Source organism: Eschscholzia californica, unplaced genomic scaffold, assembly GCF_041429995.1.
Source record: "Eschscholzia californica isolate CP2 unplaced genomic scaffold, dmEscCali1.0.p SCAF_4, whole genome shotgun sequence".
In the NCBI taxonomy this organism is placed as follows: domain Eukaryota; kingdom Viridiplantae; phylum Streptophyta; class Magnoliopsida; order Ranunculales; family Papaveraceae; genus Eschscholzia; species Eschscholzia californica.
The window spans coordinates 25,810,050-25,881,402 of record NW_028238461.1 but is presented as its reverse complement, the minus strand read 5'-3'; the positions used below and the strand labels follow the sequence as shown (position 1 = coordinate 25,881,402).

The 71,353-nt window shown below is 36.4% G+C and overlaps 6 protein-coding genes, 1 long non-coding RNA gene and 1 pseudogene across 10 annotated transcripts; 4 read left to right on the top strand and 4 right to left on the bottom strand.

The window, feature by feature from the left end:
• Window positions 1–6,304: 6,304 nt before the first annotated feature.
• LOC147543879 (YebC-like protein) lies at window positions 6,305–14,564 on the bottom strand. The gene is made up of 7 exons (XM_086633920.1): window positions 14,254–14,564; window positions 13,993–14,141; window positions 11,992–12,053; window positions 11,355–11,511; window positions 10,909–11,189; window positions 10,526–10,646; window positions 6,305–6,721 (listed from the first exon to the last, which is right to left on the bottom strand). Exons 1-7 carry the CDS (start codon window positions 14,342–14,344, stop codon window positions 6,629–6,631), a joined length of 954 nt encoding a protein of 317 aa, XP_086490046.1. The 5' UTR covers window positions 14,345–14,564; the 3' UTR covers window positions 6,305–6,628.
• Window positions 14,565–21,824: 7,260 nt separating this feature from the next.
• On the top strand, window positions 21,825–22,457 carry LOC147543878 (uncharacterized). The gene has a single exon (XM_086635531.1). The coding sequence runs from the start codon at window positions 21,825–21,827 to the stop codon at window positions 22,455–22,457; it is 633 nt and encodes a 210-aa protein (XP_086491657.1).
• Window positions 22,458–25,617: 3,160 nt separating this feature from the next.
• On the top strand, window positions 25,618–27,427 carry LOC147543877 (uncharacterized). Its single transcript, XR_015239593.1, has 2 exons — window positions 25,618–25,819; window positions 26,947–27,427. It is a non-coding gene; the product is annotated as an uncharacterized LOC147543877 (long non-coding RNA).
• A 16,560-nt stretch (window positions 27,428–43,987) lies between these two features.
• LOC147543876 (protein FAR1-RELATED SEQUENCE 5-like) lies at window positions 43,988–44,704 on the bottom strand. Its single transcript, XM_086635530.1, has one exon. The coding sequence runs from the start codon at window positions 44,702–44,704 to the stop codon at window positions 43,988–43,990; it is 717 nt and encodes a 238-aa protein (XP_086491656.1).
• Window positions 44,705–46,362: 1,658 nt separating this feature from the next.
• On the top strand, window positions 46,363–52,671 carry LOC147543875 (elongation factor Ts (DUF810)). The gene is made up of 5 exons (XM_086674157.1): window positions 46,363–47,419; window positions 47,989–48,858; window positions 49,427–49,882; window positions 50,842–51,031; window positions 51,117–52,671. Exons 1-5 carry the CDS (start codon window positions 46,907–46,909, stop codon window positions 52,043–52,045), a joined length of 2,958 nt encoding a protein of 985 aa, XP_086530283.1. The 5' UTR covers window positions 46,363–46,906; the 3' UTR covers window positions 52,046–52,671.
• A 1,988-nt stretch (window positions 52,672–54,659) lies between these two features.
• Window positions 54,660–70,156, bottom strand: LOC147543872 (uncharacterized protein At4g37920). 3 transcript variants are annotated; one of them, XM_086674154.1, is made up of 6 exons: window positions 69,691–70,156; window positions 68,213–68,628; window positions 67,601–67,769; window positions 65,938–66,182; window positions 65,370–65,557; window positions 54,660–55,162 (listed from the first exon to the last, which is right to left on the bottom strand). In XM_086674154.1, the coding sequence occupies exons 1-6, from the start codon at window positions 69,833–69,835 to the stop codon at window positions 55,003–55,005; spliced, it is 1,323 nt and encodes a 440-aa protein (XP_086530280.1). In that variant the 5' UTR covers window positions 69,836–70,156; the 3' UTR covers window positions 54,660–55,002. The 3 variants fall into 3 exon arrangements, with proteins under 3 accessions (XP_086530280.1, XP_086530282.1, XP_086530281.1); XM_086674156.1 differs by having other exon boundaries at window positions 68,213–68,559; window positions 69,691–69,967; XM_086674155.1 differs by lacking the exon at window positions 54,660–55,162 and adding an exon at window positions 64,714–65,239 and having other exon boundaries at window positions 69,691–70,108.
• On the bottom strand, window positions 56,538–59,617 carry LOC147543874 (uncharacterized). Its single transcript, XM_086674069.1, has 5 exons — window positions 59,547–59,617; window positions 57,639–59,302; window positions 57,445–57,572; window positions 57,291–57,366; window positions 56,538–57,204 (listed from the first exon to the last, which is right to left on the bottom strand). Exons 2-5 carry the CDS (start codon window positions 59,299–59,301, stop codon window positions 56,609–56,611), a joined length of 2,463 nt encoding a protein of 820 aa, XP_086530195.1. The 5' UTR covers window position 59,302; window positions 59,547–59,617; the 3' UTR covers window positions 56,538–56,608.
• On the top strand, window positions 61,150–64,388 carry LOC147543873 (uncharacterized; annotated as a pseudogene). The gene is made up of 4 exons (XR_015239884.1): window positions 61,150–62,867; window positions 62,959–63,066; window positions 63,142–63,217; window positions 63,304–64,388. The product of XR_015239884.1 is annotated as an uncharacterized LOC147543873 (transcript).
• Window positions 70,157–71,353: the final 1,197 nt, after the last annotated feature.

Here is a 71,353-nt window from a genome sequence, read left to right as displayed (position 1 = left end):
AAAAAAATCTGATCAAATAGCCTCTCATTATAGTTGTAACTATGTTTCAATAAAAAAAAAGTTATAGTTGTAACTTTCAAATCCACCATAATTCAGACACTAACTTGTCTCATTCACATTATCACTTAAAATAGGATTACTTATATCATTTAAGAAGTTACTTGATTGATAATGGGAATATTGGGCTTTTTTTTGCCTTACAACAATTAAAAGAAGTCAAAAGCAAAATTGAGATCAAGAAGAATCCAAAGCCTGGTATGTTGATTATTCCAGAAATGACATCAACATTTGGGATATTGATTTGACACTGTAATGAAGTATTCAGTAAGATTTCCAAACTAGGTTAAACCATTTATAGTAATGTCATAGGTCGATCCTATTTATCGGCAAATTGAACGACGTCAGACATAACAAATGTCAGCTTGAATTCGGTTGCCACCTATATATTAGCGCTTTCAATTGTACTACATTGGTGACAAAAATCCGGAAAAAAGAACGGTGTTTCTGGTGGACACGCGAGGAAGTAGAACATAAACTTCACCCCATAAACCTAAAGAAGGTGTGCAAGCCAAAAAGAGAAGGGGGACTAGGGATGAGGTCGCTCAGTATCTTCAATCAATCTCTGGTGCCGAAATAAATATAGCATTTTCAAACTAATCCCAGTGCAATTTGGGTGAAACTTTTGAAGACAAAATACTTCGATTACGACAACTCCTGGAATTCTGGGCAGAACGACCTAATTTGACTTCCCTTGACAGTATGGCTAGTGAAAGAAAGCAAGATTATCACTCACTTTCATTAACTAAAAGATTACAAAAAGATTGACTTATATAGTTCATCAATCTAGAGAGAGAAAGTCGGTTATTAGTTTGTTAAGACTAATTACAGCTTAACTATCATTAACTAACATTTAAACTAACCAACTAATTATGCACACAAATGATTTGCACATGCGACAGAGTGAGGACAATTCAGTTAGTTTTCTTCTCTTCTTCCTTCTCATCTTCTTCCCTCTTACAAGAAAAGAACCTTGAGACTGAACTTCTATACCCAAAAAATAATGAAGAGCACCTAACTTTTTCATAGCAAACTCATGTCCCAAATCAGTCACCAGCTTCTTTATTAAGGACTCACTTGAGCCAGTAAGAATAATGTCATCAACATAAAGAAGAAATATGAGAATTTGTCCATCCAGATAAAACACAAACATAGATGTGTCAGATGAACTTCTCTTGAAACCTCATTGTTGCAGATAGGATGCTATTCTTGTAAACCAAGCCCTAGGAGCTTGCTTAAGGCCATAGAGGGACTTGTGTAGCTGACAGACATAGGTAGGAAATTGAAGATCTTCAAAACCAGCTGGTTGTTTCATATAAACCACTTCACTCAAATCTCCATGGAGGAAAGCATTTGACACATCAAGTTGTTGGATATACCACTTATGAGTCACTGCTAATGTGAGGGTTACTCTCACAGTTTGAATCTTCACTACAGGGCTAAAGGTTTCTTGATAGTCTATACCTTCTTGTTGATTGTATCCCTGAGCAACTAACCTTGCTTTATACCTTTCAAGATACCCATAAGAGTTGTATTTGACCTTAAAAACCCATTTACACCCTAGGACATTCATAGAAGGCAGCCTACGTGTCAAGGACCATGTTTTATTTTGAACTAGAGCCTGATATTCAGATTTTATAGACTGAACCCAATTCTTATCTTGAGCAGCAACCTTATAGGTCTTAGGTTCAAGAATAGAAGAGATGGCAGCAATATAGGAAGCATGAAATGCATGAAGAGTAGTAAAGTGTGAAACATGATCAGGAATTCCCTTAGGCTTAACTATCCCACTTTTTAGTCTAGTTTGCATAGGATGCTGATTAGTGAGGACAGGAGGAGCAACCTCTGAGACAGAAAGTTCTAGTGGATCATGAGATGAACTTGGTGATGAGGATATATCAGGGGATATCTCCTGATCAGTTTGAGAATAGCTACTGTGATAAGAAGGTATAGAGGTGATTGGACTTTGATTAAGCACTGGCAGTTGAAAAATTTGATAGGAAGTAGTGTTATCTTGGGTTTGTGAAGGAGTATGTGCAATAATTTCAGCAAAGAGAAAAGAAGACTCATCAAATACAACATTTCTAGAGACATATTCCTTATGGGATGACACATCCAAGCATTTTTACCCCTTATGAGTTGTACTATAACCTATAAACACACACTTAACAGACCTAGGAGATAGTTTATCATGCTTCACATTTCCCAAATATGGATAGCACAAAGAGCCAAATACCTTAAGCATTGAGTAATCTGGACTCTTATTAAACAGAACTTCATAAGGTGTGGAGTAAGAAAGTACCTTAGTTGGGGTTCTGTTTATAATATAGTTTGTTGTGTCATAAGCATGAAACCAGAAACTTTTGGGCATTAAAGCTTGAAACAACAATGAGTTTCCCACTGATGTGATCTGTTTATTGTTCCTCTCAACAGCTCCATTCTGCTCAGGTGTGTAAGGACAGGAACTTCTAAAGAGTATGCCACACTTGGTCAAGTGAGCTTTGAATTCTCCTTTAAATAGTTCAGGAGCACCATCACTTTGAAATATCTTGATAGATGTGGAGAATAGCTTTTCATAGTGTCTTTGAAAGGTTTGAAAGCAACTCAAACTCTTAGACCTGAGCTTAAGAGGATAAATCCAGAAGAACTTGCTAAAAAGTCATCCATGAACAAGATATAATACCTTATTCCTGACTTTGTTGTTACAGGTGATGGCCCCCAGATATCATAATAGATTAGTTGTAGTGGACCAGATGAAGTACTGTCTGAGGAATAAAAGGGTAGCTTATGACTCTTACTTAGTTGACAAGAGTTACATAAGGACATGAAATCTCTAGAACTTAGTTTGATTATTCTCTTTTTTTCTAAGCTCAAGATGATATCTTTTGAAGGATGTTCTAGCCTATTGTGCCAGGTTTGAGCAGATGCTGGCACAGAATAGGCTTCCTCAATGTTATCTTGAGGTTTTTCATAAGGGTTTAGTGTGAGATCAATACTATAAAGGTTGTTTACCATAGGTCCATCAGCAAGGACCTCTTTAGACCAGAAGTCTCTAACTAGAAAACCCCATGGCAAGAACTCAACACTACAGAAATTTTCTTTAGTGAATTTTGAAATGGAAAGCAAATTTCTTTGAATGGTTGGTACATGGAGTACCTTTTTGAGCTGAAAAGAGGCTGAACCAGAACTGACATTTGCCTCTCCTGTGCTAGATCTAGATAATGACTTCCCATCTCCTATCATAACTCCATTTATACCCTTGTAAGGTTCACTAACATTGAGGTTCCCTTTGCTATAAGTCATATGACTACTAGCCCCTGTGTCAGCAATCCATTTATTATCATTCTTATTTTGACAAGATGTGTTTGCTTCATAAGCTACCTCTTGATTTTCATCACAATAAACAAGATGAGCTTGTTCTTCTTCTTCTTCATCTTGTTGTGCTACAAACCCATCTTCATCCTCATCCTCCTCTTCTATTTCTTGCAAATGAAGATTTGCAAAATTTCTTTGAGGTAACTTGTTTGAGGATGATGGCTCAGAGAAATCTTTAAACCTCATCCTACATTGCCTTGCTGTATGGCCCCATTTGTAGCAAATACCACAAGGTATAGTAGTATAATCAAAAAACACATTTCTTGGTTGAGATGAAGGTGATATTTGTTTTTGATTCTGTCTGAATTGATTTCTCTGTTGAAACCCATCTGAATTCTGAGTTTGATTTGGGAATCTATAAGACGGTTTTGTTGGGTTTCTTGGTTGGTACTTTTTCACAAAGTAGGACTCATTTTCCTCATTCATGTCTTCTTCTTTCAACCAGACTTCATGATGAGTTAATCTACTTCTGAGTTCTCCAAAACTCAATACTTCTTCTCTATTTTGAATTGTAATGACAAACTGTGAGTATTCTTTTCCTAATCCTTGTAAGGCTATTCTAGTTAATTCAACATCACTGACTCTATCATTTACTGCTACAAGAGAATCAGCTAGGGTTTTGATCATACTCAAGTATTCAGAGATGGAAGATGTACCTTTCTTGATGGTTTGTAATTTATGCCTTAATGATGACTTCTTGCCTTCGAATTCTTGAAGATAAATCTGTTCAAGATATCTCCAAATGTCTCTTGCTGTCTTCAACCCCAGAATATCTGATGCTATAGATTGATTGATTGTGGCTTTGATGCAAGATTTGACGAAACTGTCATTCTTCCTCCATTGAAGATAAATAGGATTCACAGTATCTCTTCCTTGAACCACAGTCAATTGTGGAGGTTCTTCATAAGATCCATCGATATAGCACATAAGATCATTACCAATTAACGCATTTTCGATTTGGTCTTTCCAAATTAAGAAGTTAGAACCGTCTAACCTTGTAGAAAGTAGACTGGTTATGTTAGCATTGTAAGAAATTTGACCTAAATTAGGGTTCATAGCATGAACTTGAGGAATGTTGATGATTTCTGGTTGTTCCATGAAATGAGATCAGTTCTCTGATTCTATGATACAGAAGATGATCTCGTAGTTGCATATTAGAAGATTGAATACTCCGATTCTTTGATGACGGAAGTTTCAACTCCTTTTGATCGATTTGGTCTCGTCCCAATTTTAGGGTTTCTTGAATCAATTTTGATCTTAACTCTAGGGCTCTGGTACCATGAAAGCAAGCAAGATTATCATTCACTTTCATTAACTAAAAGATTACAAAGAGATTGACTTATATGGTTCATCAATCTAGAGAGAGAAAGTCGGTTATTAGTTTGTTAAGACTAATTACAGCTTAACTATCATTAACTAACATTTAAACTAACCAACTACTTATGCACACAAATGATTTGCACGTGCGACAGAGTGAGGACAATTCAATTAGTTTTCTTCTCTTCTTCCTTCTCATCTTCTTCTCTCTTACAGCTAGTTTTCATATTGTCAAAGAACAAATGTCCGAACATTGTTCTTGGGCAGCGGGAGATGGAACTCCATCAAAATTATGGTTGATTGGATAACTATATGCCTTACTTTCTACCTGTTCAAATCAGTCCGATGCCAAACCACATTCGTTGGGTAAGTGACTTGATGTTAAGGAAACATAATAGATGGAATGAACCTTTACTTCAATTCTTCGATAGGACGTTGGAGGCCATTCTGTATATTCGTCTGTTGCATTTCCTAATAAGGATCGATGACTCTCATAAAGTGAGGAAAGTTTTCGGCTAAGTCACTTTATAAGGGGATTATGATCGAAGACGAGCAATGGATCACCCCCTCACTTTCAACTGGACTCGGTCTTGGAAGAATTGTAAACTATCTCCGACAATCAACCAAGCATGTGTAATAGATGAGCGGATTAGATGAATCGTACATGGTCATCTCCCTCTATCGACTGAAACTAGACGAGGGAGACAACAAAATGACACGCCTATTGTAAATCATTTGGAAAGGAAGGAATTAGAAGCATTTTAATGGGAAGCAGTTTGCTAGGAAACAGTAATCTCCCGAGCTCAACATGAGTTACCGAACTTAGGCGCAATAGCAACAAAACGTCGATAGTCTACCAGCTATTGTCGTTGCTCGAGAACATTGGGGTGTACAGCGCCACAGAAGGGACGGGCGAAGATTTACGTGGATTGGGTATACTAGAGTACTAATGTTGTGTATGTTGTTGTAGTTCGAGACACCAATGGTTGATCCATGAGGGGAGCCTGGAAGCTATTATCACCCCATTCACTGGAAGAAAGTAAAGCTCAAGCTTTCTTGTTGGGCATGGAAATGGCAGTACCGATGGAACTTGGAGACATCAATATAGAGGGGGATTCACAGAGTAGTTAAGACATCTTTGGAATCGGGAGGGGAAAGAACCATGGCGCATCCGCAAGATCATAATGGATATCACTTCACTCAAGCAAGAAGTCAACTCCGTTCGCTTTCTGTTTTGTACTTGTGATTGTATACATCGTAACTCATTACTTAACTGCTTTTGCTAGAATAAATAAGATTATACGAGTACGATTCGAGAATGAACCACTTCTTGTACGAGTACGATTCGAGAATGAACCACTTCTTGTACGATAGATACTTTCATTACAAAACTTTGAAGCTATTAGAATCTTGCTTACTGGAAGAAAAAAAAAGTGATTCCATTCTCAGACTTTTGTGTTGCTACATACTACAGATTTAGTGTTCTGATCTTTATCAGATTCGGATTTGGTATCAGAAGGGTGCTACCAATTTACCCCCCAAAAATTTCAACAAATAAAAAAAACAGCAAAATGCTATCTTCTATGTTGCTTCGTCCCTTAACCAAATAGGTACTTTGGGTACTTATTATTTCAACAACAAAGTAATTGTGAAATATAAATGAAACAGAATTCTTCTTCCAGCGAGAAATTTTGACAAAATCAACTCAAAAACCTAATTATTCGAACCTGAGAACCAATCCTAATACTCTTCACTGAAATTGAGAAGAAACGTAGTCCGACTCAAACGACTGATGATTATCGTTCACACAAGCCTGCAGCAGCTCGAACCTGTGTGTGTTAGCGAAAGTGATGACATATAGATAGAGCTTTAGGTTTAGTTATTTTTGGTCTGTATAAACAGCATCGACGTCATCAAGTTCAAGCAATTTGGACATAAGATCTTTGTTCAGGTCCATCGCTTCATCATCTACCTGAAACCAGTTATAAGTATAAGCTATACACGATAAAACCAAAAGGCTCCGAGGGGTTAAGCCAGCCAAGCAAGGAAATTAGCCTGTATATCCGACTAGTGGTTTGTTTGATCTTCATAGAATAATAAAGGAAGGTTATTTATTTATGAGAACATTTCTACAGTCTAGCAATGACCATCTACTTTTCATCTACTTTTCAGCTTTGTGCACTCGATTTGAGAAGAGAAAAACTCATCTATGTACTAGTAGGTACTACTAGTTTTAACTAATTTTACAGTTTCAAATATGGATATGTGCAGATACTCGAGTCTATGGGCATGATGGGAGACTTTGTATGCATCTTCTGTATAGTTGCACAAAACTGTGTGAAGTCCTTAATATCATTTCAGTATAACTTAACACTAGTTGATCCAAAAGTTAAGAAATGAATTATAACGTCAGGAAAATATATGTAGCGCATTATCTTCAGACTTTTTAGCTTGCATCCAACAGCTTGTACCAGTGTGTATACTGCCGACACCCATAAGGTGTCCATGTGATGTGAATTGAGAACGCCACATACTTGTTGCTTTAGGATCATAATAAGAAGTTCCCTTTGTTCTAATTTGTATTTAAGTTCAGATCAGAATAAGCTTTTATCTTTTTAGGATTTTCATTGTAGCTATCAGGTGGTTTTTGAAGTTTCATAATTTGCTACTTTTGGTTATATTATGTCTAAAAATAGTCATCTAGGGGTACACCTTAATCGGAGCTCCTACTCCTGTTACGTAATCTGATTTAGATTCAATAATTATATATTTTGATTGGAAAATGACTTTTTAGGTTGAAAAAATTATCATAATAACTAAAAATAACCAACATTATTTTCAATTGACTAAAAGTTGCCATAATATTATGAGTAATGATACATAAAGTTTAAAATAATATGGATAATTATCAATCAGGTCATTTTTTAAATTTTTTCCTTCCCTAAATACCTTTACCCATTAAAACTCACTCTCTCTATAGAAACGCTTAGAAATGTTAGGTTTTTTTCCACTTCTCTGTTCTTCTTTTTCTCGGTTTTTCTTCTTTAGATCTTCTTTGACTTTACGATTCTTCTTCTTCTGATCTTCCACTTCTTCTCCACTCAATCAATCAACTGATCACAGATCAAATAAATGCAGAATGAGAAGATCACAGGGGATTTGATTTAAGTTTCTTATAGATCTAGAATGTCTTCATCTTCCTCTCTAGTGATGGACAACGACTCTTCAAGCTTAATGATTGGAGTCGCATGGGAGCTGGACTAGCACCATGAAATAAACTTGAGATTTCTTAGTCAGTCATGTTTGCCGCTTTCATTCTCAATGTGGCTTTGTTCCCATCTAAAAGCATAAAGTATTGTAACACTTCAGGAACCCTCATTCTACGAGTGTCTCTCTACCGTCAATTCCATATTGCTCCGGTCGCTCAAAGAAAACCATCTGGAAGTTTCAAAAATGACTCCACCACTGGTAAATAATCCAAACCCCTACCAATAAACTCCCCCTAAAACCCAAACTATCAAATAATGAAACAAACTCAAAAATTCAACTTTCTCTCTCTAAGGGTTTTGCTGAAACTTTACTACATCTATTTTTTATGTTTTGTAGAAGGTAAATCCTCCCTCTTCATTTCCAATTGAGAAAGTGCACTTGAATCAAATGGTCCCCTTTCAATAAAAAAAATCATGGGGATGAAGGATTACTATCTTTGTAATGAAAATAGCTAGAATTGATTCTTTTGTAGAATTGTAATTCTCCACGATGGTTCATTAGCTACTGTAGTCTAAACCATGATGTAAAAGGGTGTCACTATTTTTTTTTCCTCTAATTTGTTATGGAGTTGTTTATGAATTCTTTGTAGTTGGTGATGATATTACGAATTTATTTCTCTGTAGTTTTAACCGATCCACGTGGTGTTTCCATCTAATTGTATACCATTGATTGATGAAGAAGAAATTTTTCAGAGAAGTTACAGTTTTTTTTGTTCTCGATTTGCAAATCGATTGCAAAATCTGCAAACCGAGATTACATTCTGAAAAGCTTGAAAATCCAGTTTGCATGGCAATTTACGTTTTGCAAACCCCAGTTTGCAATTTACATTTTGCAAACTCCATTTTGCACTAATTGCAAACCCAGTTTGCAAAAAAACAGAAAAAACGACGTTTTTCTGAGTTTTTTACTTTCGAATGAAAGGTATTAAAAGTGGATCTTGTTACAAAGATATAAATTTCCTAAAAATCTGACATCTCAAGAAAAAGATATATAGATTTAAAGTTTTTAAAAAAAAAATAAAAGAATTAGTTACAGAAAATGACAAAAGGGTAATTTAGTCTTTATATGTTTTTTGACCTGAATAATAATTATGAAATGTTTTGCGCTTTTTTACTTATTTTCAATATTATTTTGACCTTTTTAATTATTGTCCCTACAAAAGGGGTTTGACCAAATAGGTCAAAATAATATTGAAAATAAGTAAAAAAACAGCAAACATTAATCTGGTTAAAAAAAAACTTATAAAGACTAAAATACCTTATTGTCATTTTGTGCAACTAATTCTTTTATTTTTCTCTTTAAACTTTAAATCTATATAACTTTTCATGAGATGTCGATTTCCATGAAATTTATATATTTAGAAAAGATTTATCACTATCTTTCTAACAAGATCGACTTTAAATACTTTTTCTTCAAAAAAATCCTAGAAAACATTTTTTTAACCTTTTTTTCTTCTGCAAACTGAGTTGGCATTTGCAATATTGCAAACTCAGTTTGAATTTGCGTTTTGGAAATTGAGTTTAAACAAGTTTATAGTTGTAAACTGGGTCTGCAAACTCGGTTTGCATTTGCAAATTGGGTAAACTCAGTTCGCACTGCGACATGGATTTGCAAACTCAATTTACAGCTCTCGCAAAATTAACTTTCAAATCTGTAAGAGAAATACAACATAGAGAGAAGAAGAAAACTGATTCGTAGTTCTTCAATGTCTAGGGAGCAGATCCACAGATTTATTAGAGAAAGAAAAACTCGAATAGAACTACAAACTCGAATAGCTACAAACTCGAATAGATCTACTAAATCGGTCTCCATGCAACTCTCTCACACTTTCTCTCTTTAGTGAACCTAAATGATAAACATATAGTATTCTCTATAAGGATGGCGACGGCATTACTAGAGTAATGATGCTTCACCAATAGTATTCTCTATAAACTTAATTAGCAAACATAAACTCATAGCAACCTAGATCCCTTAATAAATCACGCAAGCTCGGTTCAAGATCTAGGTTTTAATGGAAGATGGAAAGAGAGTCATACAGGGAGAACAATAAAGTAGAAGAACCGAAGAAAAAGAAGATTCGAAGAAGAATCAAAGAAGAAGAAGAATTAAAGAAGAAGAAGAAGAAAGAAGTGAAACCCCTAAAAAATTCTGGGTTTTCTAGAGAGAAGTGAGTTTTAATGTGTAAGGGTATTTTGGGAACCAAATATAGAAAATGACGTAATTGCTAATTACCCATATTATTTTAAACTTTATGTATCATTACCCATAATATTTTGACAACTTCTAGTTAATAAAAAAAGATACTTGTTGTTTTGGTTACTATGAACAATTTTTTTACCCAAACAACCATTTTCAATATATACAAATAGTGTCTGATTTTAAAATCCATTTCCATTGGTAATGGACGTAGTCAACCTTCAACTTGTAATATGATTTGATTCGCCTAAAAGATTTAAATATAGAATAACACTGGCCACATAGAAAAGTAACTGATAGAAAATTGTACCTCGATAGTTCTTATTGGCAGCAGCTCAAACCCGTTATCTGGTTCAAAAGGTATTCCTTCTTCCCTTAGCTTTGAGAGTATAATTGAGTAGTTCTCTGCTGGACTAACAATCTTATAATAGCTAAAACATAGAAAGTGGAACATGTTAACTGACTTGTTGATAGCATAGAAAATTCTACTTGGGCAGAAAGCAGAATCACATAAGAGGAAACAGAACCTAAATGTTATCGGAATCCAAAATAGATTGCGGAATGTTTATCCTCGAAAGCCGAAAGAGTAAATTGCAATTTTTTCAGTAAATATAGAGGCACAAACAACCGCATACCACAATTGGAGGAGATAAGAATAGTATAAAATGGAGGAAGTCAAAACTTGATGCGTACCTTTCTGAGGTATCTTCCTCGGGGTCATCTTCGTCATAAATTGTAGGTTCAATAACATCTTCAGCACCTGCATCTAGTGCAACAGTAAGGACCTGATCTTTTTCAGCATCTGAAACCTTTACATTTGCAACCCGAGCACGCCTAAACTTGAACATAATTGATCCTGGATCAGCCATCTTTCCACCACAGTCCTTAACCACTTCACGTACAGCTGCTACTGATCTGTTTACTTTATCTGTTAAGACCTCAACTATTATACCTACTCCACCATAACCATACACCTGAATGTACAAAAACAAGATTCGAAAACCCATGAGACATGAGATCTTCTGCTAGGTACATAGTATGACAATTACTAATCACTCATTAAGAAACAAAGATATCTGGAATGATTATAATACAACACCTGAGCACCAAAAAGGGTGTAGTATGAGATTGGAGCATACCTCGTAGAATTTCTCAATGTAAGCCTCTTGTCCCTTCTCAGAAGCCCTCTTGATGTTTCGTTCCAAAATGTCCTTCGGTACATCAAGATCCTTAGCTTTGTCAAGAATAGAAGCCAGAACAGTATTTGATACTGGGTTTGGACCACCTTTTTTGACACTGCACCATAAAAGTCAGCAAGTCATAATGGTGTAAATGGGGATCTCCATCCATTTCGAACTCGAAATGATCCATATGCCACAAAGGTAAAGCTCTGTCAGACTCAATTGAAATTGAAGGAGAAAATAGTTTGTTAAGCAAATATATTTTGAGTGTGCTAGAAGTTAAACAGGCATGGAGAAATTTCCTTTCCGCTTTTTCCAAAAGAAAGACGGTAGAACATTTTGTAAATGAACATTGTCTTCATCAAGGAATAACACTGATCCCTGCATAGTGCCATAAAAAATACGCGCTCTGTGTACTTATACCAGCTAATGCATCTTCCATAGAGAATATCATAACTAACACCGGAGCCTCATAAGTAAATCTCTTCAGTATTCAGTATAAGTAACAAAAATCTGATATGTTAGAACAGTATAACTAATGAAAGGAGTTTAAGGAAGACAAATAAAAGAGAAAGGGGAATGTGAAAAAACTCACGCTGATACAATTTCCTTCCCAATTCTTCCATATCGCTTGGCCTTCTTTGCATCTTGAGCACCCTGAAGATAGAGAAAGCTGAAATCTGGTGTATAACAAGGATGCTTATAAATATATAAAAGTATCTCATCCATTTAGATTCAGTACTCCAAATCACGGTCAAAATGATTAGACTGTCCTACATAATAATATCTACATGAAATCAGCCCATGAAACGTGGACACTGGTTGAAACCTAAGATGGAAGTCAAAACTTTCTAAACAAAAGAGTTTGATATGCAATTTTGTATTGATCTAGGTAACATGGACAGTGGAACCTATGCAGTACGACTCGGCCGAGTCAGCCGAGTGACTCAGGAGTGACTTAGGACTCGGCAGTACACCGAGCCGAGTCCCACCGAGTCAGCCGAGTCTAGGGTTAGCCCGAGTGACTCGGCTGACTCGGACTTGACTCGGCTGACTCGGGCCTGACTCGGCTGACTCGGTAGAGATTGTATTTCTATTTATTTTTATAGTAAGTCTACTAGTTTTTTTATTCTAGTTATTAGTTATTACTATTAGAGTATGAGTCTACTAGAGTGATTATTTAGTTCTACTTGTTCCTAACTCTACTAGTAATTTAATTTTAAAGTTTGAACTAGATTTTATTAAGTATTATCATGCTATTATTTTATACACATACACTACTAACAACTTCATAATATTCAGAGTGACTCGGCTGACTCGGTCGAGTGACTCGGCCCTTGACTCGGACTCGCCCCTTGGCCGAGCCGAGTCCGAGTCCGAGTCGTACTGCTTAGAGTGGAACAAATATCTCTACAAGGGAGCGAGTTGTTCAACTTCAACATGATGAGCGTAAAAAGATCAAAATGGAGATAAAGTCGAACGCGTGTTCGATTGTGTATCTCAATTATTAGGTCTAAAAATATTTTTTGAAACTAAACTCATGATGCACATAAATAATACATTATACCCACAAAATGGACTGTGAGTAATTATCCAAGTGCGCTTAAGTGCAAAAAGATACTCAAAATTATTATTAATGTGACATGGCATCGATAGACTTAGAAGTTCTAAATTTTGTTGAACTTATAAGCAATTTTTCTACAAATGATCTCCATACTGAGGTTTCCCATAAAGTCCCAAGATTTATCTCCTGGGGGTTTTGAAGCCCATCCCTCTGGCCATTGGAACTAGTAGCCCTCGTAAAAATAAAAATGTGCACTATTTGAGTGCATTTGGAGATTTAGAACAAAAGGAGCTGCATTCTCACTTCTCAACTGTGAAGTATGATAGATTCATAGATCCTTAAGATCATGTTTCACTTAGGTGTGGTCTTCATCCTTTAAATTTCTCTGTCCTTTAGCTTGTTGACTTTTAGATTTTTGTGCCGTTATCTACATTTTTAAGGTATCTCCATCTAGTAGTCTCTGACTGTTAATGCTATAGACAAACTTTCCTGTCTTCTCGAATTTGTCCTCAAAATAAATCCTACAGTGAGCTCCTAGTTCTATATATCCGCACAGAATGCATAACTCGTGTCAAACACTAGCAAGTTCCAACTACTACAATGGGTATAAGGTAATATTTTTACATCTTGCGTCTACTTGCAAACAATAGTATTAGGTTACTATATGTTTACATGTTTCGTGTATAAGGTACCAATGGGCATTAAAGAATCCAAAAGTAAAACCATCGTAAGCAAAACAAAGGACCTAACAACTTAGACAAGAACGTATAGGCTACACAGAGTAATGCACTTTTGGCCTTGTTCGGCTCATTGTGTCAGATGCCTTGTACAGATTTGGATGAAGTGTGTAAACATGACACACATTCAAACAAAAAGGGCTAGGCTTATTCTAAAGGAAATAAAATAAAAGCTTTGCCCATTCTATTCCTGCTTAATCCATTCCCTCATATCCAAATAACTAAACCCTAAAACTAATCTACTGAAAACAGAAGACCCAGATTCAAAGATAGGTTTTTGAAGGCAAAAATGTACCTTTCTACCAGCAATCTTACTGGAACGCCTACCCATACAAACAGGAGAGAATGTCCATATTTTTCTCACAGGATGTTTAGGCCTCAATTCAAATGAAACCCACGAAGAATAAGAAGAAGTCAATAAATTACTATTAAGCAACCCAGTTCCTGAAAAACAACTAAAGCAAATCTCAGTAAATACCTCTACCCAAAAACTAAAACCCCAGAAAAACCCCAAATAAGATAAGGAGAAAGAAGAAAGAAAGAAAGACATTCATACTTTGAAGAGAGAATGAATTTGGGAATTTGAGACAACCCCCATTTGAGAATTTGTGAAGAAATGCTCCAACAACCCTAGCGGAAGTACCCATTGATAAGAATTGGAAGAGGGTCTTTTCTTCCCCTCTAGTTTCGACACTTTTATTCACATGGATGAAATTTGTAAGGAAGACAGGGTTCCAGCCTTGGTTTGTTTTCCCTTTATTCGGATTGACTAAATTACCCTTCAAATATATTTAATGAGAGTTAAGTCCTGATCATATCTCGAGACTGCCCTTCTATACGAGAGACGGAGAGAAGAGAGCCTCTTACAAGTTAGACCTAAATCAATCTGGCAATCTTTAACCAAAAAAAAAAAAAAAATCAATCCGGCAAAGGGGGAGATAATAGAAAATAATTATGGGTCTACAGGTATAAGTCCTAAAATAATGTTCAAGAAGGGTTTAGGGTCCAATCTTCTCAAAAAATAGCGTTTTAGTCCTTTTGCAATTTAGACATAAAGACCCTTACTAATATAAAACTAAATCCCGTCCATATCCCCGTACCGATTCCGCACTTTTTTTATTGGGGTCGGACCAAAATTGAAACGACATTTTTGTTGCGTGATAGGGGAGATTAAATAGGAAATAACGGATATTTCCAAATCAATTTTCTCTCTCTTCTTTACAGGTTTGAAAACCAAATCAATTTTCTCTCTCTTACTATGTAATTTTTTTTTATTCAAATCAATTTTCTCTCACTTAACTTTCAGATTTGGAAAGAGTATATTTTCTCTCTCTTCTTAACAGGTTTGGAAACCAAATCAATTTTCTCTCTCTTACTATGTAATTTTTTTTTATTCTAACTTTCAGATTTGGAAAGAGTATATTTTTGGTAGCCAATACATGGACAACTGCTTTTTTTCATATGGACAACTATTTTCGGGTTCGGTGTGAGTCAATTATGCTTGACTTAGTTGACTTTGATTTAATAAGGGGACAACTCCATAAAGTCTTAAATACTAACAGTTACTAACTTGTGGATCAACAAAATAATAGTTCAAAATTGAAAACGTAAGTTGTCTTCTTCTTCATCATCTTCTTCATCATCTTCTTCATCATTATCTTCTTCTTCCTTCTTCTTAATCTTCTTACTCTTTTACTACTACTAAAAGTAAACTATAGTTTCTATCACTTCCTTTTGTATTTTATCAAACCCTAGATGAATGAAGAAGATAAAACTCATCAATCTCCACTTCCCTTGTTTTTTAGTAAACTATAACTTCTACCAATCCTCTTTGTTTTTTAGTGAACTATAGTTTTTACTACTTCCCTTTGTTTTTTATCAAACCCTAGATTGGCTTTAATCAAATCTTACATTGATGAGGTAAAACTCTAGCTTTTTTTAATTTTATTTTGTATTTTCGTTGGGGTAGTTTGAAAGAATACAAAACGATTTCAAGGCAAAAATTCGAAGTGAAGAAGAAATTCCCAGAATTTCGTGGGAAATCCACGAAAATATGCTAGATTTTCGTGGCAAGTCTCCTTCTGTCTTGCCAAATTTTCGTGGGAAATCTACGAAATTGGCTAAGTCAGAAATTTTTTTTTTAGAAGTTAAGATCTCTCGTGTTTTCTCGATTTTCCACGAAGCACGAGCAACTTTACGTGTTTGTAAAAAAATCTAGGGTTTTGAAAGTTTTGATTTCTAGGTTTTAAAAGTTTAACGGGTTTTAGGGTTTTTAGATCTGATCTTTCTGGTTAGGAATATCCTTCAACAATTCTCTTCCCTTTGTTTGATGTCATAATCTTCTCAAAAAATATCCTCTCTTTAGAATTTTGGGTTGATGATGAAGATGAAGTAGTAGAAGAAGACCAAACTTGCTTAGGGTTTATGGAGAAAAGAGAGAGGTGTTAAAATAATACATCTAATTCTAAGAGGACTTGGAGTTTTTTGAGGAGAGAGAGGCTCCGAGGTGACGTAAGCCCTTCTCCCCTTTCCACTCCCAAACGATCCAGATCTAGCGTCAAAACCCTAATCACTTCTCCTTCGAGACTCAATCTATCTTGAAAATCACTCACAATCCATCCTTGAAACTCTCATTGGGAACTATCTTATTTGCGGCAGAGGATAATCACACTATCAGACCGGTGATTAGCTCTCTCCCCAATCGATTCCGGTGCACCTCCCAGCCACTTCATTATTATATGCATGCAGTCTTGCTTATCTCTAGAAGGAACCAAGCTCGTTGGTGGAGCATCAACTCGAGGTTTCTTTCAATGCAGGTGAGCAGCTGACCCGAGGGAGAAATTGCTCACGCCTAAGACTGCATTTAAAGGTACGTCATCAATGCACCTCTTCGTCTTCTTTGTCTTTTATGTTCTCTCTCACCTATTCCTTGTTTTGATTGGTTGAGTTCATTGTCGTTTTGGTTTTCAAAGTTGTTTTTGCGTCTTCTCTCTCTTCTTTCTGGGTCTTTTGTGTCTCTCCGGATGTCAATCGTCTTGTTCGACGAGTAGACTAGACGGGTGGTTGGCTTCAACCAATCCTTGAGCATGCACGGTGATCATAGTTTGATTTGTTGGTTTTGGACTCTTCTCTTCTCGTCCTTTTTAACCCCTCACCTTGTTCTTTCACAAACCACCTTCACTTACCTCCTCACTCTCACTGTTTCTCCTATACCCAACAGACAATCCTTCTCTCTCTCATCCCCACTTTTAATGGCGACCCATTTTGCTATCTCCCCTCGAGGCCATCTTTCACTCCGTTATCAAAAACCTTCCATCAACCATGAGTTGCAAGAAACTCCCCAAGGATGGGTCGCAAGGTGGTGCTGCCCGGAAGAAACCTCCCTTGCACTAATCAGGAGGATGTTGTTTCCACTCTCGGTGTTCTTTCGAGATTGCTTTTATTCTCAGGTGGATGGTCCGGTCAACACCTTCCTCATCAAACCCAAAAGCCTCTTTGTTCTAAACACACTCAATGCTGGTCGACCATGGATTTTGAGGGGGAGGCTCTTGGTGCTTAAGCAAGTGGAGCTCCCAGTCAATGAAGAGGTGGACGATTTGTTCTATGAGCCGATGTGGTGTACGTTGTACAAACTACCACTAGCAATTCAAAACAAGGAAGACCTTGATGTTATCTTTGAGAGAATGGGAAAAATAATTGAGATTAAACCTAGAAGTTTAGGTTTCATCAACAACAAGGTCATCAAAGTTCACTTCCTCTATGATGTGCGTACCCCCCTTCTTGCAGTCATCAATCTTCTGTTTGCCGATAGAGAATGCAACATTAATATTAGTTACCAGAAATTCCCGGGTGCTATTTGCCAAACCTGTCGTATCATCGAACACCCTCTCGGCCACTGCCCCGAGCTAGCTCCTGAGCCTCACTCTGACGAGGAGGATGACTCTAGCTACGAGCCAATGGAGGACGTCGAGGAAGACCCCCACAACTTCAAGTCGGAAGAACCAGTTCTAAGGGCACCTCCACCATCTCCAGTGCGGGCCCATAACCAAGTTAGCTTACGGATTACAACCACGGGCAAGCGACTTCGAACCAGCTCCTCCCCTCTGTCTATCAGTTCCTCTGATGAATCCCCTCAATCCCCTCGTCTTCGAGCTCGATTGGTAGACGATGCTGAAGCAAGACAACTTCTTGAAGAGTCCAACGTGCTGTACCAGAGCCTAGAATTGATCACCACTCAAGGTGCAGAGGGAGCCTCTATACCACCTGTCTAGTCATGTTGTCTTTTCTTGTCGTTAGGTCTTTCGGTCTGTGTTTTGTTTTGTTTTTCTTGCTGCAGGATTCGGATTTGTGGGCTTTTTGTTTCTAGTTTTTTGGTGGTGCCCTGGTACAATTGCAAGAGCATTTAGTCCCCTCGGGTGATAGTGTGGTGGCTCGATCCCCACCTTTTGCTGCTCTTGCTTAGTGTACCAGGACCAGTCGTGGACCTCTTGTGGTTTGGGGGGTCCTTTCAGCGTGTTTGGCGAGGGTGCCTCTAGTTAGTAGGAGTGCCTTCATCTTATTTTGTCGTCTGTTCCCGGTCCCTTTACTTGTATTTACTTTCTTTGTGTTTTTATTTGTGGTGGTTCTTTTAGTCTTTCTTTCTTTGTTGTTGCTTTGTTTCTGTTGGTGGGCCTTGAGTGCGCCTGCCTTTATCCTTTTCGGCCTTGTGTGATGACTTCCATCCGGCCGGTCTCTTCGAGAGATCCGCCCCCTATGCTGGGGTCTAACCCGGATCCTAATTCTACTATTAACCCCAGTTTTAGCCCTTTCTCCATTTTGGCCTGGAACGTTCGGGGGTGTGGCAATTTTCTAAACAGGAAACACCTTTGGACTTTGATTAAAGAGCACAACCCTGATTTGCTCTTTCTCTCTGAGACGAAATGTATGAACACGAACATCGATAGACTTCTCAATCTCCATAAAAGTTATAAGAAGGTCACGGTTGAACCGATTAACAAAGGTGGTGGTCTGGCTCTATTCTGGAAACCGGACATAGATCTTACTGTGCTTAATGCCAATCAGCATATGATACATGTGTCCTTGAACCTTGAGGATCACAATGAGAAGTTACTGCTAACGTGCTTTTATGGGTGCCCCTATAACAAAGATAAGCTCAAACCTTGGGAGGCTCTTCAGACCGTTTCTCCTAGCCAGCATACTCCGTGGTTAGTTATAGGAGACCTGAACACCATCATGTATCCTTCCGATAAAAGTGGCCCTCCCAAACCTATATCGTTTAAAGCCAGAAAGATTGTGTCCATTATTCATGAACTGGGGCTTATCGACTTGGGTTTTAGTGGCTTTCCGTTCACCTAGTCCAACCGTCAATTTCATGGTACCTTGATTCAAGAGCGTCTGGATAGAGCTTTAGCGAATTTGCCTTGGCTTTCATCCTTTCCTTTTTCCCGCATCAGACATCTCCAGGGCGTGGGCTCTGACCATCTCCCTATTTTACTTTCTACCAATCCCCCTTCCCCTCTGAGTACCAAACCATTTAAATTCATTAGAACCTGGATGCCCCACCCTAACTGCCAACACTTTATTCTCGAGAACTGGAACACGAACCATTACCTGATCCAACAAAAGCTTAATCAGCTAGCTATTAAGCTGTCTCAATGGAACAAGAATGTCTTTGGTCATATCGAGCAAAATATCAAAAACCTTACGACCTTAATTCAGTCTACGCCTAACCCTGAGACTTTACTTCAGCTCACCTCCCAGCTGGAAGAGGCTTATAATCTTCAGGAGAGCATCTGGAAAGAAAAATCCAGAGTGGCTCATGTCCAGCTGGGTGACAGAAATACTAAATATTTCCATGCCAAGGCCATCACCAGAAATCGGAAAAACTACATTTCGTCTATCAAAAGAGAAGACAATTCTTGGTGTTCGGATACCTCTGAGATTTTTAATCTCTTCACTTTCAACATTAAGAATATCTCCACCACCACCTCCCAAACCTCCCCAAGCATAATTAAAAACCTGTTCACAACCCAGATTTCAGTTTCGCAAAATACCATCCTCACTGCTGTTCCAAATGATGAGGACATCCGTGCAGCCACTTTTTCCTTTAAACCCGAGGCTGCCTCTGGGCCGGACGGGTTTCCCCCGTTCTTCTACCATACCAATTGGGATACAGTAAAGACGGATGTTATCCAGATGGTCAAATCATTCTTCCAAACCGCCGTTCTTCCGCCATCCACTAATCACACTCATATATGTCTCATACCCAAAACCAAGGCCCCCCAATCTACTGCCGACTTCAGACGCATTAGCCTACTCAACACAACATATAAAATCATCACCAAAATCCTGGCAAATCGTTTGAAAATTACCCTTCCGGATATTATTTCACCCTTTCAAGCTGCTTATGTTCCGGGTCGACAAATAACCGACAATATTATCATGAGCCAAGAAATATCCCACTCCTTCAAGAATAAACGCGGAGCAAAAGGCTTCTTTGGTTTAAAACTGGATATGTCTAAAGCCTTCGACCGTGTTGAATGGCATTACCTGGAGGACATCATGGTTAATCTGGGTTATGAAAATCATTGGATTAAAATGATTCATGCATGTATTTCTTCTTCATCGATGGTTGTGCTTATCAACGGTAGACCAGGTCCGTCTTTTAATGTGTCTAGAGGATTAAGACAAGGAGACCCTCTATCTCCTTTCCTTTTCGCTTTAGCCATGGAAGGTCTGAGTCGCTTGCTGGATTCCCCTGATAGTCCTCACAAATTTATCGGATTCTCTATTCCCCGGTCCTCCTTCTCTATTAATCACCTTCTGTTTGCCGATGACTGCATCATTTTTGGGCGGAACACTCTCGATAACATCACCAATCTCATCAACATCCTTACTTTATTTGGTTCGGAATCGGGTCAAATCATCAACTATAACAAATCCACTATCTTTTTCTCAAAAAACACCCATCCCAAATTCAAACGTTTGATCACCAAATCACTCAAAGTACACCAAGCCTTGTCCCTGGAAAAGTATCTGGGTACAAAACTGTTCATTGGTACCAAGAAAAAACAAGCATTTGAGTCTCTGCTGGATCAAATTCAGAATAAACTCTCGAAGTGGCAAACAAATCTCCTCTCTCAAGCAGGCCGCACAGTAGTCATCTCGTCTATTACCGCGGCGGTTCCCCGATATCAGATGCAATGCTTTGCCATTCCAAAGGGCATTAGCAATCACATAGAGACCATTCAACGGTCATTCTGGTGGGGAAAAACAAAATCCATTCATACTATCAACTGGGCAGCCATTTGTCGTCCTCGTAAATTCGGAGGTCTAGGTCTTCGAAACCCTCTTCTTGACAACGAAGCTTTTCTTTGTAAACTGGGGTGGCGTCTTCTCAAATTCCCTAATGCGCCCTGGGCTCAACTTCTAAAAGCCAAATATTTCCCAAAAACGGTTAAACCCCCTCCACCTAGACAAAATCATTCTTGGGTCTGGAAATCGCTGGCGGAACCTATCGGCAAAACATCTAATCTTATCTTTTGGGATGTTAACAAAGGCACAAAAATAAGTATCTGGGAGGACTTCTGGATCCCAAATCATATCCCGCCTCTACCCAACCAAAATAACTGTCCCTTCAACACGGTGGACCAATTGATTTTTAACAATTCTTGGAAGGCGGAACTGCTTCTGACATACTTTAATGATGAGATTTGCAGGGATATCCTTAGCATAAACCTCCATCCGTCGGCAGAAGATGAAATGGTATGGACTCTTACAAATTCGGGTAACTTCACTATTAAATCTATGTACAGGTATTTGAGCAATGGCATTCGGGATCCCGAAACTGTTGAATGGTCGTTTATCTGGAACATTAGAACGATACCTAGAATTAAACTCTTTCTCTGGAAGTGCTGCACCAACAGTCTCCCTGTTAAAGACAAAATAGGTAAATATATCGGCAACAGTTATAGCTGCGCGTTCTGCGAGGACCGGGAAACTATAACCCATGTACTACTACATTGCAATTTTGCGAGGGCCATTTGGTTTCATTACAACATCAGAACTGATGGCATTGTTTCGGTGCTAGAGTGGATTTTGAATTGATCGTCGCTGGATGATTCAATCATGGCGAGCCTCGCCAAAATTCTGTGGTTTATCTGGAAAGCAAGATGTGAGATGTGCTTTGGCAAGAAAGACATTATGCTTAGGCAGGTTATTCGGAAGATTCAATGCTATGCTACAAGCTTCCACGATGATCGGAAACCTAAAAGCAACACAATTCCGCCGAAGTGGCTGCCACCACCACAACCCTTCCTCAAAATTAATGTTGATGCTTCATTTAGCAAGTACACAGACCCTGCAGGCATCGGTTGCATCATTCATGATGCGAATGGAGACTTTGTTATTGCTAAGGCTGAATCCATCAGGGGACAGACAGCGGAGGAATGCGAATGTTTGGCTATCCTGAAAGCAGTTCTATGGGCTGAGGAGCTTAATCTCACTCACATCATTATTGAAAGTGATAATAACAACTTGATTACTCATATTCAAGATAATAACAAGGTCATCAACTGGCAGTCTCTACATCACATGGAACATATCCGCGCCCGCCGTACCAAATTCGAGCAAATACAATTTCACTTCGGCCCGAGAAAAACTAATATTCTGGCAGACGCCTTGGCGAAGTGGGGTAGGAAACATAGGGTCAGTCGAACGTGGCAGTCGATGGAGAAAATGAAGTGGGATCTGAAGTTGTAATTGTCCTTTGTTTTGGTGTTTTTCTTTCAACAAAAAAAAAATTCTAAGAGGACTTGAGTGAAAATAACTGAGAGTTGTCCCCTTAGAAACTGGTGTCCATATAAAAAAATTAATTATTTTGGTTGTCCACATAAGATAGTTGTCTATATAAGAAAAACGGTTGTCCACGTATTGGCCACCATATTTTTTTGAATCAATTTAGCGTGATTTTGGGGTTAATATAAAAAACGTATATATCACGTTCTCTCACTTAACTTTCAGATTTTGAAATAGTATATTTTTCTGGGATCAATTTAGCGTGATTTGGGGGTTAATATACATAACGTATATATCACTTTCTCTCATTTTATTTTCGTTTTTACTTATACATAACCAAACATCTCTTACAAATTATGACATGTTCATAAACTATGTACAATTTATGAACATTACAGCAGCATTTGTTTTCGTTTGTACTCATACATAACCACACATCAAATAGAAATTATGAAACAAGATCGTAAATTATGTGTTACTTATTACGAGGAAACCATCATTTGTCATGTATACAATGTAATTTATACAATATTTCACATTATTTATACCAGAACTTCATGTTTTTTTTTACAATTCAAAAAAAAAAACTTCATGTTTTTTACACAGGTACACTGCAGTATCTTCTCAACTATCTGAATCATTCAACAAACAACATTTACACGCTTTAAATCATTTTTGATAAACAAACGGAATCTTCTCTGATGGAAATCGAAACAACTGACCAACTTCAGTAAATATTGTATTCCAACCATCAGATTTTAGTTTCATAGTCTTACTTAGGTTGGATGATTTTGTAGGAAATTTCACCAGTAATAGCAAAACTACAAAAAGAAAAACATATACATTAGTCAATTAAACATATAATTTACTAGAAACGGCATGTATAATACAGTAAATTATGTATAATGTTTTATAAAATTCATCATGTATTGGAGACAACAGAACTTTAGTTTGAATAACAAGGCTACTGTTATGTAAGAAAATATATGTAAAGTGTAATAAATTACATATAATTTTTGGAACATTACACACTGTTTACCTTCTATTACAAAAAAATTGTACGGGATCTTCACTGGTTCAAATGTGTAAAGCACAATAAAGTACATATCATTGTTTAAACAATACACATTGTTTACATTCTGTTACAATAACATTGTACGAAATGTTCTCTGGTAAAATGTGTCATGTTCAATAAAGTACACATAATTTCGTATCAATTACACATCGTTTACATTCTGTTACAAAAAAAACATACGGAATCTTCTGTGGATCAGAAATGATATCGTTACCGGATCTGATATCAAGAAATGTTCTAAACATCAAGATCTGTAACCTAAATCTAATGAAGAATAAAATAATACATGGATACAAACATAACATAATCGAAGATAATGAATTAGTAAAGAAAGATTTAACATTAACATCATAAGTCGGTTATGAAGATCTTAGAGAGAAAAAAATCATGAATAATGATGAATATTTGAAAAGATGATACAGAGATGAAATCGATTATAATGAAAATCATAAATATCTTTAAAGATGATAGTGAAAAACATTAAAGTAAAAGATTAAACTTCTTATTTTAACCTTATAAGTAACTGTAGATCTTAATAAAGGTACGAACCTGAATCTTTGATGATGGAAATCGAAATAAATAATGGAGTTTTCAGCTGGTCTAATGAAGATGAAGCAGATTTCGAGACTCAATAATGGAGGTTGAAAAGAGGATTCGATGTTAGAGAGAGGACATTAATGATTTCCGTTTTGGAGAAGAATGAAGATAAAGTTTATGTTAATATGATCGTGATTAGAGAGAGAAAGTGAGAGATAAAAATGGAAAAGGGATATTTGAGGATTTTGAAGGAAAATCAGTTTTTATTTATATAGAAGGTTAGATTAGGGATTATGATTTAATATAAATTCTAGGGATTTGTGTTTTCCCTAGAGATGGATACAAATGGATTAGATATCCATTTATGTTAATATTTTGGTTTATAAACCTATTTTAGGATTAGAGAGGATTAAATCTGTGTTTAAGTGTGGATTTTTTACCATAAGCCCAAAAATTAAATAGTTATTTGGGTCAAAAATTTTGGCCGCGGCTTTGGGGAATAAAGAAAATTCTCCGGGGAATAAAGACTTTTCTTAAAACTAGTCAAACAAGATTGACTTTTATGTTTTTTTATTACTAAGGGACTTCTAATTTTTGGGCGTTCTCCTCCATCTCATCACCTCTCTCTACCACCTCATCGCCATCTCATCATCTTCTCCGGCGAAGGTCGCCGGCCGGATAATTTTCCGGCCGGCGACCTTCAAACATAAAAAAAAAAAAAAAAGTTTCATTTAATTTTTTTTCTCTCCGATTTTTTTTTTTTTGTTTTCCTTTCCTCTTTCTCTCTCTCTAGAACAGATCTAGAGAGAGTAGATCTCCATCTACACGAACAGACCAGGTCTGTTCGTGATCTACTCTCTCTCTAGAGATCTAGAGAGAGATCTCTAGAGAGAGAGAGGAAAAGAAAAAAAAATGGAGAGGAGAGAGAAAAAAAATGGAGAGAGAGAGAGAAAAAAAATTTAATTTAATTTAATTTTTTTTTTTTTTTTTTATGTTTGAAGGTCGCCGGTGACCTTCGTAGGAGAAGATGATGAGATGGCGATGAGGTGGTAGAGAGAGGTGATGAGATAGAGGAGAACCCCCAAAAAAATGTATTGTGTGTTCCCATAAAAATTTATTCCCCGGAGAATTTTCAAAATAATCTGGATTCCCTCGAGAATTTATTCCCCGGAGAATTTTCTTTATTCCCCAAAGCCGCGACCAAAATTTTACCTAATAATAAAAAAAATTAGATTTTTTTTCTATTGCCTAGAAATTACCAAAATGTTAGCCCAATTTCCGGTTTTATTTTGTTTAAAAGACATCTTATGTTTTTAAAAGGCAAGGACCCAAATAACTTTGTACAATGTTCTTTAAGGACAATTCTGAAGACACCCACAATTTCAAGGTCAGAAATACCCTTTATCTAAGGAAAAATGACAAAACGACCAGTTTGTAAGCATAACTCGGAGTAAGTACAAAATGACTAAAAAAACTAAACGAGCACGAGATTTGGTCGATTTCGCTAGCGTGGGTGGAAGTTTGATTTCGTGGATGTATGATTATCAATCTATTTTAGGTTTTTGAGATTGAATCTCTTTAGTTTTTAGGGTTTTGAGTTAGTTTTTGGTGAAGAATTCTAGAGATAGAAAGTTGTAATCCCCTTTCATAATTTGCTAGGGTTTCAAAAGCTTTAGATACTTTCAATGGAAGGAGAATCTGAAACTATTTCAAGGTATAATCTGACTTCATAATTTGCTAATTATGAGTTATTCATGATTTTGTGGGTAATTTTTCTTTAATTTCTGTTCTATAAGATTAATATATGCTAGTGTTTCAAAAGGTTTTTGAGATTGACCAATAGATTATGAGTTATGAATGATAATTATGAGCAATTCATGATAGTTTATTCGAAAATAATGTACAATTAATTCAGTCTCCGATTAATCAGACACTTCCTCCGGTTAGAATTGTATTGGGTCAAAGTAAATTAGGGATTTCCGATAATGTTCTTGCATGTTCTAGTTCCGGCTCTGATGATTTCATAAGCTTGGTTTCTTCTAGTATGATTTTTGTTTCTCTTGTTTCTACTTCCATTATTCAACTTTAAATTCAGGGGTTTGGAGTTAATGGGTTAGGAGAAAATGTCATTTTTTAATCTGTTTTAGCTGATAAGTTTTGCTATTAGTAGTTCTTTTGTACTAATTTGAATTGTTTTTTGTTGACATTCAATTTGTAGAGTTTGAAAGTAATTAGTTAACTTGTTAATGATTGATGTTTTATGTTTGTATGCAATAACAGAATTCACTAATCCATATGGGTTACCCTAAACAATCAGACTAATAAATCAGATGATAGTTCATCTGATAGATTATCTCAACTCGGCACTGCTCGTAATTACCCTGACTCTAATATGTTGAATGATATGTTTTTATGTGATCACAAATGCAAAAAAAGTTTATTCCCTTGTCCGAAGGGGCTTCTATTTGTGTTGCTCATCCCCTTAATGGGACTATCGTTGCAGGAATAAAGGTTCGTATTTCGCGACATAGTTCGTTATATTTTAGTATATTGAGTGATTTGGTTATTGGTTACATATCATTGTTTTGCCACTTCTGCTTACAGAGTTTTACATACCGATCTTAACTTTTTAATACGCATAAACTGATCTTCATGTGTCCTGGGAGTAAGATATACAAAAAAGTGTATTCATTCCATCGGCCCCAAGATCCAATAAACGTTAGAAATCTCAAACTCATGGTCGGACAAAAATATGTGCATATATTAACAGAAGTGTAGGTAGAAGTTTGATAAATCACAGATTTAATTAACCCAATTTTAATTTGACTATTTTGATTTCAGCAATCTTCTTTGCTTATGGTTTCTCAAAGACGGCAGTCGTGTCACACTGAGGATATCAACCCAAGCAACGAAGAAGCTAGTTAGAATTTTGACATATACACGTCCGACAAAGAAACAACTGCCTTCCTTTCGAGCCAATGCAGCAGAGTTGTTGAGCCTAACAATTTCTTATCCAAAATTTCAGATGTCAATCAAGAAGTTGCTTAAAACACTGGACTGGATTATTATCTAACCAGAGTTAAGAGAGGTGACCGAGTTCTTTACTGAGTACCAATTCCCAAAGCTTGAGCTTCCTTGACCACTTCGACAGATAGGCGGTGCTTTTGACGGCAAAAGTCAGCACCACCATTACCTTGTTGTTATTGAACTTCCCGATTCTTGGTTTTTTTTGGAGCAACTCTGTAGGTAGATGTCTTGAAATTTGTAAAAGAACAGGTTGTCTCAAGGTGAACCAGTTCAAATAACTTCATTTTTTGAGAAATCGACTACGATCTACGTTTGTCGTTACAAGGCATTGATGCATTATCACGATGTGATAAGCACGATGATAAAGTTAAACTAATAATGAAAGAGGCCTAAAGCCCAACAACAAGAAATAGGCCTAAAGCCTGACAAACTTATTCCACCTCTTATGGGAATTGAATCTGGGACCTCCACGGTTTTGGAGTTTATGTTAACACTATCAACCACTTAACCAACCAAGTATCTGAAACTTCATTTTAAGGTGTCGCCTTTGATACGAAATAAAATCTATTTGCAAACCACTTCAAATTAATTTACAAACCACTGCAAACCAGTTTGCAAACCACGACAAATCAATTTGCAGATCAGTTTGCAAACTACTGCAAATCAGTTTGCAAACCACTGCAAATCAGTTTGCAAACCACTGCAAATCAATTTTCATTGCAAATCCATTTGCAAATCAGTTTGCAAACACTGCAAATCAGTTTGCAAACCACTGCAAATCAGTTTGCAAACCACTGCAAATCAGCTTTCAAACCACTGCAAACCAGAATGCAAACCACTGAAAATCAGTTTGCAAACCACTACAAATCAATTTGCAAATTCGTTTGCAAATCAGTTTACGAATTACTGCAAATCAGTTTGCAAACTATTGCAAATCAATTTTCACTGCAAATCCGTTTGCAAATCAGTTTGCAAACTATTGCAAATCAATTTGCAAACACAGCAAATCAGTTTGCAAATCAATTTTCACTGCAAATCCGTTTGCAAACTATTGCAAACACTGCAAATCAGTTTGCAAACCAATGCAAATCTGTTTGCAAACCAATACAAATCAATTTGCAAATCCGTTGCAAATCAGTTTGCAAACCACTGTAACTTAAATTCATAAGACCAAATAAGTAATCAAATATATACTCAATATAATAAAATTAAAAAACTATTAAAGATTCATCAAAATATTCACAAGCACATTTTCATCTCTTTGTTCTTCCTCGTTAAGGCCTCGTATTTTCACTTTCCCTTTTCCATTCCCTTCCTTCATTTCGGCGTCACTTTCAGTTTCTCCCTCATCTTTGTTTTCCTCGTTTGCTTTTTTTCTTTTCTAGTCCCTCATTTATCTCCTTCACAACAACAAATATTTCTTTGCTTACATCATGTTCATCCTATTCATTTCCTCCTCTAATATCTTCATTTGCACCATCTTTTTAATCTCCCTCGTCTCTCTCTTCTTCTTCGTGATTAGTTTGTTGGAACTCATCATTAAGCTGCATTAAGTACATAATAAACAATTTATTTAGTTTTTACTTAAAATGCGACGCAATGACTTTGCAAACCAGTTTGCAAATCAGTTTGCAAACCATTGCAAACCAATTTGCAAACTATTGCGAACCAGGACTTTGAGCATGTAACTAAAAAAAATAATTGAGTGGGGCATTTCTACAAACAGATAGTGAGCAAGATGTGAATAAATTCAAACACATGGGTAGAGATAAGAAAAAAGTATACACCACACTACTTATTTAGCTCATAACAATGATGCAAAATGCTTAATTAAGAAAAAAATGTTAGAGATAAGTATTGCTGAAACAGAAACAAACCAAAGAAAGATGTGATTTCCCTAAATTTTTACTACAAGCATAATAGTTTACATCGATCGCAGGCTTCAAACGTGGATATAAGTGGTTTCCTATTCATTGGTCTTTAGAGGAAAAACGATAAAATCGCACAATTCCATACCAATAACAAGTTATAGTACTAAAATAGAGATAAGTATTGTTGAAACAGAGACAAACCATACATTTTACGAGACATAAACAAAATAGACCTAAACAAAATAGAAACTTGGTTCCACCCATATGAAATTTTCGGCTGAAATTACCTCTCAAAGTGAAACTAAAGAAGGAAAAAACACTCAAATGCAGTACTCATAATATGAAATTGATTCATATCCATATCATGACAATGGGATTGACCTTAAACCCTAATTAGATCAAGAGAGCGACCCATATGATTGACATAAAGCACATTATAAAACATTTGAAGTGTAATTTCTAAATCATGTAGTAGAAAATCAGATTTGTAACAACCTCAAATCATCTACAATTAGGCTACTTTAGACCATAAACAACTAATAAACCTGAAATTGTTAGGTAAGATGAAAACCCTAAATAAGTTAAACTTTTTGATCTTTGTTGCCTTGGTTGCTTCGATTGTTGTCGTCGATTGTTGAACAAGAGACATGATCGAGAAAGAGGGGTTTTATCTGGTTAGAGAGAGAAAGACGGGATAGAGAAAGAGAAAGTTTCTAATTTTTGCAATAAGGTTAGTTTAGTCTATTCCCTATATTAGCCTAAACAATTTACAAAAATGCCATAGGGAGCTGAAGCCTATAAAAAATTGATAGATCTTTTTTAACCAAAGTCCCAATTTTTTAGGAAGGTTTGGCCAAATTTCCCATGTAATAACAAGTAAAATATAAAATAATATTGATAATTAGTATTTAGGTCATATTTTTCCACCCAAAATAACTTTATCTAGTTATTTCCCTAATAGCCCCTAACTTTGTGACTTGTTTCCTGCCTAGCCCCCTACTTTATTAAAAATACCCAGATGACCCCCTTTTTCAGATTTCGTTATAACACCGTTAACTAGTCATCACTTCTCTCTCGTCCAACTCATCGCCTCTCTCTGCCACCTCATCTTCTCACCACTTCGCCATCTTCACCGTTGAAGGTTGCCTGCCGACTAATTTTTCGGTCGGCGACCTTCAAACATTAAAAAAAATTCAAAACTCTTCCGTCTCTCTCTAAAAAAACAATTCTTTTTTTCTCTCTCTCTCTAAAAAAATATTTCTTTTTTTTTATTATTTTTTCTCTCTCTCTCTAAATACTCCGGCGAAGGGGTTTCCCTTTGCCGGAGCTAGATCTGTGATCTGTTCGGGAACAGACCTTGCAAGGTCTGCTTGGTTTGTTCAACGAACAGACCAACATCTGTTCGGGAACAGACCTCGCAAGGTCTGTTCTCGAATAGATCTAGCTCCCCCGAAGGGAAACCCCTTCGCCGGAGTATTTAGAGAGAAAATAAAATAAAAAAAATTTAGAGAGGAGAGTTTTTAATTTTTACTTTTTTTAATGTTTGAAGGTCGCCGATCGAAAAATTGGCCGGCCGGCCGGCGACCTTCACCGGTGAAGATGATGAAGTGGCGAGATGATGAAGTGGCGAGAAGATGATGTGGCGAGAAGATGAGGTGGCAGAGAGAGGCGATGAGTTGGATGAGAGAGAAGTGATGACTAGTTAACGGTATTATAACAAAATCTAAAAAAATGGCCATCTGAGTATTTTTTTTTTTTATAAAGTAGGGGGCTAGGCAGGAAACCGATCACAAAGTTGGGGGCTATTAGGGAAATAACCCAACTTTATCCACTAAAACTCACACTCTCTAAACAATATAGAAACTTTCTGGATAAGGGCTTCTTCTTTTTCTTTTTCTTCTTCTTCTACGAATGTTCTTCTTCTTCTTCAGCAAGATTAAATGAAACCAGAATCAATACGTCGAAGATCACACTTTGATAGGCTAAACTAGGTTTATTCCCGCAAGTGTACGGGATCAAGTTATAGTAAGTTTGTAAGTCGGGAAATCGTTCCAAGGGATATGTAATTTCATCTAAATCTTAAATTAACACCCCATTTATTAATTTTGGTTGATTTTTGAAAACTAATTTAAAAAGAAAAGGATAATAGACTAAAGAAGAATGAAATCAAGATGGGAAGAAATTTAGGGTTTTAGATTCCACCACATAAATTTACTATCTAAAACATGCATTCAATCAACAAATTCCTTTTTTTCATATATAACTCAAAATCTAACATAATAAACTATTTAGATTTCAGAAGATAATTTTTAATAACACATTTCAAAATCAAGTAATTTTAATTGATTATCATATAAATGCTATATTCCTTAACAATCATTCATCTTCTAATAAGCATACCCCATCTAATAACTTAACAAAAGCATGAAATATCTCACTATGAAGCATGAACAATGAAAAGACTATAAAATCTATATAAAATGACAATTAATAGGCATTGAAGCTCAATAGAAGGATTTGTTAATTAATAACATATCTCAAAATAAGCCCAAGTATGGGTTTTCTCTACAACTCTAGATACAAGATTAGCTACTCATGAAATCTAAAGTAATATTTATTGAAATTCTAAAGTAAATGGAATTACAAAAGATAATGAAAAGAAATCACCAAATGTGATTTAGATCCATAGCTCCTTGTGCCTCTATGTTGATGTCCAATATTAGCTCCAAATGTTTCCAAGAATATTACCCAAAACTCCAAATAATAGCTTTTTTAGGAGATGAAAGAAGAGAAATTTAGAAGAGAGATAGAAGAAGAAGAGATTTTAGAGAAGAAGTTATGGAGAAATTAGAAGTAGAAAGAAATTGTAGAGAATAGATGAAGGTGGCTAGAGAAAGTAGTAGAAGAAATGGATTAGGATTAGAAGATAGAAGGAGAAGTGGCTTAGAAATTTAGAGAAGGAAGCCTTTTGGGAGGGATTTTAAGTCTAGAGCTTAATGGAGGAAAAAGAGATTTAATTAGGATTTTTGAGTGAGAGGCCCAAAAAATGGAGGGTAAATAAGCATTACCCCCAGCCCAAAAAAAAAATTAGAACCCAGTCCAAATTGTCAGGACAGCTCACAGTTTTCTGGTTTTTATTTTATTTATCCCTCTTTTACCCCTCCACGGGAAAGTTCTGTGTTTTCTGACAATCTGACGGACGACAGCGAAGCAATTAATTCCCCGTACATGACGTTATGTCAGAGAAACATTCAGATTTTCTGAAAATTCAAAAATGGCGCCATTTTTTGACGAAATTTCAGCCAATTTTTTTGGATCCCTCCCATTATATTTTGTTTCAACTCCTTCTTTCTTCTTATTTATACATCCAAAAATCTTCTTCATCATTCTTATTTTGTTTTTCACATTTTATCTTCTTCATCTCTTTCAATCTCTAAAAACATAAATTTTCTTTTCTTTCTCTCTCTAAAAGTTTTATTTTCTTATTTTTGGATGTTCATCATTCTTTTTTGTTTCACATTTTATTTTCTTCATCTCTTTCAATCTCTAAAAACATCAATTTTCTGTTCTTACTCTCTCTAAAAGTTTTATGTTCTCATTTTTGGGTGTTCATCATTCTTATTTTGTTTCACATTTTATCTTCTTCATCTCTTTCAATCTCTAAAAACATTAAAGTTTTCTGTCTTTCTCTCTCTAAAAGTTTTATGTTCTTATTTTTCTTCTTCATCACTCTTATTTATTTCACATTTTATCTTCTTCATCTCTAAAAACATCAAAGTACATAACCAAATGTCCAGTGCACAGAACCATTTCCGGTACAGGAGAAAATTCTCAGTTCAAAAGTGTCCAGTACTAAACCAAATGGCCAGTACATAGAACAATTCCCGGTGCACAAGAAAATTCCCCACTACAAAAATGTCTAGTACATAACCAAATGGCGTGTACACAGAACAATTCCCGGTACACAAGAAAATTCCCACTACAAAAATTTCTAGTACATAACCAAATGGCTTGTACACAGAACAATTCCCGATACACAAGAAAATTCCCAGTATAAAAATGTGTAGTACATATCTAAAAAATGACCAGTACACTAAATAGTTCCCGGTACACAAGAAAATTTCTTTATACAAATCAATGAAATACTACCAAAAATGAAGAAATTTGTTGAGATTGGAAAGAGATCAGAAATAAATCTGGAAAAAAAAAACGAAATTTGTTGAGATTGGAGAGAGAAATATTTGTGGGAAATAATAAAAAAGAAATAAGAAATAAATCTGGAAAAAAGAACGAAAATGGCAAGTTGGTAAATTTTGTAATGGCAATTCTGTAAATTTGTGAAAAGTACAAGGTTTAATGTCAGGTGCGTCAGACTATTTTTCAAAAAAAATTCGCATTTCCCAGGAATTTTTCGGTGGCAATTTTGTGAATTTATGGAAAGTACACAGTCTGATGGGAGGCGTGTCAGATTATTTGTCAGAAATTTTCGAGTTTCCCGGGAATTTTTCGATGGTCGTTTCGTAAATTTCAAAAAGAAGAAGGGTGTTTCGGAAATTCCACCCCTAGCCTGACTTTTTTGGACCTGCCCTTCATTCTTTATCTGTAGTGGGCCTGATACATATTGTTGGGCTGATTTTGGGCCTTTTGCCCAACCCCTCATTTAATTATAGATGGGGTTAGGGTTTTTGTTGGGTTAGATCGTAAAAAGTGGGAAAATGAGGGTTAGTTTTGGAATTTTAGAGGTTTAAAATATAAAACCCTAAAAATACACAAGTGTAGTGGCGGCTAGGGGTTGCTGGTTGAATTTTAGATGCTATGGTGCTTCTCGGTTATGTGGTGAAAGATGCGGCAGCAACGGCAGCCATCAGATGGAGAGCGTAGGGATCTGGACGGTGTTATGCGAGGGCCACGTGGTCGAGAGCATGGAAACTAAGCAGCTTCGGGTGCACGGGATCATAAGAAATGGAGCTGAATCTCGGCAGCCGTTAGATCTTGATTACGCGGAAGGTTGCAGTTGAGATTAAAACGTGAGCAAGGGACTACCGAAACTAGTTGCAGCGCCACAAGATCAGGCCTATAAGGTCCATTTCGCTGCTTAGCGGAAACACGGGAATCGGATAAGACGACCTTTCGATCTCGACACGTGTCTTTAGGCATACCGCGGGCCAGAATCTAGCCCGACGTTGTACCGAATGCTGACCAAATGTTGACCTGACTTTGACTTTAGATAATTCCCTCGTCCAAACTCCGAAATGACTTCCGTTTTCTCCTATGGGTTCGTCTTGGGCTCTACTTTTCAACCACGAACTGACCTCGGCCAAATTACTAGAATGTCCTTGGCTCCAAATGACCAAAATACCCTTTGTATCCGTTTCTAACCGTTTTTCATACCTAACTCTGCAAAAGACACTTAATCAAGAAAACAAACCATTTTATTGTAATAAAGACCCGAAACGAACTAACTCGACTAAATTAAAAGACTCAGATAGGACATTTTCATGACCCATCAAACTTCTAAGCATCAAGCTTTGTAACTGAATCATTAACGAGTAAAAGGAGAAGAAAACGAAGGTAGAAGATCAGATATGTTCTATTAATTAGGACTCGTTATTATCATTTTCATAGAAAATCCTCCATTTTATCATCTTGGAATCTCAGATTCTTCTTCTTTATTGTTATAGAATTTTTATTATGGATCTTCTTTTTTCTTCTTTGGTTGTTTCTTCTTCTTGAATCAGGTTCAACTTCTTGTAGTAACACTTACTACTGTTCTTGTGATGGTGATGAATCTGCACAAATCTGTGTTCTTCTTCTCTTTATATCTCTTAAAACTGAAACTCTAATTTTGATGATGCTGATGATAATGAATTTAATGTTGACGACGAATTTGATGTTGATGATTATACGCACATCTGAAACCCTAATTTATTTGATGATGATTAAGATGAAATTTTTCAGATTTGAAGAAAAAACTTTAGTTTTTTTGTTATAGATTCGCAAATTGAGTTTGCAAAATTTGAACCCGAGATTACGTTCTGTGAAGCTTGTAAATCTAGTTTGCAATTTACAATTTGCAAATCCAGTTTGCAATAATGGCAAACCCAGATTGTAGAAAGACAGAGAAAAAATTTCGTTTTTCAAGTTTTTTTTTGGGAAAAAATACTGAAAGCGGATCTTGTTATAAAGCTAATGAAAAATCCTTTCTACATATATAAATTTCATAAAAATCTGACTTCTCAAGAAAAGACTTATATAGATTTGAAATTTAAAGAAAAATAAATAAAAGAATTAGTTACACAAATGACAAAAAGATATTTTAGTCTTTGTATGTTCTTTGACCTGAATAATAATTATGAAAAGCTTAGTGTTTTTTCACTTATTTTCAATTATTTTGACCTATTTAGTTAAAACATCATAGTAAAATGATGCCATGAAGATGATACCACCAAAAAGATGATAACGTGGCGAAGTTGGATCATTTGAAGATGACGGACGAAGTTGAAATTCAGATTGTTAAATTTTGTGTTACCATATATTAATACGTGAATGTAAAGATTTCAGCCCAACAAGATACCACTGCATAGTTAAACTTTCGATAAAGGGTTCCTTTGTTTGCGCTCTAAACATAAGCCTATTCGTTGTTGTTGTCTAATATGTCTGTTCCTTTCTTGGTTATTTGTTGGAAAATAAGTTGTAATCTTTTATAACTTTTCACTTTTTCTTTAACTTTTAGATGTGGAACTATATTATCAATTTAAGTTTTACTTTGTTTTTTTATTTGTAGCAATTAATGATTACTTTCAACAAAGTGGTAGTAATATTTTATAAAGTAAAATAACTTGTTTCTAACGTGCTGGCATGGTCGTGGCGGGTCAGGAACGACATGGAGTGTGGAGGACCGTGTTGTTGTTCCTAACATGTCTTGGTTGACGAGCTTGGGAGCTTAAAATCTCAGACCTGTCACAATGTGTTTGACCCGTGACGGGTCGGCAGGGGCACGAGTCATTATGTGTCGTGTCGTGTTGCCTTATAAACGGGTCGTGTTGGTCTGTTTTCGGGTCGACACAACTCGTTGGCTACCACTAACTTAAATTTAGCGTGTTGTGCCCAAGACGAGCAACAAACGTATATGGTCTTTGTTGGGCTCTGGTGGATGTGGGCGGGGTCGGGCTGACAAGCAAAATTCCTACCCCTAAGTTTGGCGTCCATGACAATTTTCTGATATGGTTGTACTTTCTGCGATCTGTTTGAGCAGCTTGAAATTAGATTCTCCCCTTGAGGAAGACATAAGTAGAAGGATAATCCCATGTTACAACCAAAATTTTATATTATTAGAAAGATAATCATTCCATATAATAGTCAGTTATGTCATATTAATCAAATCTATCATAATATATATAAGTTTTTATCTGTGACATATATTTAACATATTGGTGGCACCATGTTGCTCTGGACGAAAAGCAATCATCCATTGAATCCTCGTTTATGGACATATCTCATATTATATATTAAACTATGTCAAAGCTAAAATAAAGAGAAAACAAGTTATTATAGGTTTCATGCTTTAGCTCTCGTATATTACATAGGTACGTATCATTTTGGAACTTTCTAAAAGACATCTTAAATATGACTAACTAAATAAATGTATAAATATATCTTTTTTAGAAGTAATATAAGTATTCGTGTTGCGAAACTGAAATATAAAAGGTAAAAGCAAATTCGATAACCACCGCATCCAAGGATTGTTGACATATAACGTACACAAATACTATGGTGTTGTTTTTATTTTTTAATATATTTTGGGTATTTCTTTGAACTATTGTTGTTATCTTAAACGATCATTTTCAACTGAATTGCAAACTTGAATTTGGTTTGAAGCAGAAAGAGCTGTGAGGTTTGTTTAAATATTTTCTATATCCACTTGGTTCGACCACACTAACAAATCCTAATTTTTTAAGATTTTACTACTCGGAACAGCTTGTCTGGGTCAAATATATTAAATGGTGCCTCAACTTATCCTGATTCCACCCGTATTTGTTAAGTAGAATAAATTTGAGAATCTACATGCAAGATGCAATTTTTAATATGAGGCATAGTAAAATATTAGTTTGCTTGGAACAATAAGAAGATGGTTTTTCTCAATGGAACATTTTTTGTTAAAATAAATGAAACATCTCAAGCATTTGTAGTTCTGGATAAGTTTTCAATAAATCTAGGTCGTACAATTTTGGTGAAACAGGAAAAAAGTTTCGAGATACAAAGTTTAAAAGATAAATGATGGGGTTTGTGGATTTTTTCAGGCCAACAAAACTTCATCTTCTTCCTCATCAAACACCCCCCCCCCCTAACCCCATCTAAAATCACCGATTCTGCCACTATAACCTCCATCACTCCTTTCCCATCTCTCATATTTTTCTCCTCCCTCACACACTCTCTCTCTTTCTCTATTTGTTCCGAGGAATGGGCGGGTCTCTTTCTCCAGAACGCGACGACTTACTTTGGGTGATTTCTCCTTAAAACACGTTCACACTTGTTTGGGGAGAACAATCTCCCAAACCCGGTCGGCGTTTAATGAGGGGAACCTTCTTCACCGAAATAGTTAGTGAAAGATGGAGGAAGGGAGAGAGTGAGTGATGAAGAGAGAGAGAAAAGGGGAAGAAGAAAGGGAGGAGAAATAAATGGTAGTGGTTAGATATGGTGAGAGATAGATCTGAGAAAAAAATATTAAAGGTCGCCCGCAATACCAGTAAAACCTATTATAGCATTTTTCTTTCCCTATATCTTTAGCATTTTAATTAAATAATTTGGACAAGATGTTTATAATGATTGTATTAAACTGCAAAAATTCTTTTTCATTTTTAATTTTTAAAAAATATCAAATTGTCAAAGAATTATTGATGCAAATATTATTCTGGTAAAACGATAATATATCATGGAGATTTCAAGTTGGAGTTTTAGAAATTTGATTCATAATCATATTAAAAATAGATAAAAACATAACAAACATTCATAATTATTATTCAGGTCAAAATGTTTACAAAGATTAAATTGGCCTTTGTGTAACTAATTTTTTTTTTTAGATATATAACTTTTTCATTACATGTCGGATTTCGATAAAACTTATATATCTAGAAAGGATTTTTCATTATCTTTCTAATAAGATTCGCTTTTAGTACACTTTTCTTAAACAAATCTTGAAAACATGGTGTTTTTTTTTGCAAGCTCAATTTGCAAATCTCGCAAACTCGTTTTGAAAAATGCAAATCTAGTGCTGATTTGCTAACTCGACATGCTAATCTTGGAAATTTTTATTTGCAGATTGCTAAATCCATTTGGATTTCTGCAAATCTAGTTTGCAAATATCTCGGCTTGAAAATGTGTAACATGTTACTGAAAGTTTCATCTTCTTTAAATATGACAAAGTTTCATCTTCTTCGTGACCTAATGTTAATGAACAATGAAAATAAATCGAAGTCTCATCCACAATCAAACACACCAACTTTTCATCCATAATCGAACCAAATAATAATATTAAATTTTTTACCTTCAAATTGGGATTACAAAGCTTGCAAATTGGATTTTGAAATCTTACAAACTGAGTTCGCAAATCTTGCAACTAAAACATAAGTAAATCCAGATATAGAGACAAAGAAGTTTAAGTATTGTACAAAAGACAATGAACTCTAAGAGAACCATACATCTTCAAAGTCGAAAACCATCTGTCAGATAAAATCACAAAAACGATATATTGGTCTTCCAAAATCATTTGCAATAGTAGTTTTCACCCGGCGTTCACAGAACGCGTGGTTGTTCTCCCATTAAATGTACACAAAACTGCACTAAATTAGATCTTACATTAAGTCATGGAATCAGATCTTCAAACCGCTAAGAAATCAGACATATGTTGTGGTGTTTGTATTAATCTCTGCATTCACTAAGATCGTAACCACACCCTTTACCAACTAAGAAACCGTTTGGTTTTCATAACTAGGAGACCTAGCTTTCTTGGATGAACCTAATGGTGATAAATATACCGTCGAAACCCTCTTATCTTGTCATTGATCATGTAACTAATAATGGGTAGATCCCCATAGTCAGAGTCCATGCCCTTTTTCTCAGTATTCTTTGTATTGGGAGCTGATTACTTCACTAATTGCACAGAGGTAGTAGCTCGCTCTGTCGAAGAGAATCCCCCAAACTCATTTGTTGTTCATCTAAAAGAAACTATTCACCAGATTTGGGTCCCATGAATTATTCTAATGGATCGTGGAACTCAGTTCGACAATGGATAAGTATAAAACTTCTTGGAAGATTACCAGGTAAAGGCCCAATATGCCTGCGTGGCTCATCACATGGCTAACAGACAAGTAGAGTTACCAACAAAACTATTGCTCATTACTTGATAACCAAGTCTGAGAGAAAGAAAATAATAGGGAAGATAAACTTCTCAGTGTCCTTAGGGCTTAAAAACAATCCTAGAAATTAAGGGAGATTCCTTATAAATGAAGTTTGTTCCGCCAGTGGAAGTAGGCAGGCCAAGTTATCAAATGAAATACTTCAACCCCGAGATAAATGGGAAACTGATCAAAGAAAATCTGGACCTAGTAGAAGAGGTCTGAGAATGGGTAAGGCTAAGAAATTCCGCTCACCAAGATATGGTATCCATACAGCATAAATGCAACATGAATGAGAGGACATTCAAAGTAGATGCATCATCTAGACAAAGTCAAGGTTTGTGAACCTTCGATAGCCAAACTATTTTCCAAGTGTGAAGGACCATTCAACGGTAAAGATTGTGTTCCTTGAAACATACATCTTAGAGGATGTGATAGCCACAATTTTCCCCGACCTTGGAATGATGGGCAATTGAAGAAAGCCTTCGCGACTAGAGAGACCCTATAAGGTGGAAGTATCTTTTAAATTTACTTCGTAAACTGAATTGAATGATATAGCCTTGATAAAAAGGTATGAATTAAACATTTTAAAGAAATGATACTTATGAAACACTTGATGTGCTTTGAGATTGATGTATAAAGTCTTGCTCCGCTAGGTATTAAAACCCCTGTTTCGTTAGGCGTGTAAAAACCCTTCTTCGCCAGACTTTAAAAGTTATTCTTTGTCGGGCATGAAAAACCCTTATCCGTCAGGACAAAGGCTTATTCTTCAGGCTAAAAATCCTACTTTGCAGGCTACAAAGCCAGGATCTGTCAAGCTAAAACCCTGTTCCTCGAACCAAAAAGGTGTGCTCTTCAAGCCACAAAGTCGTGTTGTGAAGACCACAAATTCTTGATTTTCAGGCTAAAACCCATGCTCAATTTGCAGACCACAAAGCCCTGCTTGTTAGGCCAAAAACCTTATTCTGCCAGGCACGCAAAGCCTTGATCCACTAGACAAGCAAAGCCCTGTTCCACACGCATATGGAGTTATGCTAAAGCAACACTTAGTCGAACGACTTGAACATTATACGACTCAAAAAGCCACACAGTCAATCATCAACTAATCCATTAATGATGTTAGTAACTCTAACATTTCATTTTTTTGATGTTGTGTGTTAGTTGCATGTTACTCAACAAGTAGAACATGTCTTAAAAGCAAAGTTGTAGTTTAGAGCCGTAGGACAAGCTCAAATTCAGAAGACAGGGTATTTTACCAAAAACCTCAATGTTACAAGTGATCCATGCACATGAGTGTTTGGGTCAGAAAGAAAAGAATTTTTGTCAAAACAAACAATTACGTAAGAAATTATAGAGTAGAATATACTTGGAAAGAAGGCATCACCTTACTACAGAAGAAAATGATAGACTTAACACATTTGTATAAAACAAAAAAGGGGAAGGGGGTCTAAGAAGAAGAGTATGTCATCACGAAAACAGATGAGGAAGATTTAACTTTAGGCTAACCTGTAACTCCACTTCCTTTTCTGCCTCAGTTCTCACACAGTGGCAAGTGAAGAATACGACCTTAAGTGAAGATGCATTTTTTTGTAGCGTAAACACCTTCAACAATCCCTATCGTGAGAAAGCATGACATGGTGCTAGAATTAGGAATAAGAACTCCATAAGGATCCACAGATATGAAAGAAGATGGCCCAAGATGTAACATTCAGAGGAACCAGTAGGTTTTGGTAAAAATTGAGCGAAAACCATGATGCAACTTTCTGAAGCGTAAAAGAGTTTAATTAAAGATCATGAAGAAGGTCATCTTAGAAGAGTAGGGATCAGTTAAAATGATGAGGAGGGATCACGTCTGCCAGATGAAACGAGTTAGCTTTGTCGCATTTCGAGAAAGCAATGCATAAGCAACAATACCGAGAAATTGATTACGTTACCGACTAGATTTTGGTAGAATACTCGGACGTGAACTTAATGTGCCCCCGTAGGTTTGGACTGATAGCATAATAAGAAATTTGTGCTCAAGACATAGATGCTTTGCTCATCCGCTACTCTTTAAAAGGACTAGAGGTTGCATATCTTTGGGAGTAATAATTAAGGGTTTTGGTATAGGAATAACAGTTTTTAGCAAAGGCAGTGCATTAGATAGGGAGAGCACTCATTTTAGAATAAGGAGGGATAAATTTTTTTCTACAATATCCCAATTTAAGGTTTGGTCCCTCCCCTCAATCTAGTGTAGACCAAAAGAGAAGAGGATAGAGAGAAGACGACTCCACCTAAAACCTTCGATCAGAGAAAGAGGGAAGAGAGAATCCTGTACACCAAAAACCTTCGATCAAAGAGAGGGAAGAGGGATAAACACTCTTAAAACGAGAAAACCCCCTAAATTTGTTTCTTTCAATAAAAAAGAGAGATATAAAGATGGAAACCTAAACCCTAGAGGAGTTTGTAATTCTTGTTATTGTTTGAGTTCTCTATAGATTTTTAGGGTTTTAACACTGATCAATACTGCGATGGCGAGTACAAACAAGAAAAGGTAAGAGTTATTCATTATCTTATGAAGTGATTGATTTGTTTTGAATAATTTCAGTTAGAACCTTTGTAAATTTCGATAATTTTCGGTTCCAAGGTCACAAATTCACTTTGTCTATTTCTTTTGGCTATACTTGCTCATCTTTGTAATTGGGATGTTTTATAATTCAATGTAAATAGCAGTTTGTCATTAAAAGAATATAAATTTAATCCAAGAGGGAAGAATGTGTGTGGGGTAGAGCTTCCATTATCACCCAGATAATGGTTGCCTCTTAAGAATAATCCTAAATTCCTATTGAGCCAGAAGAAGAATGAATTCAAAATAGAGATGCAATCAGAATTGTAGTACTACAGGGTCCTCCTGTGCCAGCATCCGATTCCTATGATGAGATTGAAAAATCAGTTTTGGAAGAAATTTAAAGTCCCCCTCTTTGTGTAATTTGTGTTGTAGCTTCCATTGATATATTCTTAATCAGTATTATCTTATCTTCTTGGGAACTTTTGTTGTTTAAGATTGTGTGAGAGATGAAAAATCCTAGAGAAGAAGTAAAATCCAGGCAGCAAAAATCCTACTTGACTTACCCATCATTCGTATAATAGAATTGAGATTTTGTTTCTAATAACAAAATTTATGTTTAATTGTGTAACATACTGGTCATGATTTTGCAGGACCTTAATCGTTTATTAGTACTGGCATTCATGATTTAAATGCACTATTTGTTCATTAGAATTTGGGTTTATTATTTGACGTATTATTATGAGCTTGTGATATGTTCGATTTTCGCAGGGTTAAGATACATAAAAACGATTCACTTTCTCAAAAAACTACAAACGAGACAAAAAAAAAGGAACGAGGTGAACGAGAGAGACCTGCACAATCTGTTCGAATCAACATGGTCGAAAAACAACGACGTCTTGAAGAAGAAAAAATAAATGCTTCAACATAACTCCAGACAACCAATCTATTCTCTACTGTTCCTAATTCTTCAATTCCCTGTACGAAAATTGTTGCAAGTGGTTTATCTGTTGCTCCTAGTCCCTCATCAGTACCTACTGAATCTGATATAGAAGTCACAGTGGGCCCAGACGATCCTTCTCTTCTCTATTTATTTGAAAATCATATTGCTTCTAAGATATGGACAGGAGAGGTAAGTTTTTGCTTTTAGTTTAATTAACCACTATCACTGGATGTGCAAAAAATATTGGGGATTGACGTATATTTTCCTTTTTTGCAGAAAGATGATAGAGTGTTAAAAGTTATAAGCCCCGTTGCTGTGATAGACATGTGGGATTTAGACAATGAATGTGCCTATGTTAGGGAGAAGGTAACAAAATCAGGTTTCCTAACTTTGATAAAATACTCACACAGGAAGTTAAATAAAGTGTTAGTGAGTGCATTTGTGGAAAGATTTTATCCTGAGACGAACACATTTCATCTCCCATTTGGTGAGATGATGATTACTTTGGATGATGTTGCACACATATTGGACCTACCTATTGATGGTTATGCTATGGAAGACGAGAGGGCGCGAAATATAAAATACACCGAGATTTATACCCTTTTGACTAAAACTCTTGGAATGAGTCAAAATGACTCATTTGCTGAGTTGAAGAATGGGAAAGTGAAAACTATCAGTCTTCCATTTTTTAGAGACAAATATCACAAGGTATGTCAAGAAGAAGACCCAAAGGAAAAGAAAGATATGAATGTTAGAGTTTTTCTATTATATGTCATCGACAGTTGCTGTCGATTCAGCCTACCATGCTCACCCTCTGCTCTGCTTGTTAATGTAGTTCCATAGTGTTTTACCTTATTTGTCCAATAAAATACAAACTTTTCCTTATAAGGAGAGAGCCAAGTATCTATACAATATTGTACTAATGCCTTGTCCTCTTTAGTTTCAGACCATTTTTCCTTCATAAACTTTAAGTTGTTATTATATGCCTCTTCCTACTCAGACCATATTACAACATTCCAAGCTCCAATAAAGTCCTCGGGATATCGGATTTCTTTCGGTATTTTTTCATATGCAGAAGCTGCACGAGCTTGAACATTCTTGTTTAAATGCCATCCACACAATAAATGATGTGCTTCGGGAAAATAATGTCGATGACTTTCATCAAGGCGAGTTCTCTATCTGTTACAAAAACCTTAGGAAGTTCTCCAGGCATATATAGTTGTTTGAGACACTCTAAACCCCAACAATAATGATCGCTGGTTTCTTTACACATGAACGCACATGCAACCGTGAATGTTTTTCCAGTTGATGTTGCCGAAACTACATGAAAAAGGGGATGTTTGAATCTATTTGTTTTGTATGTGCAATCAACCATTAGAACTTGAGGGAAACATAATGCAAGAGTAACACTTCGTGGATGTGCAAAGAATAAATCTGAAACCTCATCTGAATTTGGATGACACCTATGTTTCACTACATATTGGTGATCGGTACATGATTTGTAAAATTGTTGCATCGCACTCCTCCCCTCACTACATTCACGTTTCACAAGTTTGACTTCATTGTAGATGGTAGACATAATCGAATAATTATCATCATCGCTTTGTTTGAGATTCCAAAGGATATCTTTTGGTCGTATCCCGCTCTTTGCCAATTTTGCAACTAATTCTTTTTGATTTTGACTCAAGCGAGCTACATATGGATGCCCGGTTAGGTGATCTGGAAGAGTATGATTATGAGAACCATTCTTTACCTCGATCATCCACAGTCCCTCAGAAAAACATTTAGCTCTTAACTTAAAAGGACATCCACATTTCATTGAGCCCGATCTACTACTCTTGACATTTGTCATTGGGTTTGTAATCTCTTTTCTGATGGCTACCATAAACTCCACTCCTCTCGCATGACATATACACATAAGAACCAGTTCCGCCGTTATCCAAAATTGTTCTTGAAGAGGCCTTCACTATGACTGTTTTATGTTGTCTTCCCATATCCATGCACCACTTTACAGCTTCCATACCTGATTTAAAATACTGAAATCCAAGTAAGTAGAGTTAGTATACATAATCTCAGTAAAATGCACTCACAAATTGCATCTTCAGATAAAATTCATACTTGATCTGTGTCAAAATATTGTGTCAAATTCAGTCCTAAGGTAGGTTGGACTTCTTCTAGACTCTCCAGTTCAATGTTAGTTGTGCCTTCGCTAGGAAATGATCCAAAAACCTTGGCCTAGAAAGACAAAAAAATTCAATTAATTAGACATGATGTAACTCGAAAAATACACAAGCGACCTTTACATAAAAGAAATTTTGCTGTGGATAAATAAAAATTCATGAATGAAAATTGTAAAAATTTTCATCCAGACCGACTGAAAATTTAAACAAATTTCATCCAGAGCGGATGAAAAAACAGACGGATTTCAGCCGAAATTTGTTATTATTTTCAATTGGTCTGGCCGAAATTTGTTATACTTTTCAATCGACCTAACCGAAATTTGTTTTCTTTTTCAGCCGACACGACCGAAATTTGTTGTATTTTTCAACCGGCTCGACCGAAATTTGTATTCTTATTCAGTTGATCCAACCGAAAATTCTTTACGAAACAAAAACGACCTAAACCCCAAATCGTTTGTTCAACCATAGATAAAGACAAGAAAATGATTTTTCTTTACCTGAGACATATTATCTTCATTGTATATATCTTTGTTTAAGTCGATATCTTCGTTTAAGTCGATGTCCTCGTTTAAGTCGATAGTTTCGTTTAAGTCGATGGTTTCGTTTAAGTCGATGACTTCGTTTAAGTCGATGTCTTCGTTTAAGTCAAAGAAATCTTCTTTCATGATGTAGGTTGTCTCCTTCATTAACGATGGTTCCTCATCCATGAGATCTTGGTGCATCATTAACGATAGTAAACTTTGGAATTTTTTTTAATACTAATGGTGATGTTAATAGTAGTACGATACTAGGGTTTTGGTTGTTTATGTAAGAGAAATTATAAGTGAATAAAACATTATGTTTATTATTATTTTTTATCCAAGTCCTTCTATTTTAGCACTATTTATTAAATGATCCTTATAACGCCCTCCTTAAACTAATTTGGTAAAGGAACAGCAAATACATAAATAGACATTTCTAATGCACTGCCTTTACTAAATATTGCTCTTCCTCTACCAAAAACAATAATGAAGATCTATGGATTATTGTAAAAAGTATTTCTAAATACTAATATGGATTTTCAACAAAAAAAAAAAATATACTAATATGGATGGTTTCTCTTAACAAAATTATCTTTACTAAAATTGAATGTTTCTTTAACAATGACCAACTAAAAATGACTCCTTTCAACAACCAAAAAAAAAAAAAAACGACTCTAAATGACAGATAAGTGAAAATTAAGTAAAGAGTGTTTGGTTTACTCAAGTCCCTTGACTCATATAATTAGTGGTTAACTCTAAGTACTCAACCTTCACCTACCATTACTTAAAAAATACTAGTAGAATACAGCCTAAGTTTAGGTTTTTTTGTTGAAAGAAAACAAAAAGAAAAAAGAAAAAAGAAAAAAGAAAAAAGAAAAAAAGAGATGATTTTGTGCTGCTGTCAACAACCCTCAATATACTGGATTTTATTTCTTTCTCTTCTTTTTCTGTCTTCTACCACTTTTATTTTCTCTCTCTCTCTATCTATCTATCTGTCTCTGTATCTTTCTCTTTCTACTCTCCCACAAGGCCACACAACTCACTCAACCCTTCTCTTCCGGTATTAATTTCCAAGCGTTTTTTTCTTCTTCCAACTCTCTATTTTACCCTTTTTCTTCAATATGAAATCTTCCTTCAAAATCAAGGAAGAACAAAATCAATCACCCCTCTTTTCTTCTCACCCTAACTAAGAGAAAGAGAGACGCGTACCAGATAGATAGAGAGAGAAAAAGGGTAGCTAGTTAGAGAGAGAAAGAGAGATAACCCTACCTGACAGAACCCACTTTTGTTTCTCTCTCTCTCTATCATACAGCAGCAGCCATGGCTCAGTTATTTAGAGACTTATCTTCCTTAGGAGGATCCAAGAGAGATATGGGTAGCTCTACAAATGGTATTCGATTTCAAACTTCTGATCTACCACCCTCCCCATTTGGAGAATTGGGTAATGATCTTACTGATTCAGAACTAAGAGAAACTGTTTATGAGATCTTTGTTGGTGCTTGTAGATCTTCTGGTGGAAAACCCTTAACTTATATCCCACAATCTGAGAAAAATGAAAAATCCCCTTCTTTTTCTTCTTCTTCTTCAAATTTTTCTATTTCTCCATCTTCTGTTTCTTCTTCTTTACAAAGATCACTCACTTCTAGTGCTGCTAGTAAAGTTAAGAAGGCATTAGGGATGAGATCTAATAAGAAAAGTCCGGCAAAAGAGAGTAGCCCATCTAGGTCAAAGAAACCTGTTACTGTTGGAGAGCTTATGAGGATTCAAATGAAAGTTTCTGAACAAACAGATTCTAGGATTAGAAGAGGTTTGTTGAGGATTGCAGCTGGTCAGGTGAGCTTTAATTGGGTCCTTTTTTTCATCCCTTTTTTAATTGATTAAATGTTCAATCTAGATTTGTGAAAAAGGAATTAAATTTAGCTATTTAGGAAAGTGAGTTTGATTTGGGTTTAGTAATTGATTCTATGTTGAATTTGAGATTGAGGAATTAAAGTTCATTTTTTCTTAGTAGTAGACTCTAGCTCCACTCTATAAATCATAGTAGTAGTACTTGTTGATCTGGTAACTATTATTATCTATTTTACTTTCTTAGTTCTTAATGGTTTATCTAATGTATCAATTCAGGAAGATTTCTCCCATTTCTATGAGTTTTTAACAGTATATACTTTTGTCATGTTGTTTCTTGTCCTGATTTTGTTCTGGGTAGGGAAAAAAAATAAAGGTTTGTTTTGTTTTGCTCACAGTTTAACTATTGTAAGAGATGGCTTTCTTTCTTTGAAGTGTGTTATAGTGGTTTCTGAAATTTAGATGTGTTTGCGATTTAGTCGATCTGGTTGAGTCTTAATGTATAATTTCTTTTACTAAAGAGTGGGTTTTTTTGTTTGTTTGTGTGCCAAATACAGTTAGGAAGACGAATTGACTCGATGGTTCTGCCATTGGAGCTATTACAGCAGTTCAAGTCATCAGATTTTCCTGATCAACTTGAATATGAAACTTGGCAGATGAGAAATTTGAAAGTTCTTGAAGCCGGGCTCCTCTTACATCCTATTCTTCCACCAGAAAAATCAGATTCTGCTGCCCAACGACTTCGCCAAATAATACGAGGGGCTTCGGTGAAACTCATAGAAACTGGGAAGAACAATGAGTCCATGCAAATTCTCCGTAGTGCTGTAATGTCACTTGCTTGTAGATCGTTTGATGGATCTGCATCTGATACATGCCATTGGGCAGATGGATTCCCACTGAACCTTCGTCTCTACCAAATGCTTTTAGAAGCTCTTTTTGATGCCAATGATGAAACATCTATAATTGAGGAGATAGATGAGGTTCTCGAGCTCATAAAGAAGACTTGGGTAATCCTAGGAATTAACCAGATGCTTCACAATCTTTGCTTCTCATGGGTTTTGTTCAACCGTTTCATTGCAACTGGACAAGTGGAAAATGACCTTTTATTTGCTGCTGATCATCAGTTGGCAGAAGTGGCAAAAGATGCGAAGGCAACCAAGGATCCAGTTTATTCCAAGATCTTGAGTTCGACACTTAGTTCGATACTGGGGTGGACGGAGAAAAGGCTTCTTGCTTACCATGACACTTTTGATCGTGAAACTGTTGACTTAATGCAGAGTATTGTCTCTCTTGGGGTGTCAGCAGCCAAGATATTAGTGGAAGATATCTCTCATGAGTATCGTAGGAAGAGGAGAGAAGAAGTTGATGTGGCTAGGAACAGGATAGATACATACATCAGATCATCGCTGCGCACATCTTTTGCTCAGGCAAGTTACAAATAGTTCTTCATCTTCATAAAAGAACAGTTTATATTTCTAATAAAAACCCAAGACTTTCAACTCTTCATTAATACTTGATGTTAACTAATTTATCCAGTCTATAGAAATACAATCTTGAAAATGAGACAGTATTTCAATTCTGAATGCCCCCTTCCCGAAACAATGTGATTAGTGGGGACCTAGATGGTCAGGTGCGATGGTCATAGAGATGGTTAGTTAACAACAAGAGTTCCTCCATGGTTTGACAGCCCCCCTGATCAACGTCTGTGGTGGGTTTGCGAAGTTGCGTTCAGCTCAAAGAGTGTCTGGGAGATAAGTTAGTAATATAGTGGTTAGGAATACCTAGAGCTTGTTCTGTTTTCCTTTTAGTAGTAAAAATACCAGATGAAATAGATTGGGCGTCTTGCAGGATATACGATGTAGTATTGTAGTGTAGTGATGATGTAGGACCTCAAATCCATATATCAGTGTGTTTTTCTTCTTATCTGATGGGTTTGCAACCAATCCATTTCGTTGAATTTAGATCTGAAGAAATTCTTGATCTGTTTTGAGACAGATAATGGAGACGGCAGACTCAAGCAGGCGATCGTCAAGAAACCAGCCAAATCCTCTTCCTGTCCTTGCCATCCTTGCAAAGAGTGTTGGTGAACTGGCAGCTAAAGAGAAGGAAGTTTTTAGTCCTATATTGAAGCAATGGCATCCTCTGGCGGCAGGAGTGGCTGTTGCTACTCTTCATACTTGCTATGGGAATGAGCTGAAACAATTCATTAAGGGTATCACAGATCTAACTCCTGATGCTGTCCAAGTGTTAAGAGCAGCTGACAAGCTAGAGAAAGATCTTGTGCTGATTGCAGTTGAAGATTCAGTTGACAGTGACGATGGCGGAAAAGGGATAATTCGGGAAATGCCACCATATGAGGCAGAAACTGCAATGGCCAATCTTGTCCAAGGGTGGATAAAGTCGAGGGTAGATATATTAAAGGATTGGGTTGATAGAAATTTGCAGCAAGAGGTTAGTGAATACAACTCTTTCTTGCTTTTAAATAATGTTTTCACAGTTATTGCTATTATTAACTTTTATACTGGTAGGGTTTTAGCTGTCTAATTTTCTCTTTAAAATTTTAACTGCTTTAACCCATACGTGAGATTAACTGATTATGTCACAGTTAGAAAAAGTTTATTACATTCTACATCTTTATAGATGGTTGCTTGAATTACAAGTGTAAATAAGTGGAAGGTATACTGGATGCTCCATGTTGAGTATGGGGTATCCATGGGATAATACTCTTCGATATGCTATTTGGGTTGCATGAAGTTTTTCCTGTAGACAATTTCGTTTACGATTTATATACACATGGTAGACCTACCCTCTAAGCCTCCAACATTTCCCTCTCATTTTCGTGACACCCGTGCTAAGTACCCTTTGGTTCAGATCCTTAGCAGGTCTGTTGATACTTGATAGAGATCAATCATTTACATAAAGTCCCATAAGCATATCTTGAGTTGGTATGGAAATAGGATCGCCAGTAGCTGGAGACAAGAGATTCAAATGAGAAAACATTAGTAAACGAGCCTCTGCTTGAGCCTCCAACGATAAATGTACAAGAACAACCATTTGATCCAAGCAAAATATCTCTAAGAATAGCTTCAGGGGATCCCCATGAATACTGTTATCATGTTGCTCTTAGTTTGAAAGGTAAAAAGAATGAGCGTCAAAGTTACTAACAAACTATAAGACTGCTCATGCACTTCATCCTGATCGAAGGTAAAAAGGAGTCAAGAAAGAAATGGAAATGACACAAGTAAACTATCCAAAGAAACATATAAATTTGGACATGATCATGAAAACATGAATCCGTGGCTGTTTTTTCCCCTGGCGAAGTTTACCTTTTCATCCTTGTTACTGTCTATGTAAAATAATTCCATCTGTTCTGTCAAGGTCATGTAATAATTCTGACTTTGTCTTTGTAGGTATGGAATCCTCGGGCAAACAAAGACAAATTTGCTCCTTCTGCGGTTGAAGTTCTACGAATTGTAGATGAAACTCTCGATGCATTTTTCCTATTGCCAATACCAATGCATCCAGCCCTGCTTCCTGATCTAATGACAGGTCTTGACAGATGTCTTATGCATTACATAACAAAGACAAAATCCGGATGTGGTATGAGCTTGATACACTTAAACATTATGTTCCAGGTTCTCATGATATTATCATCTTGCTAAATTTTATCCATTCAATCTTGCAGGATCACGAAATGCATTCATTCCTACAATGCCACCATTAACCAGATGTACAACAGGATCAAAGTTTGCGTGGAAGAAGAAAGAGAAGTTGCAAGCTGCTCAGAGAAGGAAGTCTCAGGTTGGATCAATGAATGGACAGAACTCAATGGGAGTACCACAACTATGTGTCCGCATGAATACTCTGCAGCATATTCGATCCGAGTTGGAGAACTTGGAGAAGAGGGTAATAACGCATTTGAGGAATGCTGAATCTGCCCATCCAGATGACATTGCAAATGGATTAGGGAAAAAATTTGAGCTCTCCCCACCTGGATGTGTCGAAGCTATCCAGCAGCTCAGTGAGACTACAGCTTATAAGGTAATATTTCACGATCTAAGTCATGCTTTATGGGATAGTTTGTATGTCGGGGAGGTGGCATCTTCTAGGATCGAACCCATGCTGAAAGAACTGGAAGAAAACTTGGAGATGATATCAGAAACTGTGCACCCAAGAGTACGCACACGTGTGATTACAGACATAATGAGAGCTTCGCTCGAGGGGTTCTTACTAGTGCTTCTTGCTGGAGGTCCTTCTCGTTCATTTACTAAGCTAGATTCTCAAGTTATAGAGGATGATTTCAGCTCTCTGAAAGATCTATTCTGGTCTAATGGAGATGGGTTACCTGATGATTTGATAGATAAGTGTTCAAAAACCGCGAGAGAAGTCCTTCCTCTTTTCCGTACCGATACAGAGAGTCTAATTGAGCGGTTTAGACATATGATGTTGGAGTCTTACGGGCCTGCTGCAAAATCCAAGCTTCCACTACCTTCAACCTCAGCACAATGGAGTCCTACTGAACCTAACACACTTTTACGTATTCTTTGTCATCGAAATGATGAAGCAGCAACAAGGTTCCTTAAGAAGACCTACAACTTGCCTAAGAAATTATAATATCTTAAAGTTCTAGTGAAGCAAAGCAATCACAATGAAAAGAACCAGACAGGCAGGCCTAGACTGATGATTTAGTCTGCATATAGTACATATTATTCGTCCGTTCAGAAGAGAACGCTTTCGATTTGCTTACAAATTCTTGTACAGTACCACCGTAGGTGGATTCTCTTGTTCTGAGCCGTTTCAGTCTAACTATCTATTCTCATCAACGGGTTTTCACGGTTCAACTTATCGGATCACATTATAGACATTGAGTTTGAAGCAGGTAAGCGAAAATAGGTGGGGGAGGATATTTCATTATGATTATTATTTCATAATCTAGGTTTTCTTACATATATCAATTTGAAGTGATTCTTTTGACTTGGTGAGTATTAAATTATCTGTTTATGAGCCTAGAGGTAGTAGTAATATTGGTAGTAATCGATCTTCACCCAAAAGAAAAATGTTTAAGATGCAAGGAAGAAAGTGTTATTTGGTTAGTTCTAGTATTTAGTAGTATTGGGTGGTATAAGTTAGGTTGTTGGGAGATATAAAACATATTTGAGCTCAAGATTTGTTGTGTATTATAAGCAAGGATTGGATTTGATTTTCTCTTATTGAATCTGGTTTCAGACCCCTTTCATTAATTGTACAGATTTTTCGAGTTGAATATGTCATTGGTTTTCAGACTGTCTCTGCAAAACTGAAAAAATAATATAGTATTACTGATATTCCCACCTCGCATGGTTGAGAATGTATTATTCCCTAATCGAGAGCCCTTCTAACAGGTGTAGTATTATCTTCCAACGCTCAGCGATGGCTATCGACTCTTATACTAATAATGACTTAAATTTCGATAGGTACTGAAATTATTTTTATTTTTATGACGAGTAAGACTAGGCAGCCCGCCTAAGGCAACCGCCCCTTCAACCGTCCAGAGAGAGGGGTTTCTCTCTCCTCCCTCCTGTGACGTCACCTAGAGAGAGAAATTCTCTCTCGGGATGGTTTAAGGGGGCGGTTGCCCTAAACGGGCTGTGTAGACTTTTTCTTTTATGACCATGCCTAATGCTCAACCAGTACAAGGTTTTGTTCCGAGTAGATGAATCCACTTAACAAACGATCTCCTATGTAATGTGGATTAGATCTGTAATCCTGCGTGGGGAAATGTAAATTCCAGTACATGTTGAAACCTTTTAGAGAGAAATTGTGGAGCATATCCCAGGAAAGATACTTTATCCATTTCGAGTTTTTGGATGTGGGTCGCGAAAGTAGAGACAATATCGGCAACTGTTGAGCCTTTAGGTCTATATATATATATATATATATTGAGAAAGAGAGAGAGAGTGTGTGTGGCATTATTTGTGAACTACAAATTAGTCAGCTGGCTTTGTGTAGTCACTAGTCGTCTAATGCTGAGCTTGAAAACACATGGCACACATGTTCCTGTGTTTGTTTTTGTATATTTTTTTCTTGAGGTTTATTGGAGGTGACACAACTAGCTGCTATCCAATGGGTTTCTTAGAGGGACATGAAAAAATCCACTCCATCCGGGTCCACGTCTCCTGCTACTTTTATCACTAATTGGTTATCTTATCCATCATTTTGTTACTTCATACAAAACTCTTAATACTTTTTAATGATTGGTTATTATCATTTTTTTACTTGTAAGAGGGAGCTGTCTTTTATATTTAATAGTCTCTCTCTTCTCTCTCTTAAGTGTTAACTAAGAGATCATTTGCATTTTTTTTGAGCCCTATCAAATTTTAAAAATATATGAAATTTTGATTTTTATTTGTTTAGATTAAAAAATAATGAGGTTGACAATTAGGGTGTCCTGTTGAGATATCTCAGTATCACATCATCTTAAAGATCCAAAATAAATTTTACATAAAAAAATTAAAGAAAAAATCTAGATATCCATTGTGACATTAAATTCTAAGATCCAGTATTGCATTGGAAATACCCTTATATGCCAAAATTCAATTGACGTTCCCTTTACTAGATGGTGAAATAAAGATACTCTTAGTGCCAAGAGCCCTTGGTTGGAGTGGTAAGAGGTATAATCTTCCACCTTAGAGGTCGAGGGTTCAAGTCACACGCTGAACAACTCAAAAAAAGAAAAAGATACTCTTAGTGAAACTAACACAAGGTTCATTTAGGCGGAGATAGGTAGGATCGAAGGAAATGAACCATTATCCTCAATTGAGTTACAACTTTTACATAATCTCGTTTTTAATCATATTTTTTTGAATATACTTCTTCGCTTCCCTTGTAGAACTATTCATAAGGAACTCCATGGAAATGAACAGACTTTCATGGGTATAAAGAAAATCAGCTACTGGCTTCCCATAATTTTTCCTTTTTTCCACCAGAGAGAGCTCTTGTGCAGCATTTAACTTCCACCCAACCAAACGAGCAATTGCGATAACAGAAAAAGAGGTCCACAGTCGGTGACCATTTGCGTTATAAAATAATTTTATCGTCACAAAGGGATCATCCAAGTCCACATTGTCAACACGATTCATGCCTTCCAATATGGATAATGTGATGCCATCTAATTTGTTAATACTGGATTCTTTACCCTATTAGTGAAAGCAGCATTTCTATATTCTAATAGAATTCTTCAAGTCTCATCTCAACCAAAAAAACACAAGGTATTCAATTAATAATATCACATAAATACATCCAAAATTCTTGCCAACAATACATAAACCTTAGACAATCATTTTGATTCGTATGGACTGCAAATTTAGTCTAAGATCTAGGCTGGTTATTGCAATCTATTTTAGGGTTTGGGGCATGAGAATAAAGGTTTACAATGTTGAGCTTTTCCATATGTTACAGAGGATTAAGGGTTTATAGGCTGTGGTGATTCTGAGATCTAACAGGAAATATGTTTCAGACTTATAATTTCACCGAGTACTGTGCAGTAATATAGGATTTTTGACGTTCAAAAGATATATCGACTGAATCTGAACTCACATGAACTTGTTTTGAATTACTATCTTCAGTTCCTCGAGTTTCTGAATGACCTTTGGGTTCATCAGATCCCTGGCTTCTCTGATGAGAGTACCTTCTCTGCTGAAGTTGTAAGCGTCTATTATTGTGCATATCCAAGTATGCAGCTTCTCTGGCGTTCTGTACACAAATATGGATGTCCCAAAATCAGGACTCAAGAGAAATGGCATAGTACAGAAAGTATTAAGGAAAAGAAAACAAGGGGGCGAAAAAATGGAGAAGTGTATAACATGGATACACAACACGGGCATCAAACCCGACACGAGCATGAAATATCGAATAAAACGAGTGGAGAAAAAGCCAAAATGGGTAAACATGTATATTTTATTATCTTAGTTACTAGGTCCTCTATCTTGATAACCGCTCTTACTTGTTATCATCATTACACTATAAACAAAGAAACTAACATAGAGCGGTAACTAAGACGAATACAATTACATGCAATGATGAGTAAACTGAGGTTTTGCATATTGCACAGGGTTGTACTTACTTGCATCATTACAAGGAAATACAACTTCACTGAATATAAAGTAAGAGCAAGAAACTAACCTCACATTATATTCAAAGTGGCTGCAAGTATGAGACAAGAGTATCCAATAATCCAACATGAGTATCTATGTATCTGAGTATGAGACACTACACTGTTATTGAAGTCCTTGATTACTGCTAACTAGTCCTTCATCCCCATTTGACCTACTCAACTAATTGTACTAAGACTCTGAGGTTCTCACTTCTCACACTAATTTAACCACCAGCTTTTTCAAACTCAGTACACTAAATGTCTGAATCAATTCCGCCTAGGCGTTATTAAACATTATAATTTTCATCTATTGTTCAAAGAGTCATAGGCATTAGTTAAAACCAAGGAATGAAACTTCGGTTTCGGTGGAAGTTTCGGTGGGTCCAAATGTGGAAACGTTTCGTGGAAACGTTTCGGTCTGTGTGGAAATTTTACATTTTTGCCTAAATGTTAGAAATATGATGAAATTGTATATAACAAGTCTCTTTAACCATAACTAAGCATAAAAAGATGTAATCTTCATTTGAACAACAATTTATAATGTAGAATTGTAAATTACCTCCATTTTGTTACATAAGACATTAAAACCAAAATGACCTCCTACCCCCTTCATCACCGTCATTTGGACGTACATGAGATTCATTTCCCATAGCATTGCAATATTCATCCCATGACATTCGGCTTCGGAACCAATTCCGATATTGTTCAATGTGTGTCATGTATTGCTCTTGACGAATTCCGCATAGTGGTCCAATTAAGGGATATTGATGGTAAACAGGAAAACTTGGTTGTTGAGGTATAAACATTGATGGTCGTTCATCTTCACTACTATGCCAAGAAATATGACTTGGGTAGTAATATCCAACTGATGCAGATGAACTATCATAACCATAAGAGCTATTGTCGATACCCATACTACTAAAAGTATCTGTAACATTATTGGCCCAAGAAGTATCTGCGACATTCATACCAGTCAATTGGTTTTTCCTTCGACGAGAATATGATACAGGTTCAGCTGGTCTCGGTGGGATTCTGTGATCATGATCTTACGTTGCATGATCAAAGTTGTGTTCCTCCGTGAAAGGGACATATCCTTCATTTCTCTCGTTACTATCTTCCTCAACATCGTTACTCTCATTATTCTGTCTTTCATCCCCGTTTCCACTATCTCCCGACGACCTAGAAGGTGAATTAGTACTTGACGAACTTGTGTCCATCAAACGATTAACATTTTCAGCATGTGAGTTGCTCGTGTAGGAATCAGTATTTAACCCTAGTGTAGAAGCAATTTGAGAGCTTGGTCTATTGTTTGGCTCATCCATTTCAGGTTCTCCCACTTCTCTAACCCATTCATATAAGGGGTCTTCTTCACCTTCTTCACAGAATATATCTGTTAGGTCTATAGGACCCGAATCTTGGTAGTCTTCTTTTTGGTGCTTAAGTCTTAGTCGCATGTTGTAATGCACAAACACATGTTTGTGAAGTTGTTCATGGCCAAGACGATTTCTTCTTTGGCTATGTATAAGTCCAAACGTGCTCCAATTTCTTTCGCATCCGGATGAAGATGCGGTCTGAGCTAAAACCTTTATAGCAACTGATCTTAAGTTTGGAGCATCATTTCCATACAAGAGCCACCACTCAGCTGCAAACACACGTACTTATTTAGGTTTCATTAATTGAATTATAATGAATTGTAAATGTTTGTTCCATTCACTACAAATGTTTTACCTGGTTGAGTTATTTTCCTTCCATTTATTGCAGTTGTCTTACCGAAGGAACCCGATGCTTCTCTAAAAGTCTTTAGCTGTAATTTAATGACTCAAACAAAATGAATTCTTTTTTCCCTCATGTTAAAAACATTTCAAAATATATGTGCACTAACCTCTAGTAGACAAGTTGCTTGTTCTTCCGGTAGTACCAGTTTTTCTACCACTTCCTCAACAGCGTTTAACAGATCCCCTCGAATCGAAAGACCATGTTCGTATTGGTAGCTTGGGTTAAGATAATAGGCTACATTTCAGTTTAATAAATTTCATTAAACATTAAGTGTAATTAATATTAAAAAAAATGAGAAGAACGCATAATTACCAGCTAGATGGAGAGGGTGTGTGAGATGCTTTGTCCATCGCTCGTCAATGATCTTCAGATACGCCCTAGGAGAACGAGCAGCTTTTTCAACTTGGGTTTTCATTAGTTCCATAGCATAGTAGATGTATCCCATAGTAGGCTTTTTGTCGCCATCTACCATTCGAAGGACTTTTGCGATTGGCTCTAGTATATTGACGACAATATGCACCGAATCCCAAAATGTGTGTTTGTTTATTAGTCCTTCTACTACTCTTCCTTCTGAACTATTAACACCCTGAAAAGCACGCCACTGTGGAGAAGCAACCATTTCTTTCAAAGAATGTTTTTTTTGTTGGAGAGACTCCAAAGCAATATAATTTGTGGCAAATCGTGTTAGCCCTGGACGAATTATATCGCCTCCACACTTATCTCTCATCAATGCAAGGATTATCGAATGGTTATATATAAATTTTGTTATTTGTCTTGCACGTTGCACAACTTTTTGTACCGTCTTCGTCTCTCCGATATCCTTTAGAAGTAGATCGATGGAATGAGCTGCACATGGTGTCCAGAAAAGGTTGTAACGCCGCATTAACTTTCTGCCGGCCTTAACGTAACTGCTTCCGTTATCAGTCACAATTTGCACGACATTCTGTTCTCCTACGGACCGTACAACTTCTTCCATAAGTTTTTCGATGTAATCCGAATCTTTTTTGTCTTTTGATGTATCGATGGATTTGTGGAACATCGATTTTCCGTCACAATAAACCATGAAATTAATGATAGACAATCGAGTTGGTCCTGTCCACCCATCACACATGATGGTGACGCCGTACGTCTTCCAATTCTTCTTTAGACCATCCATATACTCATTTAATTCTTCAACCTCGTCATCGAGAAATGGTCCCCTCAACTCATATGCAGTAGGAGGCTTTACACCTGGTCCAGCTCTAGCAATAGCATCAACCATGTTATCGTAATAAACATTGTTAGCAACATGTGGTGGAATTCCGTTAAAATGTATGAACTTCGAAATTGCTTTTCCCATCTTCTTTCTAATATTTCCGAACCCAAATGCCTCTTTTATCCTTTTCTGTCTTCCACCTTGAGGTTTCACTGAATGTGGGTCGATTGGTAACTCATCTCTTGGATTGTAAGTAGATGGTTGTCTGACACTCTGTGTTCTTGCGAAACCCCGTTGTCGTGACGTTGAACCCATGTTGACATTAGAGCCACCTCCTACGTCGTAAGTGGATTGACTAAACGAACGTCTTTTGTCACCACTGCGACTATCGTGCAATGACCTTTTAACTGCTTCCCTGTATTGTTGATTCTCGACATCGTCATCGTCGCTATCAAGATCAACTGTTTCATTTTGTCTTTCTGAAAGGTCCATAACAGACTCTCGAAACTCCAAATTTATTCTGTCTCTCTTATTTTTCTCTTCAACACCGTGTTTTAAAATCCTGTTCATTTGAAGTCTAACTTCTTTTGGACACATCGGGCATTGAGCGACATTACCAAAACCGCCAGCTAGATGTTGTTTCAAACGAGTGACCCCTCCGGATCTTATAACTTTAGCGCAATAATTGCACTGAGATTTTTGTCGGTCGTTGTCTACTTGCGACCCATGCTGCCATCCTATGTCGTCTGATCTTCCTTTACGTGACATTCTTGAGAAATAAATAACAAAAAATGTCAATAATATGGCTAATTGGCAATAGATTATGTTAGTTAGAGGGCTAATCTGTAACAAAGTCGGTTAGTTAGAGGGGCAATTTGCAATAATAAGGTTAATCTGCAATAAAATGTTAATTTAAGGACTAATCTGCAATAATATCAGTTATTTCAGGGGTTAAAATAAAACACAATAAAAATCAGGGGGTCAAAATAAATGAGCCATCAATTTTGATATACCTGTTAAACAATAAAATATCAGATCCCTTAAATCCCAATTTCTATCGTCTTCTTCCTATTTCTTCTGTTCAAAGTTCAAACGACTCTCTCTCTCTAGAATTAGCAGCTTCAACCGAACCTTATTCCTCTCTCTCACACTAGATTTTCTTCAACCAAACTTCTTTCCTCTCTCTCTATAGATTTTCTTCAACAAAACCTATTTCCTCTCTCTCTAGATTTTCCTCCAAACAATCAAATGAAGAACCAAATGAAGAAATCAAGAACAAGTAAAAAGTGTAAACCAGAGAAGATGAAGAAGAAAAACTAAGGTATGAGTTCAATAGTTTTTTTTATAAATAGAACTCATCAACCATGACAATAAATTCGAATCTTATCTTGTTCCCTCAATAATTTCTGCTTTTCTTTAAAGGGTACAGTAGATCCACTAGGGTTTCTGTTTTTTTTTTCAATTTTCGAAATTTCGGTCAGATTTCGGTCGAAATCTGACACGAAAGATGTGTAAGTGTATTTTCACGTCGGTAGGATGAAAAACCGAAAAATTTCGGCCATGTCGGCCGAAATTTTTCGAAATTTCATTCCTTGGTTAAAACTATTAAAAGTTCAATCTAACTAATCTAGATTCGAGATTTTTTGAGTCACTTTATTCTTCATTATGGGAACATATACATACAGACCAAGGAATGAAACTTCGAAAAATTTCGACCGACATGGTCGAAATTTTTCGTAATTTCACCCAACCGAAAGAAAAACACACTTACACATCTTTCGTGTCAGATTTCGACTGAAATCTGACCGAAATTTCGAAAATTGGAAAAGAAGTCAGAAACCCTAGTGGATTCGACTGTTTCCTTTAAAGAAAAGCAAAAATTATTGAGGGAAGGGACAGCCAAGAGATAAGATTCGAGTTTCAATGTCGGAATTGATGAGTTCTATTTATAAAAATAAAATTAACAGAGCAAAGAACTCATACCTTAGATTTTTTCTTCAACTTCTCTGGTTTTTGCTTTTTAATTGTTCTTGATTTCTTCTTTAGTTCTTCAATTGATTGTTTGGAGGAGAATCTAGAGAGAGGAAATAGGTTTGGTTGAAGAAAATCTATAGGTTTGATTTCTTCTCTGGTTGAAGAAGACGATACCGAAGGGAATAGGTTTGATTTGAGTTTTTGGTGTTTAACAGGTATATCAAACTTGATATTTCATTTATTTTGACCCCCTGATTTTTTTTTTTCTTTTTTTTTTTAATCCCTGAAATAACTGATATTATTGCAGATTAGTCCTTAAATTAACATTTTATTGCTGATTAACTTTATTATTGCAAATTGGCCCTCTAATTAACAGAATATATCACAGATTAGCCCTCTAACTAACATATTATATTGCCAATTAGCCCTATTATTGATATTTAATTTATTTTGACCCCCTGATTTTTCTTTTGTTTTATTTTAATCCCTGAAATAACTGATATTATTGCAGATTAGTCCTTAAATTAACATTTTATTGCTGATTAACTTTATTATTGCAAATTGCCCCTCTAATTAACTGAATATATCACAGATTAGCCCTCTAACTAATATATTATATTGCCAATTAGCCCTATTATTGACATACTTTTGTTATTTCTTTCTTAAGAATGTCACGTAAAGGGAGATCGGACGACATAGGCTGGCAACATGGGTCGCAAGTAGAAAACGACCGACAAAAGTCTCAGTGCAATTATTGCAGTAAAATAATAAGATCTGGAGGGGTCACTCGTTTGAAACAACATCTAGCTGGCGGTTTTGGTAATGTCGCTCAATGCCCGTTGTGTCCAAAAGAAGTTAGACTTCAAATGAACAGGATTCTAAAACACGGTGTTGAAAAGAAACAAAAGAGAGACAGAATAAATTTGGAGTTTCGAGAGTCTGTTATGGACCTTCCGGAAAGACAAGATGAAACTGTTGATCTGGATAGCGACGATGACGATATGGAGAATCAATAGTATAGAGAGGCAGTTAAAAGGTCATTGCACGATAGTCGCAGTGGTGACCAAAGACGTTCTTTTAGTCAATCCACTTATGATGCAGGGGGTGGCTCAAATGTCAACACAGGTTCAACGTCAAGACAACGAGGTTTTGCAAGAACACAAAGTGTTAGGCAACCACCTACTTACAACCCAAGAGACGAATTACCAATAGATCCACATTCAATGAGACCTCAAGGTGGAAGACAAAAGAGGATAAAAGAGGCATTTGGGTTCGATAATATTAGAAAGAAAATGGGCAAAGCAATTTCTAAGTTCATACATTTTAACGGCATTCCACCACATGTTGCCAACAATGTTTATTACGATAATATGGTGGATGCGATTGCTAGAGCTCGACCGGGTGTAAAGCCTCCTACAGCATATGAGTTGAGGGGACCATTTCTCGATCACGAGGTTGAAGAATTAAACGAATATATGGATGGTTTAAAGAAGAATTGGAAGACATACGGTGTCGCCATCATGTGTGATGGGCGGACGGGACCAACTCGACTGTCCATAATTAATTTTATGGTTTATTGTGAGGGAAAATCGATGTTCCACAAGTCCATCGATACATCAAAAGATTCAAAAGATTGGAGTTACATCTTAAAACTTATGGAAGAAGTTGTAGAGTCCGTAGGAGAACAGAATGTCGTGCAAATTGTGACCGATAATGGAGGCAACTACGTTAAGGCCGGCAAAAAGTTAATGCGGCGTTACAACCTTTTTTGGACTCCATGTGCAGCTCATTCTATCGATCTAATTCTAAAGGATATCGGAGAGACGAAGACGGTGAAAAAAGTTGTGCAACGTGCAAGGCAAATAACAAAATATATATATAACCATTCGATAATCCTTGCATTGATGAGAGATAAGTGTGGAGGCGATATAATTCGTCCAGGGCTAACACGATTCGCCACAAATTATATTGCTTTGGAGTCTCTCCAACAAAAAAAACATTCTTTGAAAGAAATGGTTGCTTCTCCACAGTGGCGTGATTTTCAGAGTCCTAATAGTTCAGAAGCAAGAGTAGTTGAAAGACTAATAAACAAACACACATTTTGGGATTCGGTGCATAGTGTTGTCAATATACTAGAGCCAATTGCAAAAGTCCTTCGAATGGTAGATGGCGACAAAAAGCCTACAATGGGATACATCTACTATGCTATGGAACTAATGAAGACCCAAGTTGAAAAAGCTGCTCGTTCTCCTGGGGTGTATCTGAAGATCATACAGGAGCGATGGACAAAGCATCTCACACACCCTCTCCACCTAGCTGGTAATTATGCGTTCTTAACATTCTTCTCATTTTTTTCAATAGTAACCATGCGTTCTTCTCTATCATATCATCATCATATGCACATTTAATGACCTTCCTTAACTGAAATGTAGCCTATTACCTTAACCCAAGCTACCAATACGAACATGGACTTGCGATTCGAGGGTATTGTTAAACGCCGTTGAGGAAGTGGTAGAAAAACTGGTACTACCAGAAGAACAGGCAACTTGTCTACTAGAGGTTAGTTTACATACATTTTAAAATATTTTTAACATGAGAGAAAAAAATTCATTTTGTTTAGTCATTAAATTACAGCTGAAGACTTTTAGAGAAGCATTGGGTTCCTTCGGTAAGACAACTGCAATAAATGGAAGGAAAATAACTCAACCAGGTAAAATATTTGTAGTGAATGGAACAAACATTTACAATTCATCATAATTCAACTAATCAAACCTAAATACGTACGTGTGTTTGCAGCTGAGTGGTGGCTCTTGTATGGAAATGATGCTCCAAACTTAAGATCAGTTGCTATAAAGGTTTTAGCTCAGACAGCATCTTCCTCCGGGTGCGAAAGAAATTGGAGCACGTTTGGCCTCATACATAGTCAAAGAAGAAATCGTCTTGGCCATGAACGACTTCACAAACATGTGTTTGTGCATTACAACATGCGCCTACGCCTGAAACACCAAAAGCTAGACTACCAAGATTCATGTCCTATAGACCTAGCAGATATTTTATGTGAACAAGGTGAAGAAGGTGAAGAAGACCCATTATATGAATGGGTTAGAGAAGTGGGAGAACCTGAAATGGATGAGCCAAACAACAGGCCAAACTCTCAAATTGCTTCTACACTAGGGTTAGATACCGATTCTTACACGAACACCTCACATGCTGAAGATGTTAATCGTTTGATGGAAACAAGTTCGTCAAGTACTAATTCACCTTCTAGCTCGTCAGGAGATGGTGGCAACGGGGATGGCAGACAAAATAATGAGAGTAACGATGTTGAGGCCGATGATAACGAGAGAAACGAAAGATATGTCCCTTTCACAGAGGAACACAACTTTGATCATGCAACGCAAGATCATGATCACGGAGTCCCACCGAGACCAACTGAACCTGTATCATATTCTCGTAGAAGGAAAAACCAGTTGCCTGAAATGAATGCCGCAGGTGCTTCTTCTTGGGGCAATAGTGTTGACGATGTTACAGACACGTTCAGTAGCATGGGTATCGACAATAACTCTTATGGTTATGATAGTTCATCTGCGTCATTTGGATATAACTACCCAAGTCATACTTCTTGGAACACTAGTGAAGATGAACGACCATCAATGTTTATACCTCAACAACCAAGTTTTCCTGTTTACCATCAATATCCCCTAATTGGACCACTATGCGGAATTCGTCAAGAGCAATACATGACATACATTGAACAATATCGGACTGGGTTCCGAAACCGAATGTCATGGTATGAATATTGCAATACTATGGTAAATGAATCTCATGTACGTCCAAACAACGACGGTGATGAAGGGGGTAGGAGATCATTTTGGGTTTAATGTCTTATGTAACAAAATGGAAGTAATTTACGATTCTACCTTATAAACTATTGTTAAAATGAAGATTACATCTTTTTATGCTTAATTATGGTTAAAGAGACTTGTTATGTACAATTTCATCATAAATCTAACATTTCGGCAAAAATGTAAAACTTCCATACAGACCGAAACGTTTCCACGAAACGTTTCCACATTTGGACCCACCGAAACTTCCACCGAAACCGAAGTTTCATTCCTTGATACAGACTATAAATGAAAAGAATAATATTCAAGATGTTTTGAGTCATTTTTTTTCATTCTTCGTGAAGACATATCAACATACAAATACCATAAAGAATTATTTTTATTTTTATTGTAAATATACATATAGTAGTCCTCCACTAGTCAGGCTCTGTCACAGTCCAAATTCTTGGCTGGTCGTTTAGCCCCTATACTATTCCTCGACTAGTCAGGCTTTGTCCCAGACAGAATTCTTGGCTGGCTGTTCAGCCCCTAATTACAAGTTTAACAGCACAAATAAGACGCACCACAATATTGAATAGCAGTGCCCATATCACAAATGAAACACATCCATTAGCTAGGATAATCTGAAACAGACTTCTATACTTCATTGGATGATCTATGAAAAATAATTCTCTTGTTCACACAGTACAGATCTATAATCTCACAAACAGCTGATTAAGATTTGTCAAAACTCTCAAGGGCAAATTTTATTTTTTCAAAAAGGATCCAACAATGTTTTATGCTTCAGTTCCCACTAAGCGTTGCACAAGTCGGCATAGGTTTGCGCGAGTAACTTTTGCACGAATTGACACATATTTTGCGCTTTGTTTTGCATAGGGAGCTCAAGCCTAGAAAAATATTGAACATGGAGCCCATGCGTCAAAAGATATGGGCATGTCTTTTTAACACAAAATTCAGTTTTCAGCCTAATTTGATATTAAATTCATCAAAAGCTTGGATGCTAGTTTGAAAACTTACGTGTATAGGCAGTCCACATCCGTCCCTTCAAGTTCATCTCCAGGGGTAAATGCATCATTCAGGCCAGATATCTGCTGCTGAGGATCCTCAATCATGAGAAGATATTTAAGTATTCTGATCTCTTTTGGCATTAGCCTCTGAAGATTACCTCTTGCAGTCTTGTACAAGTGAAACAGTGTATCTTTCACCTGCAATTTAGTAAAACTTAAAATTTCAAAAGATGTACCATATGCCAATAACCAAAAGCAATATATCTTCTAATACAACTTGGTCACCCGAAATTAATGCTTTGCATTTAATGTTACGAAGATGGCCTTGACTAGAACCTAGCAGGTCACAATGAGACAAATACTCCAACAATAAGATTCACGATATACTGAAAATAATAGTCAACCCGTAAAATAGTGACCAACAAGCCATTCAAGAGGTTTCGACGCAAAATGTAAGTGTAAAATACAGGATAGTGACCAACAAGCCATTCAAGAGGTTTCGACGCAAAATGTTCCATTGGATAAGATATCAGAAGAAATCAAGAAAATGAACCCATTTTCTTGAATGTAATAACTACCTCATCCTTCGTCATGTTTGAGTCCTTAGCAGCTGACCAGGCTTTGGTGATCATAAGCACCAGTGCAGAATCTAGTTGGTTTTTCTCAGCCAAATTGTCTATCTTCTTGCAAGCAGCATCTAAACTGGGGGAACTGATAATATCTTGGAACTTCAACTCTGCTGCGTTGAGTGCTTCAATACTTTCAGATGCAGTATCGTAGGCTTGCACTGCCGCTAAAGACATAGTTCCAAGCTTTGCCAGAGCTAATCACACAAATATAAAGATACATGAGTATGTATATTACGTAAACAGCAGAGCTAAGTACGAATTAACAGGATGATCCTTGTTATAACCCAACTTTTTCCTAATAGTTATGATAAAAGTTAAGGACTTACGTTCAACTGTTTTCTGTTTTTACGATGCGCATTTCTTGAGTTTAATTACACCTAGAGAAAAAAGGGATTGAGCGATGTAACTCGTAATCATGAAAACTTGTAGATTGTAGGCAACATAAACCCATGCTTTTCACTTGAAAATTGCCAGGCTGTGAAGGCAAGGTGTCATTTGAAAAAAGATGTAACATTTTCATAAATTACCTATATGGACACTATCAGGATAAATGACTATTGTCATGAACTTGCTTATCCAGCAAATAGTCAATCATTAAGTCACATATCTTGACAACGACCCGAATATCCATGTTCTTCATGGAACAGATTTCTTTTAAGGCCTTCTACACATAAACAAATTGTTCTATTTACACTATTTTCTTTAGTTCGCGACAAATCCCTCCATCTGCCTCTGTTTGTCTATATAAACTATGAAGCAGCAGTTCCGATTTCATCTCACCAAGCCATAAAAATATCATACAGGCGGCTATCCAAGATATCTACAGAATGCAATTTTGAGATCAAAGGAGACATTAAATTATAATTTATAATTCTTTACTAAGATAGTTTTTAATGTTGATTGCTGATAACAAATGAATAAACTTACAGTTCGAGACATATTTATGCTGTTTAAAGCACAAATGGTGCAAGAAATGACATCTCTGACAACAAAACAGCAAAAGCCATCTTCTACTTTCTCTTTTAACTGTTTGACTAGAATGGTTACTATGACTTCTGGAGCTCTCTACATTAGTGCCTTACTGCCTTGTAACTTGTAAGGAAATTACTTGTATTTCTATTTCAATATTGTGGATAATCTTGAGGTCATGGGGATTAAGTTATATTCTTTTAGTTTGATGCGTTGCCTTCAGGATTAACTAATTTAAATCTTGTTTTTAGTCAACAAGCTTGTATCTCGTTAATTACTCTATCTTTCTTAAATTTTTCAATTATACACAGTTTACCTATTGAAAAAACAAAAGCAAAAAGAAAAGGAATTACACTTAGGAATTTGAGGTGTTTACCAGAGTTGATTTGCTACTAAACTGTGTAAAACAAATCTCACACTCATAGTATTCAAAACACAAGTAGAAATAAAAGAGAACAAACTGGCAAAGTTTTACTCGATTGCTTCATTTTTATCTCGCGAATAGTCAAAAGTTTTTGAAATTTTGTTTACCGTAGTTTCAACGTTTGCCGATGTTTTTCATCCATCATACAAGATAATCAAACTAAAAGTTTCTCCGCACAAGCTAAAGCCTACCAATAAACAAAGAGGTAATGAATCTCACCAGCTTGCTCCTCTGGATTATCATGGTAAGACTCGGCTACAGTGTGAAGATGTACAAAGAATTCCTTAGTGAAATCTTTACGTCTCTTAGCAACAATATCACCGATTTCAGATTGTGCTCCTTGGATCACTTCAAGAAGTTCATTATGCCTCTGCACATCTTCATCAATCTGATAAAACAAGTTACATGAGTATCTGGATTGCGGAAGCTCCACTAGTACAGGAAAACCAAAAACTTGCTCTAAATTCAGCACAAACACAAAAGAGAACTACCAAGTACCAAGAAACAATCATTGATCGATGACTAATCAACTGCAACAAAGAAGAGGAAGATAGATGGGATATATTTAAAGCAGTAGGGAGTAGGTTAGGATTCGACAATGTGGCAATGATACAGTTAGTCTGGTGGATACAAATATCTGTTTGCTCTACAAAGTCCTTTCACATAATTTGTAAATAGAGGAGCCCAAAGAGGTCTAATCATTGCAATGAAACATGTGTGAAGCAAATGACACTCCCCCACCCCACCCCCAAAAAGGAAATCTATAACAGTACTCGTAAATTTTAAATAAACAAAAGCTACATCTTTACATTAATTACAAGCTGTCAATACCTCTTTCAACTTCCTTCCAAGTCGAAGTAACCTGTGCTTTAACCCAGGATCAGCCTCAGAGTCAGCTCGTGTCTGGCAACGATTAAAGAAATGAGGCCTGATATTACTCCATTCCTTGCTGAATGCTAGTAACCGTCTCCAATCTGTTGGAGTGGGCTTATCAACCATGAAAACCTCAATTAGTTTGTCAGAAACTTTAACCATTTTATGGTCATCTGTGCATTTTGTATCTTGTTCTTCTTCGGATGTTTCTCTATCTATTTCAGCTGATTCTTCATGAATAACTTTATCATGGGGCTGGTTGCGAATTATCAAACGTTCTGCAGAGCAATCATTTGGTGTTGCAGCTGCATCACCAACAACAGCTTCAACTGAGGAGCTTTGCAATCTGAACGATTTAGCTACCAGAAAAGAATCTGGCATACCACCGCTATATTAGTTATGGCTTGCACATGCACTTTTTAAAAGTCAAAATCATCAGCTAGGGTAGAAAAGAAACAAGTGCTAACATTGATTAATGGTGATAAAAAAACACCAAAGAAAAGTTTTGATTACAAACTTAATTCACTTAACGCGGTACTTCTTGGAGCATACATTTATTGTCGACTTCCACCCATCAGTAGGTGAATGAGCAAGCAAGGTATAAAAGGATAGGAAAAAAACTATATGCTGTGGCATTTAAGAAATGGTTTTGTCGAGAACTGATTGCTACCTCATCTCAGAATGTAATTTGACCAGAAATTTTCGTAAGACTCTAGTTAAAAATAGAACTCTCAACGGTACATGAAATAGGTGCAAGTTACGCAGTAGACTGGGGTGTAAGATATAAGAAGTGATCAAAATTGTAGAACTATTACGATTAGATACATAAGCACAACTGGAAATTATGAATGCCCTAACTTGAAAATTAGCAGTCAATCTATGGAATTTCGAGAATTAATCTGAAAAACAAGAAACATCCCACAATTAGAATTGCTAAAGCGCATAAGACCATCTCTCTTCGGACCAAAAACTGGTGTGTAAATTAGATAAGAATTAATAAAGAAAGTGACGAAGTGGCATTGCGCACAGTTATAATCTCATTTTTCATATAATCTAGTGACTAGTCCCGTGTATATCTGTCGTAACTCGCCAACTCCTTTGTGTATTAGGTGAATAAGTTCAAACTTAGATAATAAATGACTTTATGAAAGGAGACCCATTTCCTTATCCTTCACTTTAGGTTTCCTAGTCTGTTATTGACATCCAATTTCAGTCATGTATCAGTAACTAATGACTCTAATCATCAGCTCCCTTCAAATTGATCTGAATTAACTTAAAAACTCCATCTTTCCATACCAACAGAAATTCAACTTCAGACTTCACCTCCTACTGTCACTAAAAACTGATACTAAACATTTATATGCATCTAAGTTTCATCATCTAAACAAAACCTAAATACTAAACTAAAGAAATAAACTTTTAGTGAGAGAATTTACCTCTGATTTTAGAAACCAAAGAAGGAGTTTTATTTAAATTCCTCTGGCAAGGATAAAATACTCTGGAGCCAATTGAAGCTCGAATTGGGCAAGGACGGTTAGAGAGAGAAAATGGTGAGTAAAGAGACGCAGAAACGGCTTCCATTTGAAGTGAAACTGCAAAAGTTTGCAAGCTGAGAAATACTTGTCAATCGATTTCTAGGGTTTCAGTTATGTAACCAGAGAGTTTCCAATTCCAAACATAATTAGAGAGTTCTAATAATGTTGAAACCGGAATGGTTAGCGTCCCACTCAAAATCATGTACTTCTAGACGCATCGTGGACGTATCGATAGGTATTAATAACCACCGTTGGATCAACTACGAGCCTGCACATCAACAGCCAGACACAACACACAACTAGGTGTGTAAAATGGGCATAAGGGATTGGGCTAGGACGTTTCCGGTAGGATATTTCAAAGTTCAATGAAATTAACGAGCGGGCTTAGAGCGGACACATTTGCGAACTTTACATAGGGCCTGCCATAGGTAGTGGTCCATGACGAGCATAACGGGCTTCAAATATTCGTTTTTATTTCACATCTGATTTAGAAAAAAACAAACAAGTATGACTTCAAGACCATCTCCAATGCACAACTCTAAGAAAACATCCCAATATGGTAGTTTTTATTGATGATCTCTAATTGGTCTAAACTAAATGGCATGTATAATTCAAAACTCTAACACTAGTTTATTGGCTTACATTTTACTTAATATTTCAAATTAAATAACTAAAGATAATTTATAGGATATAAGATAAATCAAGTCAACCCCAACATTACACATATTTTATTTGTCGACGACTTGATTATCTTCGGGAAAGCAACAACACAAAATCTTGATTCAGTCATTCAAATGATGGACCAATACTCATCATTTTCTAGTCAACAAGTAAACTACGATAAGTCGTCTTTGTACTTCAGTAGAGGGGTGCTAGATTATATAAAATTTCACTTTATCCATCAATTGAATTCCCCATTGATGAAAATCAGGCAAAGTATCTGAGCTCTTTGATTCTTAAGCCTGAAAATAGGATCCAAAGTCATCAGTGGCTGCTGGAAAAATTTCGGAACAGTCTTAATCAAATCTTTTCTAGCCCCTTTCTGCACTTATCCTTTCAGCTACCAAATGTTGTCCAAACAAGTTATAGCTTAATTAGAACAAGTAGAGCGCATCTTTTGGTAGGGACATGAAACAAACGAGACAAAATTGCATTTCACTAGATGGGATATAATAAGGCGTCAAAAAAATCACGGAGGACTGGGCATTCGACCATTACAACAGGTAAATGAGGCTTTACTAGCCAAAATAGCATGGAGTTTTTTTTACCACTTCACAAGCATTATAGGTCGAACTTCTCAAGTCCAAATATGTTAAAAATGATGATTTTTGGACTTCAACCATTCCTAGTGCACCCTCCCTGTTCTGGCAATCAATCCTTAAGACTAAAAACACAATGAGGGAAAACGTACTCTGGCTTATAGGGGATGGATCTTCTTGTTAATAGGAAAGATTTGATTGATTCAATCACAGAAAATCTTGATATTGATTGAATCAATTATAATCAGTCTCAATAAGGAGATTATACAGACTTGAAATATTCTCTATTATAGTATTTGCTATAA

Coding starts and splice junctions, on each gene's coding strand:
- LOC147543874 (XM_086674069.1), bottom strand. CDS start 59,301: ATGTCACGTAAAGGAAGATCAGACGACATAGGATGGCAGCATGGGTCG. Junction 57,367..57,444: donor AAGCAACTTGTCTACTAGAG/GTTAGTGCACAT, acceptor ATTAAATTACAG/CTAAAGACTTTTAGAGAAGC. Junction 57,205..57,290: donor AAGGAAAATAACTCAACCAG/GTAAAACATTTG, acceptor GTGTGTTTGCAG/CTGAGTGGTGGCTCTTGTAT.
- LOC147543875 (XM_086674157.1), top strand. CDS start 46,907: ATGGCTCAGTTATTTAGAGACTTATCTTCCTTAGGAGGATCCAAGAGA. Junction 48,859..49,426: donor TGCGCACATCTTTTGCTCAG/GCAAGTTACAAA, acceptor GTTTTGAGACAG/ATAATGGAGACGGCAGACTC. Junction 51,032..51,116: donor AAAGACAAAATCCGGATGTG/GTATGAGCTTGA, acceptor TCAATCTTGCAG/GATCACGAAATGCATTCATT.
- LOC147543872 (XM_086674154.1), bottom strand. CDS start 69,835: ATGGAAGCCGTTTCTGCGTCTCTTTACTCACCATTTTCTCTCTCTAAC. Junction 66,183..67,600: donor TAATCCAGAGGAGCAAGCTG/GTGAGATTCATT, acceptor TTGTGTGATTAG/CTCTGGCAAAGCTTGGAACT. Junction 65,558..65,937: donor CAAACATGACGAAGGATGAG/GTAGTTATTACA, acceptor ACTAAATTGCAG/GTGAAAGATACACTGTTTCA.
- LOC147543879 (XM_086633920.1), bottom strand. CDS start 14,344: ATGGGTACTTCCGCTAGGGTTGTTGGAGCATTTCTTCACAAATTCTCA. Junction 14,142..14,253: donor AAATTCATTCTCTCTTCAAA/GTATGAATGTCT, acceptor GTTGTTTTTCAG/GAACTGGGTTGCTTAATAGT. Junction 12,054..13,992: donor GTAAGATTGCTGGTAGAAAG/GTACATTTTTGC, acceptor CTCTATCTTCAG/GGTGCTCAAGATGCAAAGAA.
- LOC147543878 (XM_086635531.1), top strand. CDS start 21,825: ATGGCGAGCCTCGCCAAAATTCTGTGGTTTATCTGGAAAGCAAGATGT.
- LOC147543876 (XM_086635530.1), bottom strand. CDS start 44,704: ATGAAATGTGGATGTCCTTTTAAGTTAAGAGCTAAATGTTTTTCTGAG.